Here is a 71,905-nt window from a genome sequence, read left to right as displayed (position 1 = left end):
GGGTGCTCCTGTGCTCTCGCAGGGTCTCCACCTAAACCAGGAGATGATGCAGGAAAACTTTTTTCTAATTGTGCCTGACCTGAAGCAACACGTGCCCACACGCCACTAGCGCTACCGTCAATATCAACACTTTAAGTTTTGTTAACATTTTGGAGGAGATATTGATCCAAAATTTAGAAGATACTGGACTGGGCAACAGAAGGAAGCAGGAAAGAAGACTATCAATGACACAGATAATATAGTGAGGTTGGAAGTGTTGATGCATTCTGTATTACTGGTGGGTATATGTAGTTATAGAATATTGTTGTTGGGGACGAGTGTGTTGTATAATGTAATTGTGTGGTTGGAGTGTTATATAATGTTGTTGTGTGTAAGGAGTGTGTTGTACAATGTTGTGAGGGAGGAGTGTGTTGTATAATGTTGTTGTGTAGGTGGAGTGCATTGTATAATGTTGTTGTGTGGGAGCAATGTGTTGTATAATGTTGTTGTGTGGGAGGAGTGTGTTATATAATGTTGTTGTGTAGGTGGAGTGTATTGTATAATGTTGTTGTGTGGGAGGAGTGTGTTGTATAATGTTGTTGTGTAGGTGGAGTGCATTGTATAATGTTGTTGTGTGGGAGCAATGTGTTGTATAATGTTGTTGTGTGGGAGGAGTGTGTTATATAATGTTGTTGTGTAGGTGGAGTGTATTGCATAATGTTGTTGTGTGGGAGCAATGTGTTGTATAATGTTGTTGTGTGGGAGGAGTGTGTTGTATAATGTTTTGTGTGGGTGGAGTGTGTTGTATAATGTTGTTGTGTGGGTGGAGTGTGTTGTATAATGTTGTTGTGTGAGTGGAGTGTATTGTATAATGTTGTTGTGTGGGTGGAGTGTGTTGTATAATGTTGTTGTGTGGGTGGAGTGTGTTGTATAATGTTGTTGTGTGGGAGGAGTGTATTGTATAATGTTGTTGTGTGGGTGGAGTGTGTTGTATAATGTTGTTGTGTGGGAGCAGTGTGTTGTATAATGTTGTTGTGTGGGAGGAGTGTGTTGTATAATGTTGTTGTGTGGGTGGAGTGTGTTGTATAATGTTGTTGTGTGGGAGGAGTGTGTTGTATAATGTTGTTGTGTGGGAGGAGTGTGTTATATAATGTTGTTGTGTAGGTGGAGTGTATTGTATAATGTTGCTGTGTGGGAGCAATGTGTTGTATAATGTTGTTGTGTGGAGGAGTGTGTTGTATAATGTTGCTGTGTGGGGAGCAATGTGTTGTATAATGTTGTTGTGTGGGAGGAGTGTGTTGTATAATGTTGTTGTGTGGGTGGAGTGTGTTGTATAATGTTGTTGTGTGGGAGGAGTGTGTAGTATAATGTTGTTGTGTGGGAGGAGTGTGTTGTATAAAGTTGTTGTGTGGGTGGAGTGTGAGGTATAAAGTTGTTGTGTGGGTGGAGTGTGTTGTATAATGTTGTTGTGTGGGTGGAGTGTGTTGTATAATGTTGTTGTGTGGGTGGAGTGTGTTGTATAATGTTGTTGTGTGGGTGGAGTGTGTCTTAGGATGTTGATGGAATGGGAAGGAGGGAGGGAGGGAATTAGCAGGGGAAAGCGCCAAGCTATTACGACTAGATAGCACTTGGAAGGGGTCTGGATAAGCATTTAGGAGGAGACGGGGGGAGGGGGAGGAGGGGGGAGGAATGATGCCCAACCACTTAGAAGGTCGGGGATTGAACGCCGCCCTGCATGAAGCGAGTCCGGTCCAGCCGAAATAAGTTGTTGTGGAGGAGGAGTGAGATTTAGAATAGTGTTGTGGAAGTCGAGATGGTGTTGTTGAATGGTGTTGTGTGGAGCCAGTACAAAATGGTGTTGTATAATGTTGCTTTGGGGGACGATATAGTGTTGTAGAATTTTGCTGTGGAGGAAGAGAGGGTGTTGTAGAATGTTGTTGTGGGGGAGGACAGTGTTGTAGAATGTTGGTGACGATGCTAGGAGTGTAGTAGTCTCGGTGACGATGCTGGGAGTGGAGTAGTCATGGTGACGATGATGTGAGTGGAGTAGTCATGGTGACGATGCTGGGAGTGGAGTATTCATGGTGACGATGCTGGGAGTGGAGTAGTCATGGTGACGATGCTGAGAGTGGAGTAGTCATGGTGACGATGCTGGGAGTGGAGTAGTCATAGTGACGATGCTGGGAGTGGAGTAGTCATAGTGACGATGCTGGGGGTGGAGTAGTCATGGTGACGATGCTGGGAGTGGAGTAGTCATGGTTACGATGCTGGGGGTGGAGTAGTCATGGTGACGATGCTGGGAGTGGAGTAGTCATGGTAACGATGCTGGGAGAGGAGTTGTCATGGTGACGATGCTGGTAGTAGAGTAGTCATGGTGACGATAATGGGGGTGGAGTAGTCATGGTGACGATGCTGGGAGTGGAGTAGTCATGGTGACGATGCTGGGAGTGGAGTAGTCATGTTGACGATGCTGGGAGTGGAGTAGTTATGGTGACGATGCTGGGAGTGGAGTAGTCATGGTGATGATGCTGGGAGTGGAGTAGTCATAGAGACGATGCTGGGGGTGGAGTAGTCATGGTGACGATGCTGGGAGTGGAATAATCATGGTGACGATGCTGGGAGTGGAGTAGTCATAGTGACGATGCTGGGAGTGGAGTAGTCATTCTGACGATGCTGGGGGTAGAGTAGTCATGGTGATGATGCTGGTAGTAGAGTAGTCATGGTGACGATGCTAGGAGTGGAGTAGTCATGATGTCGATGCTGGGGGTGGAGTAGTCATGGTGACGATTCTGGGAGTGGAGTAGTCATTCTTACGATGCTGGTAGTGGAGTAGTCATAGTGACGATGCTGGGAGTGGAGTAGTCATTCTGACGATGCTGGGGGTAGAGTAGTCATAGTGATGATGCTGGTAGTAGAGTAGTCATGGTGACGATGCTAGGAGTGGAGTAGTCATGATGTCGATGCTGGGGGTGGAGTAGTCATGGTGACGATTCTGGGAGTGGAGTAGTCATTCTTACGATGCTGGTAGTGGAGTAGTCATGGTAACGATGGTGGGAGTGGAGTAGTCATGGTGACGATGCTAGGGGTGGAGTAGTCATGGTGACGATTCTGGGAGTGGAGTAGTCATTCTTACGATGCTGGTAGTGGAGTAGTCATGGTGACGATGCTGGGAGGGGAGTAGTTATGGTGACGATACTGGGAGTAGAGTAGTCATGGTGACGATGCAGAGAGTGGAGTAGTCATGGTGACGATGCTGAGAGTGGATAGTCATGGTGACGATGCTGGGAGTGGAGTAGTTATGGTGACGATGCTGGGAGTGGAGTAGTCATAGTGATGATGCTGGGAGTGGAGTAGTCATAGAGACGATGCTGGGGGTGGAGTAGTCATGGTGACGATGCTGGGAGTGGAATAGTCATGGTGACGATGCTGGGAGTGGAGTAGTCATAGTGACGATGCTGGGAGTGCAGTAGTCATCGTGACGATGCTGAGAGTGGAGTAGTCATGATGACGATGCTGGGAGTGGAGTAGTCATAGTGACGATGCTGGGAGTGGAGTAGTCATAGTGACGATGCTGGGGGTGGAGTAGTCATGGTGACGATGCTGGGAGTGGAGTAGTCATGGTGACGATGCTGGGAGTGGAATAGTCATGGTTACGATGCTGGGGGTGGAATAGTCATGGTGACGATGCTGGGAGTGGAGTAGTCATGGTAACGATGCTGGGAGTGGAGTTGTCATGGTGACGATGCTGGTAGTAGAGGAGTCATGGTGACGATAATGGGAGTGGAGTAGTCATGGTGACGATGCTGGGAGTGGAGTAGTCATGGTGACGATGCTGGGAGTAGAGTAGTCATGGTGACGATGCTGGGAGTGGAGTAGTCATGGTGACGATGCTGGGAGTGGAGTAGTCATTCTGACGATGCTGGGGGTAGAGTAGTCATGGTGATGATGCTGGTAGTAGAGTAGTCATGGTGACGATGCTGCTAGTAGAGTAGTCATGGTGACGATGCTAAGAGTAGAGTAGTCATGGTGACGATGCTAGGAGTGGAGTAGTCATGATGTCGATGCTGGGAGTGGAGTAGTCATGGTAACGATGGTGGGAGTGGAGTAGTCATGGTGACGATGCTGGGGGTGGAGTAGTCATGGTGACGATTCTGGGAGTGGAGTAGTTATGGTGACGATACTGGGAGTAGAGTAGTCATGGTGACGATGCAGAGAGTGGAGTAGTCATGGTGACGATGCTGAGAGTGGATAGACATGGTGACGATGCTGGGAGTGGAGTAGTCATAGTGACGATGCTAAGAGTGTAGTAGTCATAGTGACGATGCTGAGAGTGGAGTAGTCATGGTGACGAAGCTGAGAGTGGAATAGTCATGATGACGATGCTAAGAGTGGTTAGTCATGGTGACGATGCTGGGAGTGGAGTAGTCATGGTGCCGATGCTGGGAGTGGAGTAGTCATGGTGACGATGCTGAGAGGGGAGTAGTCATGGTGACGAAGCTGAGAGTGGAGTAGTCATGGTGACTATCCTAAGAGTGGATAGGCATGGTGACGATGCTGGGAGTGGATAGACATGGTGACGATGCTGGGAGTGGAGTAGTCATGGTGACGATGCTGGGGGTGGAGTAGTCATGGTGACGATGCTGGGAGTGGAATAGTCATGGTGACGATGCTAGGGGTGGAGTAGTCATGGTGACGATGCTGTGAGTGGAGTAGTCATAGTGACGATTCTGGGAGTGGAGTAGTCATGGTGACGATGCTGGGAGTGGAGTAGTCATGGTGACGATGCTGGAGGTGGAGTAGTCATGGTGATGATCCTGAGGGTAAAGTAGTCATGGTGACGTTGGTGGGAGGGGAGTAGTCATGGTGACGATGCTGGGGGTAGAGTAGTCATGGTGACGTTGGTGGGAGGGGAGTAGTCATGGTGACGATGCTGGGAGTGGAGTAGTCATAGAGACGATGCTGGGAGTTGAGTAGTTATGGTGACGATGGTGGGAGTGGAGTAGTCATGGTGATGATGCTGGGAGTAGAGTAGTCATAGTGACGATGCTGGGGGTGGAGTAGTTATGGTGACGATGCTGGGAGTGGAGTAGTCATGGTGATGATGCTGGGAGTGGAGTAGTCATAGAGACGATGCTGGGAGTTGAGTAGTTATGGTGACGATGGTGGGAGTGGAGTAGTCATGGTGATGATGCTGGGAGTAGAGTAGTCATAGTGACGATGCTGGGGGTGGAGTAGTTATGGTGACGATGCTGGGAGTGGAGTAGTCATGGTGATGATGCTGGGAGTGGAGTAGTCATAGAGACGATGCTGGGGGTGGAGTAGTCATGGTGACGATGCAGGGAGTGGAGTAGTCATGGTGACGATGCTGGGAGTGGAGTAGTCATAGTGACGATGCTGGGGGTGAAGTAGTCATGGTGACGATGCTGAGAGTGGAGTAGTCATGGTGACGATGCTGGGAGTGGAGTAGTCATAGTGACGATGCTGGGAGTGGAGTAGTCATAGTGACGATGCTGGGGGTGGAGTAGTCATGGTGACGATGCTGGGAGTGGAGTAGTCATGGTGACGATGCTGGGAGTGGAATAGTCATAGTTACGATGCTGGGGGTGGAGTAGTCATGGTGACGATGCTGGGAGTGGAGTAGTCATGGTGACGATGCTGGGAGTGGAGTAGTCATGGTGACGATGCTGGTAGTAGAGTAGTCATGGTGACGATAATGGGGGTGGAGTAATCATGGTGATGATGCTGGGAATGGAGTAGTCATGGTGACGATGCTGGGAGTGGAGTAGTCATGGTGACGATACTGGGAGTGGAGTAGTCATGGTGACGATGCTGGGAGTGGAGTAGTCATTCTGACGATGCTGGGGGTAGAGTAGTCATGGTGATGATGCTGGTAGTAGAGTAGTCATGGTGACGATGCTGCTAGTAGAGTAGTCATGGTGACGATGCTAAGAGTAGAGTAGTCATTGTGACGATGCTAGGAGTGGAGTAGTCATGATGTCGATGCTAGGAGTGGAGTAGTCATGGTAACGATGCTGGTAATGGAATAGTCATGGTGACGATGCTGGGGGTGGAGTAGTCATGGTGATGATTCTGGGAGTGGAGTAGTCATTCTTACGATGCTGGTAGTGGAGTAGTCATGGTGACGATGCAGAGAGTGGAGTAGTCATGGTGACGATGCTGAGAGTGGATAGTCATGGTGACGATGCTGGGAGTGGAGTAGTCATGGTGACAATGCTAAGAGTGGAGTAGTCATGGTGACGATGCTGAGAGTGGAGTAGTCATGGTGACGAAGCTGAGAGTGGAGTATTCATGATGACGATGCTAAGAATTGATAGTCATTGGGACGATGCTGGGAGTGGAGTAGTAATGGTGCCGATGCTGGGAGTGAAGTATTCATGGTGACGATGCAGAGAGTGGAGAAGTCATGGTGACGAAGCTGAGAGTGGAGTAGTCATTGTGACGATGCTAAGAGTGGATAGGCATGGTGACGATGCTGGGAGTGGAGTAGTCATGGTGAGGATGCTGGGAGTGGAGTAGTCATGGTGACGATGCTGGGGGTGGAGTAGTCATGGTGACGATGCTGGGAGTGGAATAGTCATGGTGACGATGCTGGGGGTGGAGTAGTCATGGTGACGATGCTGGGAGTGGAGTAGTCATAGTGACGATTCTGGGAGTGGAGTAGTCATGGTGACGATGCTGGGAATGGAGTAGTCATGGTGACGGTGCTGGGGGTGGAGTAGTCATGGTGACGTTGCTGGGAGGAGAGTAGTCATGGTGACGATGCTGGGAGGGGAGTAGTCATGGGGACGATGCTGGGAGGGGAGTAGTCATGGTAACGATGCTGGGGGTAGAGTAGTCATTCTTACGATGCTGGGAGGGGAGTAGTCATGGTGATGATGCTGGGAGTAGAGTAGTCATAGTGACGATGCTGGGGGTGGAGTAGTTATGGTGACGATGCTGGGAGTGGAGTAGTCATGGTGATGATGCTGGGAGTGGAGTAGTTATGATGACGATGCTGGGAGTGGAGTAGTCATAGTGACGATCCTGGGGGTGGAGTAGTCATGGTGACGATGTTGGGAGTGGAGTAGTCATGGTGACGATGCTGGGAGTGGAATAGTCATGGTTACGATGCTGGGGGTGGAGTAGTCATGGTGACGATGCTGGGAGTGGAGTAGTCATTGTAACGATGCTGGGAGTGGAGTTGTCATGGTGACGATGCTGGGAGTGGAGTAGTCATGGTGACGATGCTAGGAGTGGAGTAGTCATGGTGACGATGCTGGGAGTGGAGTAGTCATGGTGACGATGCTGGGAGTGGAGTTGTCATTCTGACGATGCTGGTAGTGGAGTAGTCATGGTGACGATGGTGCTAGTAGAGTAGTCATGGTGACGATGCTAAGAGTAGAGTAGTCATGGTGACGATGCTAGGAGTGGAGTAGTCTTGATGTCGATGCTGGGAATGGAGTAGTCATGGTAACGATGGTGGGAGTTGAGTAGTCATGGTGACGATGCTGGGGGTGGAGTAGTCATGGTGACGATTCTGGGAGTGGAGTAGTCATTCTTACGATGCTGGTAGTGGAGTAGTCATGGTGACGATGCTGGGAGGGGAGTAGTTATGGTGACGATACTGGGAGTAGAGTAGTCATGGTGACGATGCAGAGAGTGGAGTAGTCATGGTGACGATGCTGAGAGTGGATAGTCATGGTGACGATGCTGGGAGTGGAGTAGTCATGGTGACGATGCTAAGAGTGGAGTAGTCATGGTGACGATGCTGAGAGTGGAGTAGTCATGGTGACGAAGCTGAGAGTGGAGTAGTCATGATGACGATGCTAAGAGTGGATAGTCATGGTGACGATGCTGGGAGTGGAGTAGTCATGGTGCCGATGCTGGGAGTGGAGTAGTCATGTTGACGATGGTGAGAGGGGAGTAGTCATGGTGACGAAGCTGAGAGTGGACTAGTCATGGTGACTATGCTAAGAGTGGATAGGCATGGTGACGATGCTGGGAGTGGAGTAGTCATGGTGACGATGCTTGGAGTGGAATAGTCATGGTGACGATGCTAGGGTGGAGTAGTCATGGTGACGATGCTGGGAGTGGAGTAGTCATAGTGACAATTCTGGGAGTGGAGTAGTCATGGTGACGATGCTGGGAGTGGAGTAGTCATGGTGACGATGCTGGGGGTGGAGTAGTCATGGTGATGATGCTGAGGGTAGAGTAGTCATAGTGACGTTGCTGGGAGGGGAGTAGTCATGGAGACGATGCTGGGGGTCGAGTAGTCATGGTGACGTTGCTGGGAAGGGAGTAGTCATGGTGACGATGCTGGGAGGGGAGTAGTAATGGTGACGATGCTGGGAGTGGAGTAGTCATGGTAACGATGCTGGGGGTAGAGTAGTCATTCTTACGATGCTGGGAGGGGAGTAGTCATAGTGACGATGCTGGGGGTGGAGTAGTTATGGTGACGATGCTGGGAGTTGAGTAGTTATGGTGACGATGCTGGGAGTGGAGTAGTTATGGTGATGATGCTGGGAGTGGAGTAGTCATAGTGACGATGCTGGGGGTGGAGTAGTTATGGCGACGATGCTGGGAGTGGAGTAGTCATAGTGATGATGCTGGGAGTGGAGTAGTCAAAGAGACGATGCTGGGGATGGAGTAGTCATGGTGACGATGCTGGGAGTGGAGTAGTCATGGTGACGATGCTGGGAGTGGAGTAGTCACAGTGACGATGCTGGGGGTGAAGTAGTCATGGTGACGATGCTGAGAGTGGAGTAGTCATGGTGACGATGCTAGGGAGTGGAGTAGTCATAGTGACGATGCTGGGTGTGGAGTAGTCATAGTGACGATGCTGGGGTGGAGTAGTCATGGTGACGATGCTGGGAGTGGAGTAGTCATGGTGACGATGTTGGGAGTGGAATAGTCATGGTTACGATGCTGGGGGTGGAGTAGTCATGGTGACGAGGCTGGGAGTGGAGTAGTCATGGTGACGATGCTATGAGTGGAGTAGTCATTGTGACGATGCTGAGAGTGGAGTAGTCATAGTGACGAAGCTGAGAGTGGAGTAGTCATGATGACGATGCTAAGAGTGGATAGTCATGGTGACGATGCTGGGAGTGGAGTAGTCATGGTGCCGATGCTGGGAGTGGAGTAGTCATGGTGACGATGCTGAGAGGGGAGTAGTCATGGTGACGAAGCTGAGAGTGGAGTAGTCATGGTGACTATGCTAAGAGTGGAGAGGCATGGTGACGATGCTGGGAGTGGAGTAGTCATGGTGACGATGCTGGGAGTGGAGTAGTCATGGTGACGATGCTGGGAATGGAGTAGTCATGGTGACGATGCTGGGGGTGGAGTAGTCATGGTGACGTTGCTGGGAGGAGAGTAGTCATGGTGACGATGCTGGGAGGGGAGTAGTCATGGGGACGATGCTGGGAGGGGAGTAGTCATGGTAACGATGCTGGGGGTAGAGTAGTCATTCTTACGATGCTGGGAGGGGAGTAGTCATGGTGATGATGCTGGGAGTAGAGTAGTCATAGTGACGATGCTGGGGGTGGAGTAGTTATGGTGACGATGCTGGGAGTGGAGTAGTCATGGTGATGATGCTGGGAGTGGAGTAGTTATGATGACGATGCTGGGAGTGGAGTAGTCATAGTGACGATCCTGGGGGTGGAGTAGTCATGGTGACGATGTTGGGAGTGGAGTAGTCATGGTGACGATGCTGGGAGTGGAATAGTCATGGTTACGATGCTGGGGGTGGAGTAGTCATGGTGACGATGCTGGGAGTGGAGTAGTCATGGTAACGATGCTGGGAGTGGAGTTGTCATGGTGACGATGCTGGGAGTGGAGTAGTCATGGTGACGATGCTAGGAGTGGAGTAGTCATGGTGACGATGCTGGGAGTGGAGTAGTCATAGTGACGATGCTGGGAGTGGAGTAGTCATAGTGACGATGCTGGGGGTGGAGTAGTCATGGTGACGATGCTGGGAGTGGAGTAGTCATGGTTACGATGCTGGGGGTGGAGTAGTCATGGTGACGATGCTGGGAGTAGAGTAGTCATGGTAACGATGCTGGGAGTGGAGTTGTCATGGTGACGATGCTGGTAGTAGAGTAGTCATGGTGACGATAATGGGGGTGGAGTAGTCATGGTGACGATGCTGGGAGTGGAGTAGTCATGGTGACGATGCTGGGAGTGGAGTAGTCATGTTGACGATGCTGGGAGTGGAGTAGTTATGGTGACGATGCTGGGAGTGGAGTAGTCATGGTGATGATGCTGGGAGTGGAGTAGTCATAGAGACGATGCTGGGGGTGGAGTAGTCATGGTGACGATGCTGGGAGTGGAATAATCATGGTGACGATGCTGGGAGTGGAGTAGTCATAGTGACGATGCTGGGAGTGGAGTAGTCATTCTGACGATGCTGGGGGTAGAGTAGTCATGGTGATGATGCTGGTAGTAGAGTAGTCATGGTGACGATGCTAGGAGTGGAGTAGTCATGATGTCGATGCTGGGGGTGGAGTAGTCATGGTGACGATTCTGGGAGTGGAGTAGTCATTCTTACGATGCTGGTAGTGGAGTAGTCATAGTGACGATGCTGGGAGTGGAGTAGTCATTCTGACGATGCTGGGGGTAGAGTAGTCATAGTGATGATGCTGGTAGTAGAGTAGTCATGGTGACGATGCTAGGAGTGGAGTAGTCATGATGTCGATGCTGGGGGTGGAGTAGTCATGGTGACGATTCTGGGAGTGGAGTAGTCATTCTTACGATGCTGGTAGTGGAGTAGTCATGGTAACGATGGTGGGAGTGGAGTAGTCATGGTGACGATGCTAGGGGTGGAGTAGTCATGGTGACGATTCTGGGAGTGGAGTAGTCATTCTTACGATGCTGGTAGTGGAGTAGTCATGGTGACGATGCTGGGAGGGGAGTAGTTATGGTGACGATACTGGGAGTAGAGTAGTCATGGTGACGATGCAGAGAGTGGAGTAGTCATGGTGACGATGCTGAGAGTGGATAGTCATGGTGACGATGCTGGGAGTGGAGTAGTTATGGTGACGATGCTGGGAGTGGAGTAGTCATAGTGATGATGCTGGGAGTGGAGTAGTCATAGAGACGATGCTGGGGGTGGAGTAGTCATGGTGACGATGCTGGGAGTGGAATAGTCATGGTGACGATGCTGGGAGTGGAGTAGTCATAGTGACGATGCTGGGAGTGCAGTAGTCATCGTGACGATGCTGAGAGTGGAGTAGTCATGATGACGATGCTGGGAGTGGAGTAGTCATAGTGACGATGCTAGGAGTGGAGTAGTCATAGTGACTACTGCTGGGGGTGGAGTAGTCATGGTGACGATGCTGGGAGTGGAGTAGTCATGGTGACGATGCTGGGAGTGGAATAGTCATGGTTACGATGCTGGGGGTGGAATAGTCATGGTGACGATGCTGGGAGTGGAGTAGTCATGGTAACGATGCTGGGAGTGGAGTTGTCATGGTGACGATGCTGGTAGTAGAGGAGTCATGGTGACGATAATGGGAGTGGAGTAGTCATGGTGACGATGCTGGGAGTGGAGTAGTCATGGTGACGATGCTGGGAGTAGAGTAGTCATGGTGACGATGCTGGGAGTGGAGTAGTCATGGTGACGATGCTGGGAGTGGAGTAGTCATTCTGACGATGCTGGGGGTAGAGTAGTCATGGTGATGATGCTGGTAGTAGAGTAGTCATGGTGACGATGCTGCTAGTAGAGTAGTCATGGTGACGATGCTAAGAGTAGAGTAGTCATGGTGACGATGCTAGGAGTGGAGTAGTCATGATGTCGATGCTGGGAGTGGAGTAGTCATGGTAACGATGGTGGGAGTGGAGTAGTCATGGTGACGATGCTGGGGGTGGAGTAGTCATGGTGACGATGCTGGGAATGGAGTAGTCATGGTGACGATGCTGGGGGTGGAGTAGTCATGGTGACGTTGCTGGGAGGAGAGTAGTCATGGTGACGATGCTGGGAGGGGAGTAGTCATGGGGACGATGCTGGGAGGGGAGTAGTCATGGTAACGATGCTGGGGGTAGAGTAGTCATTCTTACGATGCTGGGAGGGGAGTAGTCATGGTGATGATGCTGGGAGTAGAGTAGTCATAGTGACGATGCTGGGGGTGGAGTAGTTATGGTGACGATGCTGGGAGTGGAGTAGTCATGGTGATGATGCTGGGAGTGGAGTAGTTATGATGACGATGCTGGGAGTGGAGTAGTCATAGTGACGATCCTGGGGGTGGAGTAGTCATGGTGACGATGTTGGGAGTGGAGTAGTCATGGTGACGATGCTGGGAGTGGAATAGTCATGGTTACGATGCTGGGGGTGGAGTAGTCATGGTGACGATGCTGGGAGTGGAGTAGTCATGGTAACGATGCTAGGAGTGGAGTTGTCATGGTGACGATGCTGGGAGTGGAGTAGTCATGGTGACGATGCTAGGAGTGGAGTAGTCATGGTGACGATGCTGGGAGTGGAGTAGTCATAGTGACGATGCTGGGAGTGGAGTAGTCATAGTGACGATGCTGGGGGTGGAGTAGTCATGGTGACGATGCTGGGAGTGGAGTAGTCATGGTTACGATGCTGGGGGTGGAGTAGTCATGGTGACGATGCTGGGAGTGGAGTAGTCATGGTAACGATGCTGGGAGTGGAGTTGTCATGGTGACGATGCTGGTAGTAGAGTAGTCATGGTGACGATAATGGGGGTGGAGTAGTCATGGTGACGATGCTGGGAGTGGAGTAGTCATCGTGACGATGCTGGGAGTGGAGTAGTCATGTTGACGATGCTGGGAGTGGAGTAGTTATGGTGACGATGCTGGGAGTGGAGTAGTCATGGTGATGATGCTGGGAGTGGAGTAGTCATAGAGACGATGCTGGGGGTGGAGTAGTCATGGTGACGATGCTGGGAGTGGAATAATCATGGTGACGATGCTGGGAGTGGAGTAGTCATAGTGACGATGCTGGGAGTGGAGTAGTCATTCTGACGATGCTGGGGGTAGAGTAGTCATGGTGATGATGCTGGTAGTAGAGTAGTCATGGTGACGATGCTAGGAGTGGAGTAGTCATGATGTCGATGCTGGGGGTGGAGTAGTCATGGTGACGATTCTGGGAGTGGAGTAGTCATTCTTACGATGCTGGTAGTGGAGTAGTCATAGTGACGATGCTGGGAGTGGAGTAGTCATTCTGACGATGCTGGGGGTAGAGTAGTCATAGTGATGATGCTGGTAGTAGAGTAGTCATGGTGACGATGCTAGGAGTGGAGTAGTCATGATGTCGATGCTGGGGGTGGAGTAGTCATGGTGACGATTCTGGGAGTGGAGTAGTCATTCTTACGATGCTGGTAGTGGAGTAGTCATGGTAACGATAGTGGGAGTGGAGTAGTCATGGTGACGATGCTAGGGGTGGAGTAGTCATGGTGACGATTCTGGGAGGGGAGTAGTCATTCTTACGATGCTGGTAGTGGAGTAGTCATGGTGACGATGCTGGGAGGGGAGTAGTTATGGTGACGATACTGGGAGTAGAGTAGTCATGGTGACGATGCAGAGAGTGGAGTAGTCATGGTGACGATGCTGAGAGTGGATAGTCATGGTGACGATGTTAGGAGTGGAGTAGTTATGGTGACGATGCTGGGAGTGGAGTAGTCATAGTGATGATGCTGGGAGTGGAGTAGTCATAGAGACGATGCTGGGGGTGGAGTAGTCATGGTGACGATGCTGGGAGTGGAATAGTCATGGTGACGATGCTGGGAGTGGAGTAGTCATAGTGACGATGCTGGGAGTGCAGTAGTCATCGTGACGATGCTGAGAGTGGAGTAGTCATGATGACGATGCTGGGAGTGGAGTAGTCATAGTGACGATGCTGGGAGTGAAGTAGTCATAGTGACGATGCTGGGGGTGGAGTAGTCATGGTGACGATGCTGGGAGTGGAGTAGTCATGGTGACGATGCTGGGAGTGGAATAGTCATGGTTACGATGCTGGGGGTGGAATAGTCATGGTGACGATGCTGGGAGTGGAGTAGACATGGTAACGATGCTGGGAGTGGAGTTGTCATGGTGACGATGCTGGTAGTAGAGGAGTCATGGTGACGATAATGGGAGTGGAGTAGTCATGGTGACGTTGCTGGGAGTGGAGTAGTCATGGTGACGATGCTGGGAGTAGAGTAGTCATGGTGACGATGCTGGGAGTGGAGTAGTCATGGTGACGATGCTGGGAGTGGAGTAGTCATTCTGACGATGCTGGGGGTAGAGTAGTCATGGTGATGATGCTGGTAGTAGAGTAGTCATGGTGACGATGCTGCTAGTAGAGTAGTCATGGTGACGATGCTAAGAGTAGAGTAGTCATGGTGACGATGCTAGGAGTGGAGTAGTCATGATGTCGATGCTGGGAGTGGAGTAGTCATGGTAACGATGGTGGGAGTGGAGTAGTCATGGTGACGATGCTGGGGGTGGAGTAGTCATGGTGACGATTCTGGGAGTGGAGTAGTCATTCGTACGATGCTGGTAGTGGAGTAGTCATGGTGACGATGATGGGAGGGGAGTAGTTATGGTGACGATACTGGGAGTAGAGTAGTCATGGTGACGATGCAGAGAGTGGAGTAGTCATGGTGACGATGCTGAGAGTGGATAGACATGGTGACGATGCTGGGAGTGGAGTAGTCATAGTGACGATGCTAAGAGTGTAGTAGTCATAGTGACGATGCTGAGAGTGGAGTAGTCATGGTGACGAAGCTGAGAGTGGAATAGTCATGATGACGATGCTAAAAGTGGTTAGTCATGGTGACGATGCTGGGAGTGGAGTAGTCATGGTGCCGATGCTGGGAGTGGAGTAGTCATGGTGACGATGCTGAGAGGGGAGTAGTCATGGTGACGAAGCTGAGAGTGGAGTAGTCATGGTGACTATCCTAAGAGTGGATAGGCATGGTGACGATGCTGGGAGTGGATAGGCATGGTGACGATGCTGGGAGTGGAGTAGTCATGGTGACGATGCTTGGGGTGGAGTAGTCATGGTGACGATGCTGGGAGTGGAATAGTCATGGTGACGATGCTAGGGGTGGAGTAGTCATGGTGACGATGCTGTGAGTGAAGTAGTCATAGTGACGATTCTGGGAGTGGAGTAGTCATGGTGACGATGCTGGGAGTGGAGTAGTCATGGTGACGATGCTGGAGGTGGAGTAGTCATGGTGATGATGCTGAGGGTAAAGTAGTCATGGTGACGTTGGTGGGAGGGGAGTAGTCATGGTGACGATGCTGGGGGTAGAGTAGTCATGGTGACGTTGGTGGGAGGGGAGTAGTCATGGTGACGATGCTGGGAGTGGAGTAGTCATAGAGACGATGCTGGGAGTTGAGTAGTTATGGTGACGATGGTGGGAGTGGAGTAGTCATGGTGATGATGCTGGGAGTAGAGTAGTCATAGTGACGATGCTGGGGGTGAAGTAGTTATGGTGACGATGCTGGGAGTGGAGTAGTCATGGTGATGATGCTGGGAGTGGAGTAGTCATAGAGACGATGCTGGGAGTTGAGTAGTTATGGTGACGATGGTGGGAGTGGAGTAGTCATGGTGATGATGCTGGGAGTAGAGTAGTCATAGTGACGATGCTGGGGGTGGAGTAGTTATGGTGACGATGCTGGGAGTGGAGTAGTCATGGTGATGATGCTGGGAGTGGAGTAGTCATAGAGACGATGCTGGGGGTGGAGTAGTCATGGTGACGATGCAGGGAGTGGAGTAGTCATGGTGACGATGCTGGGAGTGGAGTAGTCATAGTGACGATGCTGGGGGTGAAGTAGTCATGGTGACGATGCTGAGAGTGGAGTAGTCATGGTGACGATGCTGGGAGTGGAGTAGTCATAGTGACGATGCTGGGAGTGGAGTAGTCATAGTGACGATGCTGGGGGTGGAGTAGTCATGGTGACGATGCTGGGAGTGGAGTAGTCATGGTGACGATGCTGGGAGTGGAATAGTCATAGTTACGATGCTGGGGGTGGAGTAGTCATGGTGACGATGCTGGGAGTGGAGTAGTCATAGTGACGATGCAGGGAGTGGAGTAGTCATGGTGACGATGCTGGTAGTAGAGTAGTCATGGTGACGATAAGGGGGTGGAGTAATCATGGTGATGATGCTGGGAATGGAGTAGTCATGGTGACGATGCTGGGAGTGGAGTAGTCATGGTGACGATACTGGGAGTGGAGTAGTCATGGTGACGATGCTGGGAGTGGAGTAGTCATTCTGACGATGCTGGGGGTAGAGTAGTCATGGTGATGATGCTGGTAGTAGAGTAGTCATGGTGACGATGCTGCTAGTAGAGTAGTCATGGTGACGATGCTAAGAGTAGAGTAGTCATTGTGACGATGCTAGGAGTGGAGTAGTCATGATGTCGATGCTAGGAGTGGAGTAGTCATGGTAACGATGCTGGGAATGGAATAGTCATGGTGACGATGCTGGGGGTGGAGTAGTCATGGTGATGATTCTGGGAGTGGAGTAGTCATTCTTACGATGCTGGTAGTGGAGTAGTCATGGTGACGATGCTGAGAGGGGAGTAGTTATAGTGACGATACTGGGAGTAGAGTAGTCATGGTGACGATGCAGAGAGTGGAGTAGTCATGGTGACGATGCTGGTAGTGGAGTAGTCATGGTGACGATGCTGGTAGTGGAGTAGTCATGGTGACGATGCTAGGAGGGGAGTAGTTATGGTGACGATACTGGGAGTAGAGTAGTCATGGTGACGATGCAGAGAGTGGAGTAGTCATGGTGACGATGCTGAGAGTGGATAGTCATGGTGACGATGCTGAGAGGGGAGTAGTCATGGTGACGAAGCTGAGAGTGGAGTAGTCATGGTGACTATCCTAAGAGTGGATAGGCATGGTGACGATGCTGGGAGTGGATAGGCATGGTGACGATGCTGGGAGTGGAGTAGTCATGGTGACGATGCTGGGGGTGGAGTAGTCATGGTGACGATGCTGGGAGTGGAATAGTCATGGTGACGATGCTAGGGGTGGAGTAGTCATGGTGACGATGCTGTGAGTGAAGTAGTCATAGTGACGATTCTGGGAGTGGAGTAGTCATGGTGACGATGCTGGGAGTGGAGTAGTCATGGTGACGATGCTGGAGGTGGAGTAGTCATGGTGATGATGCTGAGGGTAAAGTAGTCATGGTGACGTTGGTGGGAGGGGAGTAGTCATGGTGACGATGCTGGGGGTAGAGTAGTCATGGTGACGTTGGTGGGAGGGGAGTAGTCATGGTGACGATGCTGGGAGTGGAGTAGTCATAGAGACGATGCTGGGAGTTGAGTAGTTATGGTGACGATGGTGGGAGTGGAGTAGTCATGGTGATGATGCTGGGAGTAGAGTAGTCATAGTGACGATGCTGGGGGTGGAGTAGTTATGGTGACGATGCTGAGAGTGGAGTAGTCATGGTGATGATGCTGGGAGTGGAGTAGTCATAGAGACGATGCTGGGAGTTGAGTAGTTATGGTGACGATGGTGGGAGTGGAGTAGTCATGGTGATGATGCTGGGAGTAGAGTAGTCATAGTGACGATGCTGGGGGTGGAGTAGTTATGGTGACGATGCTGGGAGTGGAGTAGTCATGGTGATGATGCTGGGAGTGGAGTAGTCATAGAGACGATGCTGGGGGTGGAGTAGTCATGGTGACGATGCAGGGAGTGGAGTAGTCATGGTGACGATGCTGGGAGTGGAGTAGTCATAGTGACGATGCTGGGGGTGAAGTAGTCATGGTGACGATGCTGAGAGTGGAGTAGTCATGGTGACGATGCTGGGAGTGGAGTAGTCATAGTGACGATGCTGGGAGTGGAGTAGTCATAGTGACGATGCTGGGGGTGGAGTAGTCATGGTGACGATGCTGGGAGTGGAGTAGTCATGGTGACGATGCTGGGAGTGGAATAGTCATAGTTACGATGCTGGGGGTGGAGTAGTCATGGTGACGATGCTGGGAGTGGAGTAGTCATAGTGACGATGCTGGGAGTGGAGTAGTCATGGTGACGATGCTGGTAGTAGAGTAGTCATGGTGACGATAATGGGCGTGGAGTAATCATGGTGATGATGCTGGGAATGGAGTAGTCATGGTGACGATGCTGGGAGTGGAGTAGTCATGGTGACGATACTGGGAGTGGAGTAGTCATGGTGACGATGCTGGGAGTGGAGTAGTCATTCTGACGATGCTGGGGGTAGAGTAGTCATGGTGATGATGCTGGTAGTAGAGTAGTCATGGTGACGATGCTGCTAGTAGAGTAGTCATGGTGACGATGCTAAGAGTAGAGTAGTCATTGTGACGATGCTAGGAGTGGAGTAGTCATGATGTCGATGCTAGGAGTGGAGTAGTCATGGTAACGATGCTGGGAATGGAATAGTCATGGTGACGATGCTGGGGGTGGAGTAGTCATGGTGATGATTCTGGGAGTGGAGTAGTCATTCTTACGATGCTGGTAGTGGAGTAGTCATGGTGACGATGCTGAGAGGGGAGTAGTTATGGTGACGATACTGGGAGTAGAGTAGTCATGGTGACGATGCAGAGAGTGGAGTAGTCATGGTGACGATGCTGGTAGTGGAGTAGTCATGGTGACGATGCTGGGAGGGGAGTAGTTATGGTGACGATACTGGGAGTAGAGTAGTCATGGTGACGATGCAGAGAGTGGAGTAGTCATGGTGACGATGCTGAGAGTGGATAGTCATGGTGACGATGCTGGGAGTGGAGTAGTCATGGTGACAATGCTAAGAGTGGAGTAGTCATGGTGACGATGCTGAGAGTGGAGTAGTCATGGTGACGAAGCTGAGAGTGGAGTATTCATGATGACGATGCTAAGAATGGATAGTCATGGGGACGATGCTGGGAGTGGAGTAGTAATGGTGCCGATGCTGGGAGTGAAGTATTCATGGTGACGATGCAGAGAGTGGAGAAGTCATGGTGACGAAGCTGAGAGTGGAGTAGTCATTGTGACGATGCTAAGAGTGGATAGGCATGGTGACGATGCTGGGAGTGGAGTAGTCATGGTGACGATGCTGGGACTGGAGTAGTCATGGTGACGATGCTGGGGGTGGAGTAGTCATGGTGACGATGCTGGGAGTGGAATAGTCATGGTGACGATGCTGGGGGTGGAGTAGTCATGGTGACGATGCTGGGAGTGGAGTAGTCATAGTGACGATTCTGGGAGTGGAGTAGTCATGGTGACGATGCTGGGAATGGAGTAGTCATGGTGACGATGCTGGGGGTGGAGTAGTCATGGTGACGTTGCTGGGAGGAGAGTAGTCATGGTGACGATGCTGGGAGGGGAGTAGTCATGGGGACGATGCTGGGAGGGGAGTAGTCATGGTAACGATGCTGGGGGTAGAGTAGTCATTCTTACGATGCTGGGAGGGGAGTAGTCATGGTGATGATGCTGGGAGTAGAGTAGTCATAGTGACGATGCTGGGGGTGGAGTAGTTATGGTGACGATGCTGGGAGTGGAGTAGTCATGGTGATGATGCTGGGAGTGGAGTAGTTATGATGACGATGCTGGGAGTGGAGTAGTCATAGTGACGATCCTGGGGGTGGAGTAGTCATGGTGACGATGTTGGGAGTGGAGTAGTCATGGTGACGATGCTGGGAGTGGAATAGTCATGGTTACGATGCTGGGGGTGGAGTAGTCATGGTGACGATGCTGGGAGTGGAGTAGTCATGGTAACGATGCTGGGAATGGAGTTGTCATGGTGACGATGCTGGGAGTGGAGTAGTCATGGTGACGATGCTAGGAGTGGAGTAGTCATGGTGACGATGCTGGGAGTGGAGTAGTCATGGTGACGATGCTGGGAGTGGAGTTGTCATTCTGACGATGCTGGTAGTGGAGTAGTCATGGTGACGATGGTGCTAGTAGAGTAGTCATGGTGACGATGCTAAGAGTAGAGTAGTCATGGTGACGATGCTAGGAGTGGAGTAGTCATGATGTCGATGCTAGGAGTGGAGTAGTCATGGTAACGATGGTGGGAGTTGAGTAGTCATGGTGACGATGCTGGGAGTGGAGTAGTCATGGTGACGATTCTGGGAGTGGAGTAGTCATTCTTACGATGCTGGTAGTGGAGTAGTCATGGTGACGATGCTGGGAGGGGAGTAGTTATGGTGACGATACTGGGAGTAGAGTAGTCATGGTGACGATGCAGAGAGTGGAGTAGTCATGGTGACGATGCTGAGAGTGGATAGTCATGGTGACGATGCTGGGAGTGGAGTAGTCATGGTGACGATGCTAAGAGTGGAGTAGTCATGGTGACGATGCTGAGAGTGGAGTAGTCATGGTGACGAAGCTGAGAGTGGAGTAGTCATGATGACGATGCTAAGAGTGGATAGTCATGGTGACGATGCTGGGAGTGGAGTAGTCATGGTGCCGATGCTGGGAGTGGAGTAGTCATGTTGACGATGGTGAGAGGGGAGTAGTCATGGTGACGAAGCTGAGAGTGGACTAGTCATGGTGACTATGCTAAGAGTGGATAGGCATGGTGACGATGCTGGGAGTGGAGTAGTCATGGTGACGATGCTGGGAGTGGAATAGTCATGGTGACGATGCTAGGGTGGAGTAGTCATGGTGACGATGCTGGGAGTGGAGTAGTCATAGTGACAATTCTGGGAGTGGAGTAGTCATGGTGACGATGCTGGGAGTGGAGTAGTCATGGTGACGATGCTGGGGGTGGAGTAGTCATGGTGATGATGCTGAGGGTAGAGTAGTCATAGTGACGTTGCTGGGAGGGGAGTAGTCATGGTGACGATGCTGGGGGTCGAGTAGTCATGGTGACGTTGCTGGGAAGGGAGTAGTCATGGTGACGATGCTGGGAGGGGAGTAGTAATGGTGACGATGCTGGGAGTGGAGTAGTCATGGTAACGATGCTGGGGGTGGAGTAGTCATGGTGACGATGCTGGGAGTGGAGTAGTCATGATGACGATGCTAAGAGTGGATAGTCATGGTGACGATGCTGGGAGTGGAGTAGTCATGGTGATGATGCTAGGAGTGGAGTAGTCATAGAGACGATGCTGGGGGTGGAGTAGTCATGGTGACGATGCAGGGAGTGGAGTAGTCATGGTGACGATGCTGAGAGTGGATAGTCTTGGTTACGATGCTGGGAGTGGAGTAGTCATGGTGACGATGCTAAGAGTGGAGTAGTCATGGTGACGATGCTGAGAGTGGAGTAGTCATGGTGACGAAGCTGAGAGTGGAGTAGACATGATGACGATGCTAAGAGTGGATAGTCATGGTGACGATGCTGGGAGTGGAGTAGTCATGGTGCCGATGCTGGGAGTGGAGTAGTCATGTTGACGATGGTGAGAGGGGAGTAGTCATGGTGACGAAGCTGAGAGTGGACTAGTCATGGTGACTATGCTAAGAGTGGATAGGCATGGTGACGATGCTGGGAGTGGAGTAGTCATGGTGACGATGCTGCGAGTGGAGTAGTCATGGTGACGATGCTGGGGGTGGAGTAGTCATGGTGACGATGCTGGGAGTGGAATTGTCATGGTGACGATGCTTGGGGGGAGTAGTCATGGTGACGATGCTGGGAGTGGAGTAGTCATAGTGACGATTCTGGGAGTGGAGTAGTCATGGTGACGATGCTGGGAGTGGAGTAGTCATGGTGACGATGCTGGGGGTGGAGTAGTCATAGTGATGATGCTGAGGGTAGAGTAGTCATAGTGACGTTGCTGGGAGGGGAGTAGTCATGGTGACGATGCTGGGGGTCGAGTAGTCATGGTGACGTTGCTGGGAAGGGAGTAGTCATGGTGACGATGCTAGGAGGGGAGTAGTCATGGTGACGATGCTGGGAGTGGAGTAGTCATGGTAACGATGCTGGGGGTAGAGTAGTCATTCTTACGATGCTGGGAGGGGAGTAGTCATAGTGACGATGCTGGGGGTGGAGTAGTTATGGTGACGATGCTGGGAGTTGAGTAGTTATGGTGACGATGCTGGGAGTGGAGTAGTCATGGTGATGATGCTGGGAGTGGAGTAGTCATAGTGACGATGCTGGGGGTGGAGTAGTTATGGTGACGATGCTGGGAGTGGAGTAGTCATAGTGATGATGCTGGGAGTGGAGTAGTCAAAGAGACGATGCTGGGGATGGAGTAGTCATGGTTACGATGCTGGGAGTGGAGAAGTCATGGTGACGATGCTGGGAGTGGAGTAGTCATGGTTACGATGCTGGGGGTGGAGTAGTCATGGTGACGAGGCTGGGAGTGGAGTAGTCATGGTGACGATTCTGGGAGTGGAGTAGTCATGGTGACGATGCTAAGAGTGGAGTACTCATTGTGACGATGCTGAGAGTGGAGTAGTCATGGTGACGAAGCTGAGAGTGGAGTAGTCATGATGACGATGCTATGAGTGGATAGTCATGGTGACGATGCTGGGAGTGGAGTAGTCATGGTGCCGATGCTGGGAGTGGAGTAGTCATGGTGACGATGCTGAGAGGGGAGTAGTCATGGTGACGAAGCTGAGAGTGGAGTAGTCATGGTGACTATGCTAAGAGTGGAGAGGCATGGTGACGATGCTGGGAGTGGAGTAGTCATGGTGACGATGCTGGGAGTGGAGTAGTCATGGTGACGATGCTGGGAGTGGAGTTGTCATGGTGACGATGCTGGGGGTGGAGTAGTCATGGTGACGATGCTGGGAGTGGAATAGTCATGTTGACGATGCTAGGGGTGGAGTAGTCATGGTGACGATGCTGGGAGTGGAGTAGTCATAGTGACGATTCTGGGAGTGGAGTAGTCATGGTGACGATGCTGGGAGTGGAGTAGTCATGGTGACGATGCTGGAGGTGGAGTAGTCATGGTGATGATGCTGAGGGTAAAGTAGTCATGGTGACGTTGCTGGGAGGGGAGCAGTCATAGTGACGATGCTGGGGGTAGAGTAGTCATGGTGACGTTGCTGGGAGGGGAGTAGTCATGGTGACGATGCTGGGAGGGGAGTAGTCATGGTGACGATGCTGGGAGTGGAGTAGTCATGGTAACGATGCGGGGGGTAGAGTAGTCATTCTAACGATGCTGGGAGTTGAGTAGTCATGGTGACGATGCTGGAGGTGGAGTAGTCATGGTGATGATGCTGAGGGTAAAGTAGTCATGGTGACGTTGCTGGGAGGGGAGCAGTCATAGTGACGATGCTGGGGGTAGAGTAGTCATGGTGACGTTGCTGGGAGGGGAGTAGTCATGGTGACGATGCTGGGAGGGGAGTAGTCATAGTGACGATGCTGGGGGTGAAGTAGTTATGGTGACGATGCTGGGAGGGGAGTAGTCATGGTGACGATGCTGGGAGGGGAGTAGTCATGGTGACGATGCTGGGAGTGGAGTAGTCATGGTAACGATGCTGGGGGTAGAGTAGTCATTCTAACGATGCTGGGAGTTGAGTAGTCATGGTGACGATGCTGGAGGTGGAGTAGTCATGGTGATGATGCTGAGGGTAAAGTAGTCATGGTGACGTTGCTGGGAGGGGAGCAGTCATAGTGACGATGCTGGGGGTAGAGTAGTCATGGTGACGTTGCTGGGAGGGGAGTAGTCATGGTGACGATGCTGGGAGGGGAGTAGTCATAGTGACGATGCTGGGGGTGGAGTAGTTATGGTGACGATGCTGGGAGTGGAGTAGTCATGGTGACGATGCTGGGAGTTGAGTAGTTATGGAGACGATGCTGGGGGTGGAGTAGTCATGGTGATGATGCTGGGAGTGGAGTAGTCATAGTGACGATTCTGGGGGTGGAGTAGTTATGGTGACGATGCTGGGAGTGGAGTACTCATGGTGATGATGCTGGAAGTGGAGTAGTCATAGAGACGATGCTGGGGGTGGAGTAGTCATGGTGACGATGCTGGGAGTAAAGTAGTCATGATGACGATGCTGGGAGTGGAGTAGTCATAGTGACGATGCTGGGAGTGGAGTAGTCATGTTGACGATGATGGGGGTGGAGTAGTCATGGTGACGATGCTGGGAGTGGAGTAGTCATGGTGACGATACTGGGAGTGAAGTAGTCATGGTGACGATGCTGGGAGTGGAGTAGTCATTCTGACGATGCTGGGGGTAGAGTAGTCGGGGTGATGATGCTGGTAGTAGAGTAGTCATGGTGACGATGCTGCTAGTAGAGTAGTCATGGTGACGATGCTAAGAGTAGAGTAGTCATTGTGACGATGCTAGGAGTGGAGTAGTCATGATGTCGATGCTGGGAGTGGAGTAGTCATTGTAACGATGCTGGGAATGGAGTAGTCATGGTGACGATGCTGGGGGTGGAGTAGTCATGGTGACGATTCTGGGAGTGGAGTAGTCATTCGTACGATGCTGGTAGTGGAGTAGTCATGGTGACGATGCTGGGAGGGGAGTAGTTATGATGACGATACTCGGAGTAGAGTAGTCATGGTGACGATGCAGAGAGTGGAGTAGTCATGGTGACGATGCTGAGAGTGGATAGTCATGGTGACGATGCTGGGAGTGGAGTAGTCATGGTGACGATGCTAAGAGTGGAGTAGTCATGGTGACGATGCTGAGAGTGGAGTAGTCATGGTGACGAAGCTGAGAGTGGAGTAGTCATGATGACGATGCTAAGAGTGGATAGTCATGGTGACGATGCTGGGAGTAGAGTAGTAATGGTGCCGATGCTGAGAGTGGAGTAGTCATGGTGACGATGCTGAGAATGGAGAAGTCATGGTGACGAAGCTGAGAGTGGAGTAGTCATGGTGACGATGCTTAGAATGGATAGGTATGGTGGCGATGCTGGGAGTGGAGTAGTCATGGTGACGATGCAGGGAGTGGAGTAGTCATGGTGACGATGCTGGGGGTGGAGTAGTCATGGTGACGATGCTGGGAGTGGAATAGTCATGGTGACGATGCTGGGGTGGAGAGGCATGGTGACGATGCTGGGAGTGGAGTAGTCATGGTGACGATGCTGGGAGTGGAGTAGTCATGGTGACGATGCTGGGGTGGAGTAGTCATGGTGACGATGCTGGGAGTGGAATAGTCATGGTGACGATGCTAGGGGTGGAGTAGTCATGGTGACGATGCTGGGAGTGGATAGTCATGGTGACGATGCTGGGAGTGGATAGTCATGGTGACGATGCTGGGAGTGGAGTAGTCATGGTGACGATGCTACGAGTGGAGTAGTCATTGTGACGATGCTGAGAGTGGAGTAGTCATGGTGACGAAGCTGAGAGTGGAGTAGTCATGATGACGATGCTAAGAGTGGATAGTCATGGTGACGATGCTGGGAGTGGAGTAGTCATGGTGCCGATGCTGGGAGTGGAGTAGTCATAGTGACGATGCTGAGAGGGGAGTAGTCATGGTGACGAAGCTGAGAGTGGAGTAGTCATGGTGACTATGCTAAGAGTGGAGAGGCATGGTGACGATGCTGGGAGTGGAGTAGTCATGGTGACGATGCTGGGAATCGAGTAGTCATGGTGACGATGCTGGGGGTGGAGTAGTCATGGTGACGTTGCTGGGAGGGGAGTAGTCATGGTGACGATGCTGGGAGGGGAGTAGACATGGTGACGATGCTGGGAGTGGAGTAGTCATGGTGACGATACTGGGAGTGGAGTAGTCATGGTGACGATGCTGGGAGTGGAGTAGTCATGGTGATGATGCTGGTAGTAGAGTAGTCATGGTGACGATGCTGCTAGTAGAGTAGTCATGGTGACGATCCTAAGAGTAGAGTAGTCATGGTGACGATGCTAGGAGTGGAGTAGTCATGAAGTCGATGCTGGGAGTGGAGTAGTTATGGTAACGATGGTGGGAGTTGAGTAGTCATGGTGACGATGCTGGGGGTGGAGTAGTCATGGTGACGATTCTGGGAGTGGAGTAGTCATTCTTACGATGCTGGTAGTGGAGTAGTCATGGTGACGATGCTGGGAGGGGAGTAGTTATGGTGACGATACTGGGAGTAGAGTAGTCATGGTGACGATGCAGAGAGTGGAGTAGTCATGGTGACGATGCTGAGAGTGGATAGTCATGGTGACGATGCTGGGAGTGGAGTAGTCATGGCGACGATGCTAAGAGTGGAGTAGTCATTGTGACGATGCTGAGAGTGGAGTAGTCGTGGTGACGAAGCTGAGAGTGGAGTAGTCATGATGACGATGCTAAGAGTGGATAGTCATGGTGACGATGCTGGGAGTGGAGTAGTCATGGTGTCGATGCTGGGAGTGGAGTAGTCATGGTGACGATGCTGAGAGGGGAGTAGTCATGGTGACGAAGCTGAGAGTGGAGTAGTCATGGTGACTATGCTAAGAGTGGAGAGGCATGGTGACGATGCTGGGAGTGGAGTAGTCATGGTGACGATGCTGGGGGTGGAGTAGTCATGGTGACGATGCTGGGAGTGGAATAGTCATGGTGACGATGCTAGGGGTGGAGTAGTCATGATGACGATGCTGGGAGTGGAGTAGTCATAGTGACGATTCTGGGAGTGGAGTAGTCATGGTGACGATGCTGGGATACCTGGTTACCTGGTTGATGGGGTTCTGGGAGTTCGTCTACTCCCCAAGCCCGGCCCGAGGCCAGGCTCGACTTGTGAGAGTTTGGTCCACCAGACTGTTGCTTGGAGCGGCCCGCAGGCCCACATACCCACCACAGCCCGGTTGGTCCGGCACTCCTTGGAGGAATAAATCTAGTTTCCTCTTGCAAATCTTGGTGATTTGCATCATAGTGGATAGTCATGGTGACGATGCAGGGAGTGGAGTAGTCATGGTGACGATGCTGGGGGTGGAGTATTCATGGTGACGATGCTGGGAGTGGAATAGTCATGGTGACGATGCTGGGGGTGGAGTAGTCATGGTGACGATGCTGGGAGTGGAGTAGTCATAGTGACGATTCTGGGAGTGGAGTAGTCATGGTGACGATGCTGGGAATGGAGTAGTCATGGTGACGATGCTGGGGGTGGAGTAGTCATGGTGACATTGCTGGGAGGGGAGTAGTCATGGTGACGATGCTGGGAGGGGAGTAGTCATGGTGACGATGCTGGGAGTGGAGTAGTCATGGTGACGATACTGGGAGTGGAGTAGTCATGGTGACGATGCTGGGAGTGGAGTAGTCATGGTTAATATGCTCGTAGTAGAGTAGTCATGGTGACGATGCTGCTAGTATAGTAGTCATGGTGACGATGCTAAGAGTAGAGTAGTCATGGTGACGATGCTAGGAGTGGAGTAGTCATGATGTCGATGCTGGGAGTGGAGTAGTCATGGTAACGATGGTGGGAGTTGAGTAGTCATTGTGACGATGCTGGGGGTGGAGTAGTCATGGTGACGATTCTGGGAGTGGAGTAGTCATTCTTACGATGCTGGTAGTGGAGTAGTCATGGTGACGATGCTGGGAGGGGAGTAGTCATGGTGACGATGCTAAGAGTGGAGTAGTCATGGTGACGATGCTGAGAGTGGAGTAGTCATGGTGACGAAGCTGAGAGTGGATAGTCATGGTGACGATGCTGGGAGTGGAGTAGTCATGGTGACGATGCTAAGAGTGGAGTAGTCATGGTGACGATGCTGGGAGTGGAGTAGTCATGGTGACGATGCTGAGAGTGGATAGTCATGGTGACGATGCTGGGAGTGGAGTAGTCATGGTGACGATGCTAAGAGTGGAGTAGTCATGGTGACGATGCTGAGAGTGGAGTAGTCATGGTGACGAAGCTGAGAGTGGAGTAGTCATGATGACGATGCTAAGAGTGGATAGTCATGGTGACGATGCTGGGAGTGGAGTAGTCATGGTGCCGATGCTGGGAGTGGAGTAGTCATGTTGACGATAGTGAGAGGGGAGTAGTCATGGTGACGAAGCTGAGAGTGGACTAGTCATGGTGACTATGCTAAGAGTGGATAGGCATGGTGACGATGCTGGGAGTGGAGTAGTCATGGTGACGATGCTGCGAGTGGAGTAGTCATGGTGACGATGCTGGGGGTTGAGTAGTCATGGTGACGATGCTGGGAGTGGAATAGTCATGGTGACGATGCTAGGGTGGAGTAGTCATGGTGACGATGCTGGGAGTGGAGTAGTCATAGTGACGATTCTGGGAGTGGAGTAGTCATGGTGACGATGCTGGGAGTGGAGTAGTCATGGTGACGATGCTGGGGGTGGAGTAGTCATGGTGATGATGCTGAGGGTAGAGTAGTCATAGTGACGTTGCTGGGAGGGGAGTAGTCATGGTGACGATGCTGGGAGTGGAGTAGTCATGGTTAATATGCTGGTAGTAGAGTAGTCATGGTGACGATGCTGCTAGTAGAGTAGTCATGGTGACGATGCTAAGAGTAGAGTAGTCATGGTGACGATGCTAGGAGTGGAGTAGTCATGATGTCGATGCTGGGAGTGGAGTAGTCATGGTAACGATGGTGGGAGTTGAGTAGTCATGGTGACGATGCTGGGGGTGGAGAAGTCATGGTGACGATTCTGGGAGTGGAGTAGTCATTCTTACGATGCTGGTAGTGGAGTAGTCATGGTGACGATGCTGGGAGGGGAGTAGTTATGGTGACGATACTGGGAGTAGAGTAGTCATGGTGACGATGCAGAGAGTGGAGTAGTCATGGTGACGATGCTGAGAGTGGATAGTCATGGTGACGATGCTGGGAGTGGAGTAGTCATGGTGACGATGCTAAGAGTGGAGTAGTCATGGTGACGATGCTGAGAGTGGAGTAGTCATGGTGACGAAGCTGAGAGTTGAGTAGTCATGATGACGATGCTAAGAGTGGATAGTCATGGTGACGATGCTGGGAGTGGAGTAGTCATGGTGCCGATGCTGGGAGTGGAGTAGTCATGTTGACGATGGTGAGAGGGGAGTAGTCATGGTGACGAAGCTGAGAGTGGACTAGTCATGGTGACTATGCTAAGAGTGGATAGGCATGGTGACGATGCTGGGAGTGGAGTAGTCATGGTGACGATGCTGCGAGTGGAGTAGTCATGGTGACGATGCTGGGGGTGGAGTAGTCATGGTGACGATGCTGGGAGTGGAATAGTCATGGTGACGATGCTGGGGTGGAGAGGCATGGTGACGATGCTGGGAGTGGAGTAGTCATGGTGACGATGCTGGGAGTGGAGTAGTCATGGTGACGATGCTGGGGTGGAGTAGTCATGGTGACGATGCTGGGAGTGGAATAGTCATGGTGACGATGCTAGGGGTGGAGTAGTCATGGTGACGATGCTGGGAGTGGATAGTCATGGTGACGATGCTGGGAGTGGATAGTCATGGTGACGATGCTGGGAGTGGAGTAGTCATGGTGACGATGCTACGAGTGGAGTAGTCATTGTGACGATGCTGAGAGTGGAGTAGTCATGGTGACGAAGCTGAGAGTGGAGTAGTCATGATGACGATGCTAAGAGTGGATAGTCATGGTGACGATGCTGGGAGTGGAGTAGTCATGGTGCCGATGCTGGGAGTGGAGTAGTCATAGTGACGATGCTGAGAGGGGAGTAGTCATGGTGACGAAGCTGAGAGTGGAGTAGTCATGGTGACTATGCTAAGAGTGGAGAGGCATGGTGACGATGCTGGGAGTGGAGAAGTCATGGTGACGATGCTGGGAATGGAGTAGTCATGGTGACGATGCTGGGGGTGGAGTAGTCATGGTGACGTTGCTTGAGAGGGGAGTAGTCATGGTGACGATGCTGGGAGGGGAGTAGACATGGTGACGATGCTGGGAGTGGAGTAGTCATGGTGACGATACTGGGAGTGGAGTAGTCATGGTGACGATGCTGGGAGTGGAGTAGTCATGGTGATGATGCTGGTAGTAGAGTAGTCATGGTGACGATGCTGCTAGTAGAGTAGTCATGGTGACGATCCTAAGAGTAGAGTAGTCATGGTGACGATGCTAGGAGTGGAGTAGTCATGATGTCGATGCTGGGAGTGGAGTAGTTATGGTAACGATGGTGGGAGTTGAGTAGTCATGGTGACGATGCTGGGGGTGGAGTAGTCATGGTGACGATTCTGGGAGTGGAGTAGTCATTCTTACGATGCTGGTAGTGGAGTAGTCATGGTGACGATGCTGGGAGGGGAGTAGTTATGGTGACGATACTGGGAGTAGAGTAGTCATGGTGACGATGCAGAGAGTGGAGTAGTCATGGTGACGATGCTGAGAGTGGATAGTCATGGTGACGATGCTGGGAGTGGAGTAGTCATGGCGACGATGCTAAGAGTGGAGTAGTCATTGTGACGATGCTGAGAGTGGAGTAGTCGTGGTGACGAAGCTGAGAGTGGAGTAGTCATGATGACGATGCTAAGAGTGGATAGTCATGGTGACGATGCTGGGAGTGGAGTAGTCATGGTGTCGATGCTGGGAGTGGAGTAGTCATGGTGACGATGCTGAGAGGGGAGTAGTCATGGTGACGAAGCTGAGAGTGGAGTAGTCATGGTGACTATGCTAAGAGTGGAGAGGCATGGTGACGATGCTGGGAGTGGAGTAGTCATGGTGACGATGCTGGGGGTGGAGTAGTCATGGTGACGATGCTGGGAGTGGAATAGTCATGGTGACGATGCTAGGGGTGGAGTAGTCATGGTGACGATGCTGGGAGTGGAGTAGTCATAGTGACGATTCTGGGAGTGGAGTAGTCATGGTGACGATGCTGGGATACCTGGTTACCTGGTTGATGGGGTTCTGGGAGTTCGTCTACTCCCCAAGCCCGGCCCGAGGCCAGGCTCGACTTGTGAGAGTTTGGTCCACCAGACTGTTGCTTGGAGCGGCCCGCAGGCCCACATACCCACCACAGCCCGGTTGGTCCGGCACTCCTTGGAGGAATAAATCTAGTTTCCTCTTGCAAATCTTGGTGATTTGCATCATAGTGGATAGTCATGGTGACGATGCAGGGAGTGGAGTAGTCATGGTGACGATGCTGGGGGTGGAGTAGTCATGGTGACGATGCTGGGAGTGGAATAGTCATGGTGACGATGCTGGGGGTGGAGTAGTCATGATGACGATGCTGGGAGTGGAGTAGTCATAGTGACGATTCTGGAAGTGGAGTAGTCATAGTGACGATGCTGGGAATGGAGTAGTCATGGTGACGATGCTGGGGGTGGAGTAGTCATGGTGACATTGCTGGGAGGGGAGTAGTCATGGTGACGATGCTGGGAGGGGAGTAGTCATGGTGACGATGCTGGGAGTGGAGTAGTCATGGTGACGATACTGGGAGTGGAGTAGTCATGGTGACGATGCTGGGAGTGGAGTAGTCATGGTTAATATGCTCGTAGTAGAGTAGTCATAGTGACGATGCTGCTAGTAGAGTAGTCATGGTGACGATGCTAAGAGTAGAGTAGTCATGGTGACGATGCTAGGAGTGGAGTAGTCATGATGTCGATGCTGGGAGTGGAGTAGTCATGGTAACGATGGTGGGAGTTGAGTAGTCATGGTGACGATGCTGGGGGTGGAGTAGTCATGGTGACGATTCTGGGAGTGGAGTAGTCATTCTTACGATGCTGGTAGTGGAGTAGTCATGGTGACGATGCTGGGAGGGGAGTAGTCATGGTGACGATGCTAAGAGTGGAGTAGTCATGGTGACGATGCTGAGAGTGGAGTAGTCATGGTGACGAAGCTGAGAGTGGATAGTCATGGTGACGATGCTGGGAGTGGAGTAGTCATGGTGACGATGCTGAGAGTGGATAGTCATGGTGACGATGCTGGGAGTGGAGTAGTCATGGTGACGATGCTAAGAGTGGAGTAGTCATGGTGCCGATGCTGGGAGTGGAGTAGTCATGTTGACGATAGTGAGAGGGGAGTAGTCATGGTGACGAAGCTGAGAGTGGACTAGTCATGGTGACTATGCTAAGAGTGGATAGGCATGGTGACGATGCTGGGAGTGGAGTAGTCATGGTGACGATGCTGCGAGTGGAGTAGTCATGGTGACGATGCTGGGGGTGGAGTAGTCATGGTGACGATGCTGGGAGTGGAATAGTCATGGTGGCGATGCTAGGGTGGAGTAGTCATGGTGACGATGCTGGGAGTGGAGTAGTCATAGTGACGATTCTGGGAGTGGAGTAGTCATGGTGACGATGCTGGGAGTGGAGTAGTCATGGTGACGATGCTGGGGGTGGAGTAGTCATGGTGATGATGCTGAGGGTAGAGTAGTCATAGTGACGTTGCTGGGAGGGGAGTAGTCATGGTGACGATGCTGGGAGTGGAGTAGTCATGGTTAATATGCTGGTAGTAGAGTAGTCATGGTGACGATGCTGCTAGTAGAGTAGTCATGGTGACGATGCTAAGAGTAGAGTAGTCATGGTGACGATGCTAGGAGTGGAGTAGTCATGATGTCGATGCTGGGAGTGGAGTAGTCATGGTAACGATGGTGGGAGTTGAGTAGTCATGGTGACGATGCTGGGGGTGGAGAAGTCATGGTGACGATTCTGGGAGTGGAGTAGTCATTCTTACGATGCTGGTAGTGGAGTAGTCATGGTGACGATGCTGGGAGGGGAGTAGTTATGGTGACGATACTGGGAGTAGAGTAGTCATGGTGACGATGCAGAGAGTGGAGTAGTCATGGTGACGATGCTGAGAGTGGATAGTCATGGTGACGATGCTGGGAGTGGAGTAGTCATGGTGACGATGCTAAGAGTGGAGTAGTCATGGTGACGATGCTGAGAGTGGAGTAGTCATGGTGACGAAGCTGAGAGTTGAGTAGTCATGATGACGATGCTAAGAGTGGATAGTCATGGTGACGATGCTGGGAGTGGAGTAGTCATGGTGCCGATGCTGGGAGTGGAGTAGTCATGTTGACGATGGTGAGAGGGGAGTAGTCATGGTGACGAAGCTGAGAGTGGACTAGTCATGGTGACTATGCTAAGAGTGGATAGGCATGGTGACGATGCTGGGAGTGGAGTAGTCATGGTGACGATGCTGCGAGTGGAGTAGTCATGGTGACGATGCTGGGGGTGGAGTAGTCATGGTGACGATGCTGGGAGTGGAATAGTCATGGTGACGATGCTAGGGTGGAGTAGTCATGGTGACGATGCTGGGAGTGGAGTAGTCTTAGTGACGATTCTGGGAGTGGAGTAGTCATGGTGACGATGCTGGGAGTGGAGTAGTCATGGTGACGATGCTGGGAGTGGAGTAGTCATGGTGACGATGCTGGGGGTGGAGTAGTCATGGTGATGATGCTGAGGGTAGAGTAGTCATAGTGACGTTGCTGGGAGTGGAGTAGTCATGGTGACGATGCTGGGAGTGGAGTAGTCATGGTTAATATGCTGGTAGTAGAGTAGTCATGGTGACGATGCTGCTAGTAGAGTAGTCATGGTGACGATGCTAAGAGAAGAGTAGTCATGGTGACGATGCTAGGAGTGGAATAGTCATGATGTCGATGCTAGGAGTGGAGTAGTCATGGTAACGATGGTGGGAGTTGAGTAGTCATGGTGACGATGCTGGGGGTGGAGAAGTCATGGTGACGATTCTGGGAGTGGAGTAGTCATTCTTACGATGCTGGTAGTGGAGTAGTCATGGTGACGATGCTGGGAGGGGAGTAGTTATGGTGACGATACTGGGAGTAGAGTAGTCATGGTGACGATGCAGAGAGTGGAGTAGTCATGGTGACGATGCTGAGAGTGGATAGTCATGGTGACGATGCTGGGAGTGGAGTAGTCATGGTGACGATGCTAAGAGTGGAGTAGTCATGGTGACGATGCTGAGAGTGGAGTAGTCATGGTGACGAAGCTGAGAGTGGACTAGTCATGATGACGATGCTAAGAGTGGATAGTCATGGTGACGATGCTGGGAGTGGAGTAGTCATGGTGCCGATGCTGGGAGTGGAGTAGTCATGTTGACGATAGTGAGAGGGGAGTAGTCATGGTGACGAAGCTGAGAGTGGACTAGTCATGGTGACTATGCTAAGAGTGGATAGGCATGGTGACGATGCTGGGAGTGGAGTAGTCATGGTGACGATGCTGCGAGTGGAGTAGTCATGGTGACGATGCTGGGGGTGGAGTAGTCATGGTGACGATGCTGGGAGTGGAATAGTCATGGTGGCGATGCTAGGGTGGAGTAGTCATGGTGACGATGCTGGGAGTGGAGTAGTCATAGTGACGATTCTGGGAGTGGAGTAGTCATGGTGACGATGCTGGGAGTGGAGTAGTCATGGTGACGATGCTGGGGGTGGAGTAGTCATGGTGATGATGCTGAGGGTAGAGTAGTCATAGTGACGTTGCTGGGAGGGGAGTAGTCATGGTGACGATGCTGGGAGTGGAGTAGTCATGGTTAATATGCTGGTAGTAGAGTAGTCATGGTGACGATGCTGCTAGTAGAGTAGTCATGGTGACGATGCTAAGAGTAGAGTAGTCATGGTGACGATGCTAGGAGTGGAGTAGTCATGATGTCGATGCTGGGAGTGGAGTAGTCATGGTAACGATGGTGGGAGTTGAGTAGTCATGGTGACGATGCTGGGGGTGGAGAAGTCATGGTGACGATTCTGGGAGTGGAGTAGTCATTCTTACGATGCTGGTAGTGGAGTAGTCATGGTGACGATGCTGGGAGGGGAGTAGTTATGGTGACGATACTGGGAGTAGAGTAGTCATGGTGACGATGCAGAGAGTGGAGTAGTCATGGTGACGATGCTGAGAGTGGATAGTCATGGTGACGATGCTGGGAGTGGAGTAGTCATGGTGACGATGCTAAGAGTGGAGTAGTCATGGTGACGATGCTGAGAGTGGAGTAGTCATGGTGACGAAGCTGAGAGTGGAGTAGTCATGATGACGATGCTAAGAGTGGATAGTCATGGTGACGATGCTGGGAGTGGAGTAGTCATGGTGCCGATGCTGGGAGTGGAGTAGTCATGTTGACGATGGTGAGAGGGGAGTAGTCATGGTGACGAAGCTGAGAGTGGACTAGTCATGGTGACTATGCTAAGAGTGGATAGGCATGGTGACGATGCTGGGAGTGGAGTAGTCATGGTGACGATGCTGCGAGTGGAGTAGTCATGGTGACGATGCTGGGGGTGGAGTAGTCATGGTGACGATGCTGGGAGTGGAATAGTCATGGTGACGATGCTAGGGTGGAGTAGTCATGGTGACGATGCTGGGAGTGGAGTAGTCTTAGTGACGATTCTGGGAGTGGAGTAGTCATGGTGACGATGCTGGGAGTGGAGTAGTCATGGTGACGATGCTGGGGGTGGAGTAGTCATGGTGATGATGCTGAGGGTAGAGTAGTCATAGTGACGTTGCTGGGAGGGGAGTAGTCATGGTGACGATGCTGGGGGTCGAGTATTCATGGTGACGTTGCTGGGAAGGGAGTAGTCATGGTGACGATGCTGGGAGGGGAGTAGTCATGGTGACGATGCTGGGAGTGGAGTAGTCATGGTAACGATGCTGGGGGTAGAGTAGTCATTCTTACGATGCTGGGAGGGGAGTAGTCATAGTGACGATGCTGGGGGTGGAGTAGTTATGGTGACGATGCTGGGAGTTGAGCAGTTATGGTGACGATGCTGGGAGTGGAGTAGTCATAGTGACGATGCTGGGGGTGGAGTAGTTATGGTGACGATGCTGGGAGTGGAGTAGTCATAGTGATGATGCTGGGAGTGGAGTAGTCAAAGAGACGATGCTGGGGATGGAGTAGTCATGGTGACGATGCTGGGAGTGGAGTAGTCATGGTGACGATGCTGGGAGTGGAGTAGTCACAGTGACGATGCTGGGGGTGAAGTAGTCATGGTGACGATGCTGAGAGTGGAGTAGTCATGGTGACGATGCTGGGAGTGGAGTAGTCATAGTGACGATGCTGGGTGTGGAGTAGTCATAGTGACGATGCTGGGGTGGAGTAGTCATGGTGACGATGCTGGGAGTGGAGTAGTCATGGTGACGATGCTGGGAGTGGAATAGTCATGGTTACGATGCTGGGGGTGGAGTAGTCATGGTGACGAGGCTGGGAGTGGAGTAGTCATGGTGACGATTCTGGGAGTGGAGTAGTCATGGTGACGATGCTGGGAGTGGAGTAGTCACAGTGACGATGCTGGGGGTGAAGTAGTCATGGTGACGATGCTGAGAGTGGAGTAGTCATGGTGACGATGCTGGGAGTGGAGTAGTCATGGTGCCGATGCTGGGAGTGGAGTAGTCATGGTGACGATGCTGAGAGGGGAGTAGTCATGGTGACGAAGCTGAGAGTGGAGTAGTCATGGTGACTATGCTAAGAGTGGAGAGGCATGGTGACGATGCTGGGAGTGGAGTAGTCATGGTGACGATGCTGGGAGTGGAGTAGTCATGGTGACGATGCTGGGAGTGGAGTAGTCATGGTGACGATGCTGGGGGTGGAGTAGTCATGGTGACGATGCTGGGAGTGGAATAGTCATGGTGACGATGCTAGGGGTGGAGTAGTCATGGTGACGATGCTGGGAGTGGAGTAGTCATAGTGACGATTCTGGGAGTTGAGTAGTCATGGTGACGATGCTGGGAGTGGAGTAGTCATGGTGACGATGCTGGAGGTGGAGTAGTCATGATGATGATGCTGAGGGTAAAGTAGTCATGGTGACGTTGCTGGGAGGGGAGCAGTCATAGTGACGATGCTGGGGGTAGAGTAGTCATGGTGACGATGCTGGGAGGGGAGTAGTCATGGTGACGATGCTGGGAGGGGAGTAGCCATGGTGACGATGCTGGGAGTGGAGTAGTCATGGTAACGATGCTGGGGGTAGAGTAGTCATTCTAACGATGCTGGGAGTTGAGTAGTCATGGTGACGATGCTGGCGGTGGAGTAGTCATGGTGATGATGCTGAGGGTAAAGTAGTCATGGTTACGTTGCTGGGAGGGGAGCAGTCATAGTGACGATGCTGGGGGTAGAGTAGTCATGGTGACGTTGCTGGGAGGGGAGTAGTCATGGTGACGATGCTGGGAGGGGAGTAGTCATAGTGACGATGCTGGGGGTGGTGTAGTTATGGTGACGATGCTGGGGGTGGAGTAGTCATGGTGATGATGCTGGGAGTGGAGTAGTCATAGTGACGATTCTGGGGGTGGAGTAGTTATGGTGACGATGCTGGGAGTGGAGTAGTCATGGTGATGATGCTGGAACTGGAGTAGTCATAGAGACGATGCTGGGGGTGGAGTAGTCATGGTGACGATGCTGGGAGTAAAGTAGTCATGATGACGATGCTGGGAGTGGAGTAGTTATAGTGACGATGCTGGGGGTGAAGTAGTCATGGTGACGATGCTGAGAGTGGAGTAGTCATGGTGACGATGCTGGGAGTGGAGTAGTCATAGTGACGATGCTGGGAGTGGAGTAGTCATGTTGACGATGATGGGGGTGGAGTAGTCATGGTGACGATGCTGGGAGTGGAGTAGTCATGGTGACGACACTGGGAGTGAAGTAGTCATGGTGACGATGCTGGGAGGGGAGTAGTCATAGTGACGATGCTGGGGGTGGAGTAGTTATGGTGACGATGCTGGGAGGGGAGTAGTCATGGTGACGATGCTGGGAGGGGAGTAGTCATGGTGACGATGCTGGGAGTGGAGTAGTCATGGTAACGATGCTGGGGGTTGAGTAGTCATTCTAACGATGCTGGGAGTTGAGTAGTCATGGTGACGATGCTGGAGGTGGAGTAGTCATGGTGATGATGCTGAGGGTAAAGTAGTCATGGTTACGTTGCTGGGAGGGGAGCAGTCATAGTGACGATGCTGGGGGTAGAGTAGTCATGGTGACGTTGCTGGGAGGGGAGTAGTCATGGTGACGATGCTGGGAGTGGAGTAGTCATGGTGACGATGCTGGGAGTTGAGTAGTTATGGTGACGATGCTGGGGGTGGAGTAGTCATGGTGATGATGCTGGGAGTGGAGTAGTCATAGTGACGATTCTGGGGGTGGAGTAGTTATGGTGACGATGCTGGGAGTGGAGTAGTCATGGTGATGATGCTGGAACTGGAGTAGTCATAGAGACGATGCTGGGGGTGGAGTAGTCATGGTGACGATGCTGGGAGTAAAGTAGTCATGATGACGATGCTGGGAGTGGAGTAGTTATAGTGACGATGCTGGGGGTGAAGTAGTCATGGTGACGATGCTGAGAGTGGAGTAGTCATGGTGACGATGCTGGGAGTGGAGTAGTCATAGTGACGATGCTGGGAGTGGAGTAGTCATGTTGACGATGATGGGGGTGGAGTAGTCATGGTGACGATGCTGGGAGTGGAGTAGTCATGGTGACGACACTGGGAGTGAAGTAGTCATGGTGACGATGCTGGGAGTGGAGTAGTCATTCTGACGATGCTGGGGGTAGAGTAGTCGGGGTGATGATGCTGGTAGTAGAGTAGTCATGGTGACGATGCTGCTAGTAGAGTAGTCATGGTGACGATGCTAAGAGTAGAGTAGTCATTGTGACGATGCTAGGAGTGGAGTAGTCATGATGTCCATGCTGGGAGTGGAGTAGTCATTGTAACGATGCTGGGAATGGAGTAGTCATGGTGACGATACTGGGGGTGGAGTAGTCATGGTGACGATGCTGGGGGTGGAGTAGTCATGGTGACGATGCTGGGAGTGGAATAGTCATGGTGACGATGCTAGGGTGGAGTAGTCATGGTGACGATGCTGGGAGTGGAGTAGTCTTAGTGACGATTCTGGGAGTGGAGTAGTCATGGTGACGATGCTGGGAGTGGAGTAGTCATGGTGACGATGCTGGGGGTGGAGTAGTCATGGTGATGATGCTGAGGGTAGAGTAGTCATAGTGACGTTGCTGGGAGGGGAGTAGTCATGGTGACGATGCTGGGGGTCGAGTATTCATGGTGACGTTGCTGGGAAGGGAGTAGTCATGGTGACGATGCTGGGAGGGGAGTAGTCATGGTGACGATGCAGGGAGTGGAGTAGTCATGGTAACGATGCTGGGGGTAGAGTTGTCATTCTTACGATGCTGGGAGGGGAGTAGTCATAGTGACGATGCTGGGGGTGGAGTAGTTATGGTGACGATGCTGGGAGTTGAGTAGTTATGGTGACGATGCTGGGAGTGGAGTAGTCATAGTGACGATGCTGGGGGTGGAGTAGTTATGGTGACGATACTGGGAGTGGAGTAGTCATAGTGATGATGCTGGGAGTGGAGTAGTCAAAGAGACGATGCTGGGGATGGTGTAGTCATGGTGACGATGCTGGGAGTGGAGTAGTCATGGTGACGATGCTGGGAGTGGAGTAGTCACAGTGACGATGCTGGGGGTGAAGTAGTCATGGTGACGATGCTGAGAGTGGAGTAGTCATGGTGACGATGCTGGGAGTGGAGTAGTCATAGTGACGATGCTGGGTGTGGAGTAGTCATAGTGACGATGCTGGGGTGGAGTAGTCATGGTGACGATGCTGGGAGTGGAGTAGTCATGGTGACGATGCTGGGAGTGGAATAGTCATGGTTACGATGCTGGGGGTGGAGTAGTCATGGTGACGAGGCTGGGAGTGGAGTAGTCATGGTGACGATTCTGGGAGTGGAGTAGTCATGGTGACGATGCTAAGAGTGGAGTAGTCATTGTGACGATGCTGAGAGTGGAGTAGTCATGGTGACGAAGCTGAGAGTGGAGTAGTCATGATGACGATGCTAAGAGTGGATAGTCATTGTGACGATGCTGGGAGTGGAGTAGTCATGGTGCCGATGCTGGGAGTGGAGTAGTCATGGTGACGATGCTGAGAGGGGAGTAGTCATGGTGACGAAGCTGAGAGTGGAGTAGTCATGGTGACTATGCTAAGAGTGGAGAGGCATGGTGACGATGCTGGGAGTGGAGTAGTCATGGTGACGATGCTGGGAGTGGAGTAGTCATGGTGACGATGCTGGGAGTGGAGTAGTCATGGTGACGATGCTGGGGATGGAGTAGTCATGGTGACGATGCTAGGAGTGGAATAGTCATGGTGCCGATGCTAGGGGTGGAGTAGTCATGGTGACGATGCTGGGAGTGGAGTAGTCATAGTGACGATTCTGGGAGTGGAGTAGTCATGGTGACGATGCTGGGAGTGGAGTAGTCATGGTGACGATGCTGGAGGTGGAGTAGTCATGGTGATGATGCTGAGGGTAAAGTAGTCATGGTGACGTTGCTGGGAGGGGAGCAGTCATAGTGACGATGCTGGGGGTAGAGTAGTCATGGTGACGATGCTGGGAGGGGAGTAGTCATGGTGACGATGCTGGGAGGGGAGTAGCCATGGTGACGATGCTGGGAGTGGAGTAGTCATGGTAACGATGCTGGGGGTAGAGTAGTCATTCTAACGATGCTGGGAGTTGAGTAGTCATGGTGACGATGCTGGCGGTGGAGTAGTCATGGTGATGATGCTGAGGGTAAAGTAGTCATGGTGACGTTGCTGGGAGGGGAGCAGTCATAGTGACGATGCTGGGGGTAGAGTAGTCATGGTGACGTTGCTGGGAGGGGAGTAGTCATGGTGACGATGCTGGGAAGGGAGTAGTCATAGTGACGATGCTGGGGGTTTAGTAGTTATGGTGACGATGCTGGGAGGGGAGTAGTCATGGTGACGATGCTGGGAGGGGAGTAGTCATGGTGACGATGCTGGGAGTGGAGTAGTCATGGTAACGATGCTGGGGGTAGAGTAGTCATTCTAACGATGCTGGGAGTTGAGTAGTCATGGTGACGATGCTGGAGGTGGAGTAGTCATGGTGATGATGCTGAGGGTAAAGTAGTCATGGTTACGTTGCTGGGAGGGGAGCAGTCATAGTGACGATGCTGGGGGTAGAGTAGTCATGGTGACGTTGCTGGGAGGGGAGTAGTCATGGTGACGATGCTGGGAGGGGAGTAGTCATAGTGACGATGCTGGGGGTGGTGTAGTTATGGTGACGATGCTGGGAGTGGAGTAGTCATGGTGACGATGCTGGGAGTTGAGTAGTTATGGTGACGATGATGGGGGTGGAGTAGTCATGGTGATGATGCTGGAACTGGAGTAGTCATAGAGACGATGCTGGGGTGGAGTAGTCATGGTGACGATGCTGGGAGTAAAGTAGTCATGATGACGATGCTGGGAGTGGAGTAGTCATGGTGACGATGCTGGGGGTGGAGTAGTCATGGTGACGATGCTGGGAGTGGAATAGTCATGGTGACGATGCTGGGGGTGGAGTAGTCATGGTGACGATGCTGGGAGTGGAGTAGTCATAGTGACGATTCTGGGAGTGGAGTAGTCATGGTGACGATGCTGGGAATGGAGTAGTCATGGTGACGATGCTGGGGGTGGAGTAGTCATGGTGACGTTGCTGGGAGGGGAGTAGTCATGGTGACGATGCTGGGAGGGGAGTAGTCATGGTGACGATGCTGGGAGTGGAGTAGTCATGGTGACGATACTGGGAGTGGAGTAGTCATGGTGACGATGCTGAGAGTGGAGTAGTCATGGTGATGATGCTGGTAGTAGAGTAGTCATGGTGACGATGCTGCTAGTAGAGTAGTCATGGTGACGATGCTAAGAGTAGAGTAGTCATGGTGACGATGCTAGGAGTGGAGTAGTCATGATGTCGATGCTGGGAGTGGAGTAGTCATGGTAACGATGGTGGGAGTTGAGTAGTCATGGTGACGATGCTGGGGGTGGAGTAGTCATGGTGACGATTCTGGGAGTGGAGTAGTCATTCTTACGATGCTGGTAGTGGAGTAGTCATGGTGACGATGCTGGGAGGGGAGTAGTTATGGTGACGATACTGGGAGTAGAGTAGTCATGGTGACGATGCAGAGAGTGGAGTAGTCATGGTGACGATGCTGAGAGTGGATAGTCATGGTGACGATGCTGGGAGTGGAGTAGTCATGGTGACGATGCTAAGAGTGGAGTAGTCATTGTGACGATGCTGAGAGTGGAGTAGTCATGGTGACGAAGCTGAGAGTGGAGTAGTCATGATGACGATGCTAAGAGTGGATAGTCATGGTGACGATGCTGGGAGTTGAGTAGTCATGGTGCCGATGCTGGGAGTGGAGTAGTCATGGTGACGATGCTGAGAGGGGAGTAGTCATGGTGACGAAGCTGAGAATGGAGTAGTCATAGTGACTATGCTAAGAGTGGAGAGGCATGGTGACGATGCTGAGAGTGGAGTAGTCATAGTGACGATGCTGGGAGTGGAGTAGTCATGGTGACGATGCTGGGGGTGGAGTAGTCATGGTGACGATGCTGGGAGTGGAGTAGTCATAGTGACGATTCTGGGAGTGGAGTAGTCATGGTGACGATGCTGGGAGTGGAGTAGTCATGGTGACGATGCTGGAGGTGGAGTAGTCATGGTGATGATGCTGAGGGTAGAGTAGTCATGGTGGCGTTGCTGGGAGGGGAGCAGTCATAGTGACGATGCTGGGGGTAGAGTAGTCATGGTGACGTTGCTGGGAGGGGAGTAGTCATGGTGACGATGCTGGGAGGGGAGTAGTCATGGTGACGATGCTGGGAGTGGAGTAGTCATGGTAACGATGCTGGGGGTAGAGTAGTCATTCTTACGATGCTGGGAGGGGAGTAGTCATAGTGACGATGCTGGGGGTGGAGTAGTTATGGTGACGATGCTGGGAGTGGAGTAGTCATGGTGATGATGCTGGGAGTGGAGTAGTCATAGTGACGATGCTGGGGGTGGAGTAGTTATGGTGACGATGCTGGGAGTGGAGTAGTCATGGTGATGATGCTTTAAGTGGAGTAGTCATAGAGACGATGCTGGGGGTGGAGTAGTCATGGTGACGATGCTGGGAGTAAAGTAGTCATGGTGACGATGCTGGGAGTAGAGTAGTCATAGTGACGATGCTGGGGGTGAAGTAGTCATGGTGACGATGCTGAGAGTGGAGTAGTCATGGTGACGATGCTGGGAGTGGAGTAGTCATAGTGACGATGCTGGGAGTGGAGTAGTCATGTTGACGATGATGGGGGTGGAGTAGTCATGGTGACGATGCTGGGAGTGGAGTAGTCATGGTGACGATGCTGGGAGTGGAATAGTCATGGTTACGATGCTGGGGGTGGAGTAGTCATAGTGACGATGCTGGGAGTGGAGTAGTCATGGTGACGATGCTGGGAGTGGAGTAGTCATGGTGACGATGCTGGTAGTAGAGTAGTCATGGTGACGATAATGGGGGTGGAGTAGTCATGGTGACGATGCTGGGAATGGAGTAGTCATGGTGACGATGCTGGGAGTGGAGTAGTCATTGTGACGATACTGGGAGTGGAGTAGTCATGGTGACGATGCTGGGAGTGGAGTAGTCATTCTGACGATGCTGGGGGTAGAGTAGTCGTGGTGACGATGCTGGGAGTGGAGTAGTCATAGTGACGATTCTGGGAGTGGAGTAGTCATGGTGACGATGCTGGGAGTGGAGTAGTCATGGTGACGATGCAGGGAGTGGAATAGTCATGGTTACGATGCTGGGGGTGGAGTAGTCATGGTGACGATGCTGGGAGTGGAGTAGTCATGGTGACGATGCTGGGAGTGGAGTAGTCATGGTGACGATGCTGGTAGTAGAGTAGTCATGGTGACGATAATGGGGGTGGAGTAGTCATGGTGACGATGCTGGGAATGGAGTAGTCATGGTGACGATGCTGGAAGTGGAGTAGTCATTGTGACGATACTGGGAGTGGAGTAGTCATGGTGACGATGCTGGGAGTGGAGTAGTCATTCTGACGATGCTGGGGGTAGAGTAGTCGTGGTGATGATGCTGGTAGTAGAGTAGTCATGGTGACGATGCTGCTAGTAGAATAGTCATGGTGACGATGCTAAGAGTAGAGTAGTCATTGTGACGATGCTAGGAGTGGAGTAGTCATGATGTCGATGCTGGGAGTGGAGTAGTCATGGTAACGATGCTGGGAATGGAGAAGTCATGGTGACGATGCTGGGGGTGGAGTAGTCATGGTGACGATTCTGGGAATGGAGTAGTCATTCGTACGATGCTGGTAGTGGAGTAGTCATGGTGACGATGCTGGGAGGGGAGTAGTTATGGTGACGATACTGGGAGTAGAGTAGTCATGGTGACGATGCAGAGAGTGGAGTAGTCATGGTGACGATGCTGAGAGTGGATAGTCATGGTGACGGTGCTGGGAGTGGAGTAGTCATGGTGAAGATGCTAAGAGTGGAGTAGTCATGGTGACGATGCTGAGAGTGGAGTAGTCATGGTGACGAAGCTGAGAGTGGAGTAGTCATGATGACGATGCTAAGAGTGGATAGTCATGGTGACGATGCTGGGAGTATAGTAGTAATGGTGCCGATGCTGAGAGTGGAGTAGTCATGGTGACGATGCTGAGAGTGGAGAAGTCATGGTGACGAAGCTGAGAGTGGAGTAGTCATGGTGACGATGCTAAGAATGGATAGGCATGGTGACGATGCTGGGAGTGGAGTAGTCATGGTGACGATGCAGGGAGTGGAGTAGTCATGGTGACGATGCTGGGGGTGGAGTAGTCATGGTGACGATGCTGGGAGTGGAATAGTCATGGTGACGATGCTGGGGGTGGAGTAGTCATGGTGACGATGCTGGGAGTGGAGTAGTCATAGTGACGATTCTGGGAGTGGAGTAGTCATGGTGACGATGCTGGGAATGGAGTAGTCATGGTGACGATGCTGGGGGTGGAGTAGTCATTGTGACGTTGCTGGGAGGGGAGTAGTCATGGTGACGATGCTGGGACGGGAGTAGTCATGGTGACGATGCTGGGAGTGGAGTAGTCATGGTGACGATACTGGGAGTGGAGTAGTCATGGTGACGATGCTGCTAGTAGAGTAGTCATGGTGACGATGCTAAGAGTAGAGTAGTCATTGTGACGATGCTAGGAGTGGAGTAGTCATGATGTCCATGCTGGGAGTGGAGTAGTCATTGTAACGATGCTGGGAATGGAGTAGTCATGGTGACGATGCTGGGGGTGGAGTAGTCATGGTGACGATTCTGGGAGTGGAGTAGTCATTCGTACGATGCTGGTAGTGGAGTAGTCATAGTGACGATGCTGGGAGGGGAGTAGTTATGGTGACGATACTGGGAGTAGAGTAGTCATGGTGACGATGCAGAGAGTGGAGTAGTCATGGTGACGATGCTGAGAGTGGATAGTCATGGTGACGATGCTGGGAGTGGAGTAGTCATGGTGACGATGCTAAGAGTGGAGTAGTCATGGTGACGATGCTGAGAGTGGAGTAGTCATGGTGACGAAGCTGAGAGTGGAGTAGTCATGATGACGATGCTAAGAGTGGATAGTCATGGTGACGATGCTGGGAGTGGAGTAGTAATGGTGCCGATGCTGAGAGTGGAGTAGTCATGGTTACGATGCTGAGAGTGGAGAAGTCATGGTGACGAAGCTGAGAGTGGAGTAGTCATGGTGACGATGCTAAGAATGGATAGGCATGGTGACGATGCTGGGAGTGGAGTAGTCATGGTGACGATGCAGGGAGTGGAGTAGTCATGGTGACGATGCTGGGGGTGGAATAGTCATGGTGACGATGCTGGGAGTGGAATAGTCATGGTGACGATGCTGGGGGTGGAGAGGCATGGTGACGATGCTGGGAGTGGAGTAGTCATGGTGACGATGCTGGGAGTGGAGTAGTCATGGTGACGATGCTGGGGGTGGAGTAGTCATGGTGACGATGCTGGGAGTGGAATAGTCATGGTGACGATGCTAGGGGTGGAGTAGTCATGGTGACGATGCTGGGAGTGGATAGTCATGGTGACGATGCTGGGAGTGGATAGTCATGGTGACGATGCTGGGAGTGGAGTAGTCATGGTGACGATGCTACGAGTGGAGTAGTCATTGTGACGATGCTGAGAGTGGAGTAGTCATGGTGACGAAGCTGAGAGTGGAGTAGTCATGATGACGATGCTAAGAGTGGATAGTCATGGTGACGATGCTGGGAGTGGAGTAGTCATGGTGCCGATGCTGGGAGTGGAATAGTCATAGTGACGATGCTGAGAGGGGAGTAGTCATGGTGACGAAGCTGAGAGTGGAGTAGTCATGGTGACTATGCTAAGAGTGGAGAGGCATGGTGACGATGCTGGGAGTGGAGTAGTCATGGTGACGATGCTGGGAATGGAGTAGTCATGGTGACGATGCTGGGGGTGGAGTAGTCATGGTGACGTTGCTGGGAGGGGAGTAGTCATGGTGACGATGCTGGGAGGGGAGTAGTCATGGTGACGATGCTGGGAGTGGAGTAGTCATGGTGACGATACTGGGAGTGGAGTAGTCATGGTGACGATGCTGGGAGTGGAGAAGTCATGGTGAAGATGCTGGTAGTAGAGTAGTCATGGTGACGATGCTGCTAGTAGAGTAGTTATGGTGACGATCCTAAGAGTAGAGTAGTCATGGTGACGATGCTAGGAGTGGAGTAGTCATGATGTCGATGCTTGGAGTGGAGTAGTTATGGTAACGATGGTGGGAGTTGAGTAGTCATGGTGACGATGCTGGGGTGGAGTAGTCATGGTGACGATTCTGGGAGTGGAGTAGTCATTCTTACGATGCTGGTAGTGGAGTAGTCATGGTGACGGTGCTGGGAGGGGAGTAGTTATGGTGACGATACTGGGAGTAGAGTAGTCATGGTGACGATGCAGAGAGTGGAGTAGTCATGGTGACGATGCTGAGAGTGGATAGTCATGGTGACGATGCTGGGAGTGGAGTAGTCATGGCGACGATGCTAAGAGTGGAGTAGTCATTGTGACGATGCTGAGAGTGGAGTAGTCGTGGTGACGAAGCTGAGAGTGAAGTAGTCATGATGACGATGCTAAGAGTGGATAGTCATGGTGACGATGCTGGGAGTGGAGTAGTCATGGTCCGGATGCTGGGAGTGGAGTAGTCATAATGACGATGCTGAGAGGGGAGTAGTCATGGTGACGAAGCTGAGAGTGGAGTAGTCATGGTGACTATGCTAAGAGTGGAGAGGCATGGTGACGATGTTGGGAGTGGAGTAGTCATGGTGACGATGCTGGGAGTGGAGTAGCCATGGTGACGATGCTGGGGGTGGAGTAGTCATGGTGACGATGCTGGGAGTGGAATAGTCATGGTGACGATGCTAGGGGTGGAGTAGTCATGGTGACGATGCTGGGAGTGGATAGTCATGGTGACGATGCTGGGAGTGGATAGTCATGGTGACGATTCTGGGAGTGGATAGTCATGGTGACGATGCTGGGAGTGGAGTAGTCATGGTGCCGATGCTGGGAGTGGAGTAGTCATGGTGACGATGCTGAGAGGGGAGTAGTCATGGTGACGAAGCTGAGAGTGGAGTAGTCATGGTGACTATGCTAAGAGTGGAGAGGCATAGTGACGATGCTGGGAGTGGAGTAGTCATGGTGACGATGCTGGGGGTGGAGTAGTCATGGTGACGATGCTGGGAGTGGAATAGTCATGGTGACGATGCTAGGGGTGGAGTAGTCATGGTGACGATGCTGGGAGTGGAGTAGTCATAGTGACGATTCTGGGAGTGGAGTAGTCATGGTGACGATGCTGGGAGTGGAGTAGTCATGGTGACGATGCTGGAGGTGGAGTAGTCATGGTGATGATGCTGAGGGTAAAGTAGTCATGGTGACGTTGCTGGGAGGGGAGCAGTCATAGTGACGATGCTGGGGGTAGAGTAGTCATGGTGACGTCGCTGGGAGGGGAGTAGTCATGGTGACGATGCTGGGAGGGGAGTAGTCATGGTGACGATGCTGGGAGTGGAGTAGTCATGGTAACGATGCTGGTGGTAGAGTAGTCATTCTTACGATGCTGGGAGGGGAGTAGTCATAGTGACGATGCTGGGGGTGGAGTAGTTATGGTGACGATGCTGGGAGTGGAGTAGTCATGGTGACGATGCTGGGAGTTGAGTAGTTATGGTGACGATGCTGGGGGTGGAGTTGTCATGGTGATGATGCTGGGAGTGGAGTAGTCATAGTGACGATGCTGGGGTTGGAGTAGTTATGGTGACGATGCTGGGAGTGGAGTAGTCATGGTGATGATGCTGGAAGTGGAGAAGTCATAGAGACGATGCTGGGGGTGGAGTAGTCATGGTGACGATGCTGGGAGTAAAGTAGTCATGATGACGATGCTGGGAGTGGAGTAGTCATAGTGACGATGCTGGGGGTGAAGTAGTCATGATGACGATGCTGAGAGTGGAGTAATCATGGTGACGATGCTGGGAGTGGAGTAGTCATAGTGACGATGCTGGGAGTGGAGTAGTCATGTTGACGATGATGGGGGTGGAGTAGTCATGGTGACGATGCTGGGAGTGGAGTAGTCATGGTGACGATACTGGGAGTGGAGTAGTCATCGTGACGATGCTGGGAGTGGAGTAGTCATTCTGACGATGCTGGGGGTAGAGTAGTCGTGGTGATGATGCTGGTAGCAGAATAGTCATGGTGACGATGCTGCTAGTAGAGTAGTCATGGTGACGATGCTAAGAGTAGAGTAGTCATTGTGACGATGCTAGGAGTGGAGTAGTCATGATGTCGATGCTGGGAGTGGAGTAGTCATGGTAACGATGCTGGGAATGGAGAAGTCATGGTGACGATGCTGGGGGTGGAGTAGTCATAGTGACGATTCTGGGAGTGGAGTAGTCATTCGTACGATGCTGGTAGTGGAGTAGTCATGGTGACGATGCTGGGAGTGGAGTAGTCATGGTGACGATGCTGGGAGTGGAGTAGTCATGGTGATGATGCTGGTAGTAGAGTAGTCATGGTGACGATGCTGCTAGTAGAGTAGTCATGGTGACGATGCTAAGAGTAGAGTAGTCATTGTGACGATGCTAGGAGTGGAGTAGTCATGGTGACGATGCTAAGAATGGATAGGCATGGTGACGATGCTGGGAGTGGAGTAGTCATGGTGACGATGCTGGGAGTGGAGTAGTCATGGTGACGATGCTGGGGACGGAGTAGTCATGGTGACGATGCTGGGAGTGGAATAGTCATGGTGACGATGCTGGGGGTGGAGTAGTCATGGTGACGATGCTGGGAGTGGAGTAGTCATAGTGACGATTCTGGGAGTGGAGTAGTCATGGTGACGATGCTGGGAATGGAGTAGTCATGGTGACGATGCTGGGGGTGGAGTAGTCATGGTGACGTTGCTGGGAGGGGAGTAGTCATGGTGACGATGCTGGGAGGGGATTAGTCATGGTGACGATGCTGGGAGTGGAGTAGTCATGGTGACGATACTGGGAGTGGAGTAGTCATGGTGACGATGCTGGGAGTGGAGTAGTCATGGTGATGATGCTGGTAGTAGAGTAGTCATGGTGACGATGCTGCTAGTAGAGTAGTCATGGTGACGATGCTAAGAGTAGAGTAGTCATGGTGACGATGCTAGGAGTGGAGTAGTCATGATGTCGATGCTGGGAGTGGAGTAGTCATGGTAACGATGGTGGGAGTTGAGTAGTCATGGTGACGATGCTGGGGGTGGAGTAGTCATGGTGACGATTCTGGGAGTGGAGTAGTCATTCTTACGATGCTGGTAGTGGAGTAGTCATGGTGACGATGCTGGGAGGGGAGTAGTTATGGTGACGATACTGGGAGTAGAGTAGTCATGGTGACGATGCAGAGAGTGGAGTAGTCATGGTGACGATGCTGAGAGTGGATAGTCATGGTGACGATGCTGGGAGTGGAGTAGTCATGGTGACGATGCTAAGAGTGGAGTAGTCATTGTGACGATGCTGAGAGTGGAGTAGTCATGGTGACGAAGCTGAGAGTGGAGTAGTCATGATGACGATGCTAAGAGTGGATAGTCATGGTGACGATGCTGGGAGTTGAGTAGTCATGGTGCCGATGCTGGGAGTGGAGTAGTCATGGTGACGATGCTGAGAGGGGAGTAGTCATGGTGACGAAGCTGAGAATGGAGTAGTCATAGTGACTATGCTAAGAGTGGAGAGGCATGGTGACGATGCTGAGAGTGGAGTAGTCATAGTGACGATGCTGGGAGTGGAGTAGTCATGGTGACGATGCTGGGGGTGGAGTAGTCATGGTGACGATGCTGGGAGTGGAGTAGTCATAGTGACGATTCTGGGAGTGGAGTAGTCATGGTGACGATGCTGGGAGTGGAGTAGTCATGGTGACGATGCTGGAGGTGGAGTAGTCATGGTGATGATGCTGAGGGTAGAGTAGTCATGGTGGCGTTGCTGGGAGGGGAGCAGTCATAGTGACGATGCTGGGGGTAGAGTAGTCATGGTGACGTTGCTGGGAGGGGAGTAGTCATGGTGACGATGCTGGGAGGGGAGTAGTCATGGTGACGATGCTGGGAGTGGAGTAGTCATGGTAACGATGCTGGGGGTAGAGTAGTCATTCTTACGATGCTGGGAGGGGAGTAGTCATAGTGACGATGCTGGGGGTGGAGTAGTTATGGTGACGATGCTGGGAGTGGAGTAGTCATGGTGATGATGCTGGGAGTGGAGTAGTCATAGTGACGATGCTGGGGGTGGAGTAGTTATGGTGACGATGCTGGGAGTGGAGTAGTCATGGTGATGATGCTTTAAGTGGAGTAGTCATAGAGACGATGCTGGGGGTGGAGTAGTCATGGTGACGATGCTGGGAGTAAAGTAGTCATGGTGACGATGCTGGGAGTAGAGTAGTCATAGTGACGATGCTGGGGGTGAAGTAGTCATGGTGACGATGCTGAGAGTGGAGTAGTCATGGTGACGATGCTGGGAGTGGAGTAGTCATAGTGACGATGCTGGGAGTGGAGTAGTCATGTTGACGATGATGGGGGTGGAGTAGTCATGGTGACGATGCTGGGAGTGGAGTAGTCATGGTGACGATGCTGGGAGTGGAATAGTCATGGTTACGATGCTGGGGGTGGAGTAGTCATGGTGACGATGCTGGGAGTGGAGTAGTCATGGTGACGATGCTGGGAGTGGAGTAGTCATGGTGACGATGCTGGTTGTAGAGTAGTCATGGTGACGATAATGGGGGTGGAGTAGTCATGGTGACGATGCTGGGAATGGAGTAGTCATGGTGACGATGCTGGGAGTGGAGTAGTCATTGTGACGATACTGGGAGTGGAGTAGTCATGGTGACGATGCTGGGAGTGGAGTAGTCATTCTGACGATGCTGGGGGTAGAGTAGTCGTGGTGACGATGCTGGGAGTGGAGTAGTCATAGTGACGATTCTGGGAGTGGAGTAGTCATGGTGACGATGCTGGGAGTGGAGTAGTCATGTTGACGATGATGGGGGTGGAGTAGTCATGGTGACGATGCTGGGAGTGGAGTAGTCATGGTGACGATGCAGGGAGTGGAATAGTCATGGTTACGATGCTGGGGGTGGAGTAGTCATGGTGACGATGCTGGGAGTGGAGTAGTCATGGTGACGATGCTGGGAGTGGAGTAGTCATGGTGACGATGCTGGTAGTAGAGTAGTCATGGTGACGATAAAGGGGGTGGAGTAGTCATGGTGACGATGCTGGGAATGGAGTAGTCATGGTGACGATGCTGGGAGTGGAGTAGTCATTGTGACGATACTGGGAGTGGAGTAGTCATGGTGACGATGCTGGGAGTGGAGTAGTCATTCTGACGATGCTGGGGGTAGAGTAGTCGTGGTGATGATGCTGGTAGTAGAGTAGTCATGGTGACGATGCTGCTAGTAGAATAGTCATGGTGACGATGCTAAGAGTAGAGTAGTCATTGTGACGATGCTAGGAGTGGAGTAGTCATGATGTCGATGCTGGGAGTGGAGTAGTCATGGTAACGATGCTGGGAATGGAGAAGTCATGGTGACGATGCTGGGGGTGGAGTAGTCATGGTGACGATTCTGGGAATGGAGTAGTCATTCGTACGATGCTGGTAGTGGAGTAGTCATGGTGACGATGCTGGGAGGGGAGTAGTTATGGTGACGATACTGGGAGTAGAGTAGTCATGGTGACGATGCAGAGAGTGGAGTAGTCATGGTGACGATGCTGAGAGTGGACAGTCATGGTGACGATGCTGGGAGTGGAGTAGTCATGGTGAAGATGCTAAGAGTGGAGTAGTCATGGTGACGATGCTGAGAGTGGAGTAGTCATGGTGACGAAGCTGAGAGTGGAGTAGTCATGATGACGATGCTAAGAGTGGATAGTCATGGTGACGATGCTGGGAGTATAGTAGTAATGGTGCCGATGCTGAGAGTGGAGTAGTCATGGTGACGATGCTGAGAGTGGAGAAGTCATGGTGACGAAGCTGAGAGTGGAGTAGTCATGGTGACGATGCTAAGAATGGATAGGCATGGTGACGATGCTGGGAGTGGAGTAGTCATGGTGACGATGCAGGGAGTGGAGTAGTCATGGTGACGATGCTGGGGGTGGAGTAGTCATGGTGACGATGCTGGGAGTGGAATAGTCATGGTGACGATGCTGGGGGTGGAGTAGTCATGGTGACGATGCTGGGAGTGGAGTAGTCATAGTGACGATTCTGGGAGTGGAGTAGTCATGGTGACGATGCTGGGAATGGAGTAGTCATGGTGACGATGCTGGGGGTGGAGTAGTCATTGTGACGTTGCTGGGAGGGGAGTAGTCATGGTGACGATGCTGGGACGGGAGTAGTCATGGTGACGATGCTGGGAGTGGAGTAGTCATGGTGACGATACTGGGAGTGGAGTAGTCATGGTGACGATGCTGGGAGTGGAGTAGTCATGGTGATGATGCTGGTAGTAGAGTAGTCATGGTGACGATGCTGCTAGTAGAGTAGTCATGGTGACGATGCTAAGAGTAGAGTAGTCATGGTGACGATGCTGGGAGTGGAGTAGTCATAGTGACGATGCTGGGAGTGGAGTAGTCATGTTGACGATGATGGGGGTGGAGTAGTCATGGTGACGATGCTGGGAGTGGAGTAGTCATGGTGACGATACTGGGAGTGGAGTAGTCATCGTGACGATGCTGGGAGTGGAGTAGTCATTCTGACGATGCTGGGGGTAGAGTAGTCGTGGTGATGATGCTGGTAGCAGAATAGTCATGGTGACGATGCTGCTAGTAGAGTAGTTATGGTGACGATGCTAAGAGTAGAGTAGTCATTGTGACGATGCTAGGAGTGGAGTAGTCATGATGTCGATGCTGGGAGTGGAGTAGTCATGGTAACGATGCTGGGAATGGAGAAGTCATGGTGACGATGCTGGGGGTGGAGTAGTCATAGTGACGATTCTGGGAGTGGAGTAGTCATTCGTACGATGCTGGTAGTGGAGTAGTCATGGTGACGATGCTGGGAGTGGAGTAGTCATGGTGACGATGCTGGGAGTGGAGTAGTCATGGTGATGATGCTGGTAGTAGAGTAGTCATGGTGACGATGCTGCTAGTAGAGTAGTCATGGTGACGATGCTAAGAGTAGAGTAGTCATTGTGACGATGCTAGGAGTGGAGTAGTCATGGTGACGATGCTAAGAATGGATAGGCATGGTGACGATGCTGGGAGTGGAGTAGTCATGGTGACGATGCAGGGAGTGGAGTAGTCATGGTGACGATGCTGGGGGTGGAGTAGTCATGGTGACGATGCTGGGAGTGGAATAGTCATGGTGACGATGCTGGGGGTGGAGTAGTCATGGTGACGATGCTGGGAGTGGAGTAGTCATAGTGACGATTCTGGGAGTGGAGTAGTCATGGTGACGATGCTGGGAATGGAGTAGTCATGGTGACGATGCTGGGGGTGGAGTAGTCATGGTGACGTTGCTGGGAGGGGAGTAGTCATGGTGACGATGCTGGGAGGGGAGTAGTCATGGTGACGATGCTGGGAGTGGAGTAGTCATGGTGACGATACTGGGAGTGGAGTAGTCATGGTGACGATGCTGGGAGTGGAGTAGTCATGGTGATGATGCTGGTAGTAGAGTAGTCATGGTGACGATGCTGCTAGTAGAGTAGTCATGGTGACGATGCTAAGAGTAGAGTAGTCATGGTGACGATGCTAGGAGTGGAGTAGTCATGATGTCGATGCTGGGAGTGGAGTAGTCATGGTAACGATGGTGGGAGTTGAGTAGTCATGGTGACGATGCTGGGGGTGGAGTAGTCATGGTGACGATTCTGGGAGTGGAGTAGTCATTCTTACGATGCTGGTAGTGGAGTAGTCATGGTGACGATGCTGGGAGGGGAGTAGTTATGGTGACGATACTGGGAGTAGAGTAGTCATGGTGACGATGCAGAGAGTGGAGTAGTCATGGTGACGATGCTGAGAGTGGATAGTCATGGTGACGATGCTGGGAGTGGAGTAGTCATGGTGACGATGCTAAGAGTGGAGTAGTCATTGTGACGATGCTGAGAGTGGAGTAGTCATGGTGACGAAGCTGAGAGTGGAGTAGTCATGATGACGATGCTAAGAGTGGATAGTCATGGTGACGATGCTGGGAGTTGAGTAGTCATGGTGCCGATGGTGGGAGTGGAGTAGTCATGGTGACGATGCTGAGAGGGGAGTAGTCATGGTGACGAAGCTGAGAATGGAGTAGTCATAGTGACTATGCTAAGAGTGGAGAGGCATGGTGACGATGCTGAGAGTGGAGTAGTCATAGTGACGATGCTGGGAGTGGAGTAGTCATGGTGACGATGCTGGGGGTGGAGTAGTCATGGTGACGATGCTGGGAGTGGAGTAGTCATAGTGACGATTCTGGGAGTGGAGTAGTCATGGTGACGATGCTGGGAGTGGAGTAGTCATGGTGACGATGCTGGAGGTGGAGTAGTCATGGTGATGATGCTGAGGGTAGAGTAGTCATGGTGGCGTTGCTGGGAGGGGAGCAGTCATAGTGACGATGCTGGGGGTAGAGTAGTCATGGTGACGTTGCTGGGAGGGGAGTAGTCATGGTGACGATGCTGGGAGGGGAGTAGTCATGGTGACGATGCTGGGAGTGGAGTAGTCATGGTAACGATGCTGGGGGTAGAGTAGTCATTCTTACGATGCTGGGAGGGGAGTAGTCATAGTGACGATGCTGGGGGTGGAGTAGTTATGGTGACGATGCTGGGAGTGGAGTAGTCATGGTGATGATGCTGGGAGTGGAGTAGTCATAGTGACGATGCTGGGGGTGGAGTAGTTATGGTGACGATGCTGGGAGTGGAGTAGTCATGGTGATGATGCTTTAAGTGGAGTAGTCATAGAGACGATGCTGGGGGTGGAGTAGTCATGGTGACGATGCTGGGAGTAAAGTAGTCATGGTGACGATGCTGGGAGTAGAGTAGTCATAGTGACGATGCTGGGGGTGAAGTAGTCATGGTGACGATGCTGAGAGTGGAGTAGTCATGGTGACGATGCTGGGAGTGGAGTAGTCATGGTGCCGATGCTGGGAGTGGAATAGTCATAGTGACGATGCTGAGAGGGGAGTAGTCATGGTGACGAAGCTGAGAGTGGAGTAGTCATGGTGACTATGCTAAGAGTGGAGAGGCATGGTGACGATGCTGGGAGTGGAGTAGTCATGGTGACGATGCTGGGAATGGAGTAGTCATGGTGACGATGCTGGGGGTGGAGTAGTCATGGTGACGTTGCTGGGAGGGGAGTAGTCATGGTGACGATGCTGGGAGGGGAGTAGTCATGGTGACGATGCTGGGAGTGGAGTAGTCATGGTGACGATACTGGGAGTGGAGTAGTCATGGTGACGATGCTGGGAGTGGAGTAGTCATGGTGAAGATGCTGGTAGTAGAGTAGTCATGGTGACGATGCTGCTAGTAGAGTAGTTATGGTGACGATCCTAAGAGTAGAGTAGTCATGGTGACGATGCTAGGAGTGGAGTAGTCATGATGTCGATGCTGGGAGTGGAGTAGTTATGGTAACGATGGTGGGAGTTGAGTAGTCATGGTGACGATGCTGGGGGTGGAGTAGTCATGGTGACGATTCTGGGAGTGGAGTAGTCATTCTTACGATGCTGGTAGTGGAGTAGTCATGGTGACGGTGCTGGGAGGGGAGTAGTTATGGTGACGATACTGGGAGTAGAGTAGTCATGGTGACGATGCAGAGAGTGGAGTAGTCATGGTGACGATGCTGAGAGTGGATAGTCATGGTGACGATGCTGGGAGTGGAGTAGTCATGGCGACGATGCTAAGAGTGGAGTAGTCATTGTGACGATGCTGAGAGTGGAGTAGTCGTGGTGACGAAGCTGAGAGTGAAGTAGTCATGATGACGATGCTAAGAGTGGATAGTCATGGTGACGATGCTGGGAGTGGAGTAGTCATGGTCCGGATGCTGGGAGTGGAGTAGTCATATTGACGATGCTGAGAGGGGAGTAGTCATGGTGACGAAGCTGAGAGTGGAGTAGTCATGGTGACTATGCTAAGAGTGGAGAGGCATGGTGACGATGTTGGGAGTGGAGTAGTCATGGTGACGATGCTGGGAGTGGAGTAGCCATGGTGACGATGCTGGGGGTGGAGTAGTCATGGTGACGATGCTGGGAGTGGAATAGTCATGGTGACGATGCTAGGGGTGGAGTAGTCATGGTGACGATGCTGGGAGTGGATAGTCATGGTGACGATGCTGGGAGTGGATAGTCATGGTGACGATTCTGGGAGTGGATAGTCATGGTGACGATGCTGGGAGTGGAGTAGTCATGGTGCCGATGCTGGGAGTGGAGTAGTCATGGTGACGATGCTGAGAGGGGAGTAGTCATGGTGACGAAGCTGAGAGTGGAGTAGTCATGGTGACTATGCTAAGAGTGGAGAGGCATAGTGACGATGCTGGGAGTGGAGTAGTCATGGTGACGATGCTGGGGGTGGAGTAGTCATGGTGACGATGCTGGGAGTGGAATAGTCATAATGACGATGCTAGGGGTGGAGTAGTCATGGTGACGATGCTGGGAGTGGAGTAGTCATAGTGACGATTCTGGGAGTGGAGTAGTCATGGTGACGATGCTGGGAGTGGAGTAGTCATGGTGACGATGCTGGAGGTGGAGTAGTCATGGTGATGATGCTGAGGGTAAAGTAGTCATGGTGACGTTGCTGGGAGGGGAGCAGTCATAGTGACGATGCTGGGGGTAGAGTAGTCATGGTGACGTCGCTGGGAGGGGAGTAGTCATGGTGACGATGCTGGGAGTAGAGTAGTCATGGTGACGATGCTGGGAGTGGAGTAGTCATGGTAACGATGCTGGTGGTAGAGTAGTCATAGTGACGATGCTGGGGGTGGAGTAGTTATGGTGACGATGCTGGGAGTGGAGTAGTCATGGTGACGATGCTGGGAGTTGAGTAGTTATGGTGACGATGCTGGGGGTGGAGTAGTCATGGTGATGATGCTGGGAGTGGAGTAGTCATAGTGACGATGCTGGGGTTGGAGTAGTTATGGTGACGATGCTGGGAGTGGAGTAGTCATGGTGATGATGCTGGAAGTGGAGAAGTCATAGAGACGATGCTGGGGGTGGAGTAGTCATGGTGACGATGCTGGGAGTAAAGTAGTCATGATGACGATGCTGGGAGTGGAGTAGTCATAGTGACGATGCTGGGGGTGAAGTAGTCATGATGACGATGCTGAGAGTGGAGTAATCATGGTGACGATGCTGGGAGTGGAGTAGTCATAGTGACGATGCTGGGAGTGGAGTAGTCATGTTGACGATGATGGGGGTAGAGTAGTCATGGTGACGATGCTGGGAGTGGAGTAGTCATGGTGACGATACTGGGAGTGGAGTAGTCATCGTGACGATGCTGGGAGTGGAGTAGTCATTCTGACGATGCTGGGGGTAGAGTAGTCGTGGTGATGATGCTGGTAGCAGAATAGTCATGGTGACGATGCTGCTAGTAGAGTAGTCATGGTGACGATGCTAAGAGTAGAGTAGTCATTGTGACGATGCTAGGAGTGGAGTAGTCATGATGTCGATGCTGGGAGTGGAGTAGTCATGGTAACGATGCTGGGAATGGAGAAGTCATGGTGACGATGCTGGGGGTGGAGTAGTCATAGTGACGATTCTGGGAGTGGAGTTGTCATTCGTACGATGCTGGTAGTGGAGTAGTCATGGTGACGATGCTGGGAGTGGAGTAGTCATGGTGACGATGGTGGGAGTGGAGTAGTCATGGTGATGATGCTGGTAGTAGAGTAGTCATGGTGACGATGCTGCTAGTAGAGTAGTCATGGTGACGATGCTAAGAGTAGAGTAGTCATTGTGACGATGCTAGGAGTGGAGTAGTCATGGTGACGATGCTAAGAATGGATAGGCATGGTGACGATGCTGGGAGTGGAGTAGTCATGGTGACGATGCAGGGAGTGGATTAGTCATGGTGACGATGCTGGGGGTGGAGTAGTCATGGTGACGATGATGGGAGTGGAATAGTCATGGTGACAATGCTGGGGGTGGAGTAGTCATGGTGACGATGCTGGGAGTGGAGTAGTCATAGTGACGATTCTGGGAGTGGAGTAGTCATGGTGACGATGCTGGGAATGGAGTAGTCATGGTGACGATGCTGGGGGTGGAGTAGTCATGGTGACGTTGCTGTGAGGGGAGTAGTCATGGTGACGATGCTGGGAGGGGAGTAGTCATGGTGACGATGCTGGGAGTGGAGTAGTCATGGTGACGATACTGGGAGTGGAGTAGTCATGGTGACGATGCTGGGAGTGGAGTAGTCATGGTGATGATGCTGGTAGTAGAGTAGTCATAGTGACGATGCTGCTAGTAGAGTAGTCATGGTGACGATGCTAAGAGTAGAGTAGTCATGGTGACGATGCTAGGAGTGGAGTAGTCATGATGTCGATGCTGGGAGTGGAGTAGTCATGGTAACGATGGTGGGAGTTGAGTAGTCATGGTGACGATGCTGGGGGTGGAGTAGTCATGGTGACGATTCTGGGAGTGGAGTAGTCATTCTTACGATGCTGGTAGTGGAGTAGTCATGGTGACGATGCTGGGAGGGGAGTAGTTATGGTGACGATACTGGGAGTAGAGTAGTCATGGTGACGATGCAGAGAGTGGAGTAGTCATGGTGACGATGCTGAGAGTGGATAGTCATGGTGACGATGCTGGGAGTGGAGTAGTCATGGTGACGATGCTAAGAGTGGAGTAGTCATTGTGACGATGCTGAGAGTGGAGTAGTCATGGTGACGAAGCTGAGAGTGGAGTAGTCATGATGACGATGCTAAGAGTGGATAGTCATGGTGACGATGCTGGGAGTTGAGTAGTCATGGTGCCGATGCTGGGAGTGGAGTAGTCATGGTGACGATGCTGAGAGGGGAGTAGTCATGGTGACGAAGCTGAGAATGGAGTAGTCATAGTGACTATGCTAAGAGTGGAGAGGCATGGTGACGATGCTGAGAGTGGAGTAGTCATAGTGACGATGCTGGGAGTGGAGTAGTCATGGTGACGATGCTGGGGGTGGAGTAGTCATGGTGACGATGCTGGGAGTGGAGTAGTCATAGTGACGATTCTGGGAGTGGAGTAGTCATGGTGACGATGCTGGGAGTGGAGTAGTCATGGTGACGATGCTGGAGGTGGAGTAGTCATGGTGATGATGCTGAGGGTAGAGTAGTCATGGTGGCGTTGCTGGGAGGGGAGCAGTCATAGTGACGATGCTGGGGGTAGAGTAGTCATGGTGACGTTGCTGGGAGGGGAGTAGTCATGGTGACGATGCTGGGAGGGGAGTAGTCATGGTGACGATGCTGGGAGTGGAGTAGTCATGGTAACGATGCTGGGGGTAGAGTAGTCATTCTTACGATGCTGGGAGGGGAGTAGTCATAGTGACGATGCTGGGGGTGGAGTAGTTATGGTGACGATGCTGGGAGTGGAGTAGTCATGGTGATGATGCTGGGAGTGGAGTAGTCATAGTGACGATGCTGGGGGAGGAGTAGTTATGGTGACGATGCTGGGAGTGGAGTAGTCATGGTGATGATGCTTTAAGTGGAGTAGTCATAGAGACGATGCTGGGGGTGGAGTAGTCATGGTGACGATGCTGGGAGTAAAGTAGTCATGGTGACGATGCTGGGAGTAGAGTAGTCATAGTGACGATGCTGGGGGTGAAGTAGTCATGGTGACGATGCTGAGAGTGGAGTAGTCATGGTGACGATGCTGGGAGTGGAGTAGTCATAGTGACGATGCTGGGAGTGGAGTAGTCATGTTGACGATGATGGGGGTGGAGTAGTCATGGTGACGATGCTGGGAGTGGAGTAGTCATGGTGACGATGCTGGGAGTGGAATAGTCATGGTTACGATGCTGGGGGTGGAGTAGTCATGGTGACGAAGCTGGGAGTGGAGTAGTCATGGTGACGATGCTGGGAGTGGAGTAGTCATGGTGACGATGCTGGTAGTAGAGTAGTCATGGTGACGATAATGGGGGTGGAGTAGTCATGGTGACGATGCTGGGAATGGAGTAGTCATGGTGACGATGCTGGGAGTGGAGTAGTCATTGTGACGATACTGGGAGTGGAGTAGTCATGGTGACGATGCTGGGAGTGGAGTAGTCATTCTGACGATGCTGGGGGTAGAGTAGTCGTGGTGACGATGCTGGGAGTGGAGTAGTCATAGTGACGATTCTGGGAGTGGAGTAGTCATGGTGACGATGCTGGGAGTGGAGTAGTCATGTTGACGATGATGGGGGTGGAGTAGTCATGGTGACGATGCTGGGAGTGGAGTAGTCATGGTGACGATGCAGGGAGTGGAATAGTCATGGTTACGATGCTGGGGGTGGAGTAGTCATGGTGACGATGCTGGGAGTGGAGTAGTCATGGTGACGATGCTGGGAGTGGAGTAGTCATGGTGACGATGCTGGTAGTAGAGTAGTCATGGTGACGATAATGGGGGTGGAGTAGTCATGGTGACGATGCTGGGAATGGAGTAGTCATGGTGACGATGCTGGGAGTGGAGTAGTCATTGTGACGATACTGGGAGTGGAGTAGTCATGGTGACGATGCTGGGAGTGGAGTAGTCATTCTGACGATGCTGGGGGTAGAGTAGTCGTGGTGATGATGCTGGTAGTAGAGTAGTCATGGTGACGATGCTGCTAGTAGAATAGTCATGGTGACGATGCTAAGAGTAGAGTAGTCATTGTGACGATGCTAGGAGTGGAGTAGTCATGATGTCGATGCTGGGAGTGGAGTAGTCATGGTAACGATGCTGGGAATGGAGAAGTCATGGTGACGATGCTGGGGGTGGAGTAGTCATGGTGACGATTCTGGGAATGGAGTAGTCATTCGTACGATGCTGGTAGTGGAGTAGTCATGGTGACGATGCTGGGAGGGGAGTAGTTATGGTGACGATACTGGGAGTAGAGTAGTCATGGTGACGATGCAGAGAGTGGAGTAGTCATGGTGACGATGCTGAGAGTGGATAGTCATGGTGACGATGCTGGGAGTGGAGTAGTCATGGTGAAGATGCTAAGAGTGGAGTAGTCATGGTGACGATGCTGAGAGTGGAGTAGTCATGGTGACGAAGCTGAGAGTGGAGTAGTCATGATGACGATGCTAAGAGTGGATAGTCATGGTGACGATGCTGGGAGTATAGTAGTAATGGTGCCGATGCTGAGAGTGGAGTAGTCATGGTGACGATGCTGAGAGTGGAGAAGTCATGGTGACGAAGCTGAGAGTGGAGTAGTCATGGTGACGATGCTAAGAATGGATAGGCATTGTGACGATGCTGGGAGTGGAGTAGTCATGGTGACGATGCAGGGAGTGGAGTAGTCATGGTGACGATGCTGGGGGTGGAGTAGTCATGGTGACGATGCTGGGAGTGGAATAGTCATGGTGACGATGCTGGGGGTGGAGTAGTCATGGTGACGATGCTGGGAGTGGAGTAGTCATAGTGACGATTCTGGGAGTGGAGTAGTCATGGTGACGATGCTGGGAATGGAGTAGTCATGGTGACGATGCTGGGGGTGGAGTAGTCATGGTGACGATGCTGGGAGTGGAGTAGTCATGGTCCGGATGCTGGGAGTGGAGTAGTCATATTGACGATGCTGAGAGGGGAGTAGTCATGGTGACGAAGCTGAGAGTGGAGTAGTCATGGTGACTATGCTAAGAGTGGAGAGGCATGGTGACGATGTTGGGAGTGGAGTAGTCATGGTGACGATGCTGGGAGTGGAGTAGCCATGGTGACGATGCTGGGGGTGGAGTAGTCATGGTGACGATGCTGGGAGTGGAATAGTCATGGTGACGATGCTAGGGGTGGAGTAGTCATGGTGACGATGCTGGGAGTGGATAGTCATGGTGACGATGCTGGGAGTGGATAATCATGGTGACGATTCTGGGAGTGGATAGTCATGGTGACGATGCTGGGAGTGGAGTAGTCATGGTGCCGATGCTGGGAGTGGAGTAGTCATGGTGACGATGCTGAGAGGGGAGTAGTCATGGTGACGAAGCTGAGAGTGGAGTAGTCATGGTGACTATGCTAAGAGTGGAGAGGCATAGTGACGATGCTGGGAGTGGAGTAGTCATGGTGACGATGCTGGGGGTGGAGTAGTCATGGTGACGATGCTGGGAGTGGAATAGTCATGGTGACGATGCTAGGGGTGGAGTAGTCATGGTGACGATGCTGGGAGTGGAGTAGTCATAGTGACGATTCTGGGAGTGGAGTAGTCATGGTGACGATGCTGGGAGTGGAGTAGTCATGGTGACGATGCTGGAGGTGGAGTAGTCATGGTGATGATGCTGAGGGTAAAGTAGTCATGGTGACGTTGCTGGGAGGGGAGCAGTCATAGTGACGATGCTGGGGGTAGAGTAGTCATGGTGACGTCGCTGGGAGGGGAGTAGTCATGGTGACGATGCTGGGAGTAGAGTAGTCATGGTGACGATGCTGGGAGTGGAGTAGTCATGGTAACGATGCTGGTGGTAGAGTAGTCATTCTTACGATGCTGGGAGGGGAGTAGTCATAGTGACGATGCTGGGGGTGGAGTAGTTATGGTGACGATGCTGGGAGTGGAGTAGTCATGGTGACGATGCTGGGAGTTGAGTAGTTATGGTGACGATGCTGGGGGTGGAGTAGTCATGGTGATGATGCTGGGAGTGGAGTAGTCATAGTGACGATGCTGGGGTTGGAGTAGTTATGGTGACGATGCTGGGAGTGGAGTAGTCATGGTGATGATGCTGGAAGTGGAGAAGTCATAGAGACGATGCTGGGGGTGGAGTAGTCATGGTGACGATGCTGGGAGTAAAGTAGTCATGATGACGATGCTGGGAGTGGAGTAGTCATAGTGACGATGCTGGGGGTGAAGTAGTCATGATGACGATGCTGAGAGTGGAGTAATCATGGTGACGATGCTGGGAGTGGAGTAGTCATAGTGACGATGCTGGGAGTGGAGTAGTCATGTTGACGATGATGGGGGTGGATTAGTCATGGTGACGATGCTGGGAGTGGAGTAGTCATGGTGACGATACTGGGAGTGGAGTAGTCATCGTGACGATGCTGGGAGTGGAGTAGTCATTCTGACGATGCTGGGGGTAGAGTAGTCGTGGTGATGATGCTGGTAGCAGAATAGTCATGGTGACGATGCTGCTAGTAGAGTAGTCATGGTGACGATGCTAAGAGTAGAGTAGTCATTGTGACGATGCTAGGAGTGGAGTAGTCATGATGTCGATGCTGGGAGTGGAGTAGTCATGGTAACGATGCTGGGAATGGAGAAGTCATGGTGACGATGCTGGGGATGGAGTAGTCATAGTGACGATTCTGGGAGTGGAGTTGTCATTCGTACGATGCTGGTAGTGGAGTAGTCATGGTGACGATGCTGGGAGTGGAGTAGTCATGGTGACGATGCTGGGAGTGGAGTAGTCATGGTGATGATGCTGGTAGTAGAGTAGTCATGGTGACGATGCTGCTAGTAGAGTAGTCATGGTGACGATGCTAAGAGTAGAGTAGTCATTGTGACGGTGCTAGGAGTGGAGTAGTCATGGTGACGATGCTAAGAATGGATAGGCATGGTGATGATGCTGGGAGTGGAGTAGTCATGGTGACGATGCAGGGAGTGGAGTAGTCATGGTGACGATGCTGGGGGTGGAGTAGTCATGGTGACGATGCTGGGAGTGGAATAGTCATGGTGACAATGCTGGGGGTGGAGTAGTCATGGTGACGATGCTGGGAGTGGAGTAGTCATAGTGACGATTCTGGGAGTGGAGTAGTCATGGTGACGATGCTGGGAATGGAGTAGTCATGGTGACGATGCTGGGGGTGGAGTAGTCATGGTGACGTTGCTGTGAGGGGAGTAGTCATGGTGACGATGCTGGGAGGGGAGTAGTCATGGTGACGATGCTGGGAGTGGAGTAGTCATGGTGACGATACTGGGAGTGGAGTAGTCATGGTGACGATGCTGGGAGTGGAGTAGTCATGGTGATGATGCTGGTAGTAGAGTAGTCATAGTGACGATGCTGCTAGTAGAGTAGTCATGGTGACGATGCTAAGAGTAGAGTAGTCATGGTGACGATGCTAGGAGTGGAGTAGTCATGATGTCGATGCTGGGAGTGGAGTAGTCATGGTAACGATGGTGGGAGTTGAGTAGTCATGGTGACGATGCTGGGGGTGGAGTAGTCATGGTGACGATTCTGGGAGTGGAGTAGTCATTCTTACGATGCTGGTAGTGGAGTAGTCATGGTGACGATGCTGGGAGGGGAGTAGTTATGGTGACGATACTGGGAGTAGAGTAGTCATGGTGACGATGCAGAGAGTGGAGTAGTCATGGTGACGATGCTGAGAGTGGATAGTCATGGTGACGATGCTGGGAGTGGAGTAGTCATGGTGACGATGCTAAGAGTGGAGTAGTCATTGTGACGATGCTGAGAGTGGAGTAGTCATGGTGACGAAGCTGAGAGTGGAGTAGTCATGATGACGATGCTAAGAGTGGATAGTCATAATGACGATGCTAAGAGTTGAGTAGTCATGGTGCCGATGCTGGGAGTGGAGTAGTCATGGTGACGATGCTGAGAGGGGAGTAGTCATGGTGACGAAGCTGAGAATGGAGTAGTCATAGTGACTATGCTAAGAGTGGAGAGGCATGGTGACGATGCTGAGAGTGGAGTAGTCATAGTGACGATGCTGGGAGTGGAGTAGTCATGGTGACGATGCTGGGGGTGGAGTAGTCATGGTGACGATGCTGGGAGTGGAGTAGTCATAGTGACGATTCTGGGAGTGGAGTAGTCATGGTGACGATGCTGGGAGTGGAGTAGTCATGGTGACGATGCTGGAGGTGGAGTAGTCATGGTGATGATGCTGAGGGTAGAGTAGTCATGGTGGCGTTGCTGGGAGGGGAGCAGTCATAGTGACGATGCTGGGGGTAGAGTAGTCATGGTGACGTTGCTGGGAGGGGAGTAGTCATGGTGACGATGCTGGGAGGGGAGTAGTCATGGTGACGATGCTGGGAGTGGAGTAGTCATGGTAACGATGCTGGGGGTAGAGTAGTCATTCTTACGATGCTGGGAGGGGAGTAGTCATAGTGACGATGCTGGGGGTGGAGTAGTTATGGTGACGATGCTGGGAGTGGAGTAGTCATGGTGATGATGCTGGGAGTGGAGTAGTCATAGTGACGATGCTGGGGGAGGAGTAGTTATGGTGACGATGCTGGGAGTGGAGTAGTCATGGTGATGATGCTTTAAGTGGAGTAGTCATAGAGACGATGCTGGGGGTGGAGTAGTCATGGTGACGATGCTGGGAGTAAAGTAGTCATGGTGACGATGCTGGGAGTAGAGTAGTCATAGTGACGATGCTGGGGGTGAAGTAGTCATGGTGACGATGCTGAGAGTGGAGTAGTCATGGTGATGATGCTGGGAGTGGAGTAGTCATAGTGACGATGCTGGGAGTGGAGTAGTCATGTTGACGATGATGGGGGTGGAGTAGTCATGGTGACGATGCTGGGAGTGGAGTAGTCATGGTGACGATGCTGGTAGTAGAGTAGTCATGGTGACGATAATGGGGGTGGAGTAGTCATGGTGACGATGCTGGGAATGGAGTAGTCATGGTGACGATGCTGGGAGTGGAGTAGTCATTGTGACGATACTGGGAGTGGAGTAGTCATGGTGGATGAATGGACATAACCGGGGGGATATTAATAGGGTATTAAAAGTATCAACACAGGAAAGAACACGAAACAATGGGTATAAATTGGATAAGTTTAGATTTAGGAAAGACTTGGGTAAATACTGGTTCAGTAACAGGGTTGTTGATTTGTGGAACCAATTGCCGCGTAACATTGTGGAGGTGGGGTCCTTCGATTGTTTCAAGCACGGGTTGGACAAGTATATGAGTGGGATTGGGTGGTTATAGAATAGGAGCTGCCTCGTATGGGCCAACAGGCCTTCTGCAGTTGCCTTTGTTCTTATGTTCTTATGTTCTTATGGTGACGATGCTGGGAGTGGAGTAGTCATTCTGACGATGCTGGGGGTAGAGTAGTCGTGGTGACGATGCTGGGAGTGGAGTAGTCATAGTGACGATTCTGGGAGTGGAGTAGTCATGGTGACGATGCTGGGAGTGGAGTAGTCATGTTGACGATGATGGGGGTGGAGTAGTCATGGTGACGATGCTGGGAGTGGAGTAGTCATGGTGACGATGCAGGGAGTGGAATAGTCATGGTTACGATGCTGGGGGTGGAGTAGTCATGGTGACGATGCTGGGAATGGAGTAGTCATGGTGACGATGCTGGGAGTGGAGTAGTCATGGTGACGATGCTGGTAGTAGAGTAGTCATGGTGACGATAATGGGGGTGGAGTAGTCATGGTGACGATGCTGGGAATGGAGTAGTCATGGTGACGATGCTGGGAGTGGAGTAGTCATTGTGACGATACTGGGAGTGGAGTAGTCATGGTGACGATGCTGGGAGTGGAGTAGTCATTCTGACGATGCTGGGGGTAGAGTAGTCGTGGTGATGATGCTGGTAGTAGAGTAGTCATGGTGACGATGCTGCTAGTAGAATAGTCATGGTGACGATGCTAAGAGTAGAGTAGTCATTGTGACGATGCTAGGAGTGGAGTAGTCATGATGTCGATGCTGGGAGTGGAGTAGTCATGGTAACGATGCTGGGAATGGAGAAGTCATGGTGACGATGCTGGGGGTGGAGTAGTCATGGTGACGATTCTGGGAATGGAGTAGTCATTCGTACGATGCTGGTAGTGGAGTAGTCATGGTGACGATGCTGGGAGGGGAGTAGTTATGGTGACGATACTGGGAGTAGAGTAGTCATGGTGACGATGCAGAGAGTGGAGTAGTCATGGTGACGATGCTGAGAGTGGATAGTCATGGTGACGATGCTGGGAGTGGAGTAGTCATGGTGAAGATGCTAAGAGTGGAGTAGTCATGGTGACGATGCTGAGAGTGGAGTAGTCATGGTGACGAAGCTGAGAGTGGAGTAGTCATGATGACGATGCTAAGAGTGGATAGTCATGGTGACGATGCTGGGAGTATAGTAGTAATGGTGCCGATGCTGAGAGTGGAGTAGTCATGGTGACGATGCTGAGAGTGGAGAAGTCATGGTGACGAAGCTGAGAGTGGAGTAGTCATGGTGACGATGCTAAGAATGGATAGGCATGGTGACGATGCTGGGAGTGGAGTAGTCATGGTGACGATGCAGGGAGTGGAGTAGTCATGGTGACGATGCTGGGGGTGGAGTAGTCATGGTGACGATGCTGGGAGTGGAATAGTCATGGTGACGATGCTGGGGGTGGAGTAGTCATGGTGACGATGCTGGGAGTGGAGTAGTCATAGTGACGATTCTGGGAGTGGAGTAGTCATGGTGACGATGCTGGGAATGGAGTAGTCATGGTGACGATGCTGGGGGTGGAGTAGTCATTGTGACGTTGCTGGGAGGGGAGTAGTCATGGTGACGATGCTGGGACGGGAGTAGTCATGGTGACGATGCTGGGAGTGGAGTAGTCATGGTGACGATACTGGGAGTGGAGTAGTCATGGTGACGATGCTGGGAGTGGAGTAGTCATGGTGATGATGCTGGTAGTAGAGTAGTCATGGTGACGATGCTGCTAGTAGAGTAGTCATGGTGACGATGCTAAGAGTAGAGTAGTCATGGTGACGATGCTGGGAGTGGAGTAGTCATAGTGACGATGCTGGGAGTGGAGTAGTCATGTTGACGATGATGGGGGTGGAGTAGTCATGGTGACGATGCTGGGAGTGGAGTAGTCATGGTGACGATACTGGGAGTGGAGTAGTCATCGTGACGATGCTGGGAGTGGAGTAGTCATTCTGACGATGCTGGGGGTAGAGTAGTCGTGGTGATGATGCTGGTAGCAGAATAGTCATGGTGACGATGCTGCTAGTAGAGTAGTCATGGTTACGATGCTAAGAGTAGAGTAGTCATTGTGACGATGCTAGGAGTGGAGTAGTCATGATGTCGATGCTGGGAGTGGAGTAGTCATGGTAACGATGCTGGGAATGGAGAAGTCATGGTGACGATGCTGGGGGTGGAGTAGTCATAGTGACGATTCTGGGAGTGGAGTAGTCATTCGTACGATGCTGGTAGTGGAGTAGTCATGGTGACGATGCTGGGAGTGGAGTAGTCATGGTGACGATGCTGGGAGTGGAGTAGTCATGGTGATGATGCTGGTAGTAGAGTAGTCATGGTGACGATGCTGCTAGTAGAGTAGTCATGGTGACGATGCTAAGAGTAGAGTAGTCATTGTGACGATGCTAGGAGTGGAGTAGTCATGGTGACGATGCTAAGAATGGATAGGCATGGTGACGATGCTGGGAGTGGAGTAGTCATGGTGACGATGCAGGGAGTGGAGTAGTCATGGTGACGATGCTGGGGGTGGAGTAGTCATGGTGACGATGCTGGGAGTGGAATAGTCATGGAGACGATGCTGGGGGTGGAGTAGTCATGGTGACGATGCTGGGAGTGGAGTAGTCATAGTGACGATTCTGGGAGTGGAGTAGTCATGGTGACGATGCTGGGAATGGAGTAGTCATGGTGACGATGCTGGGGGTGGAGTAGTCATGGTGACGTTGCTGGGAGGGGAGTAGTCATGGTGACGATGCTGGGAGGGGAGTAGTCATGGTGACGATGCTGGGAGTGGAGTAGTCATGGTGACGATACTGGGAGTGGAGTAGTCATGGTGACGATGCTGGGAGTGGAGTAGTCATGGTGATGATGCTGGTAGTAGAGTAGTCATGGTGACGATGCTGCTAGTAGAGTAGTCATGGTGACGATGCTAAGAGTAGAGTAGTCATGGTGACGATGTTAGGAGTGGAGTAGTCATGATGTCGATGCTGGGAGTGGAGTAGTCATGGTAACGATGGTGGGAGTTGAGTAGTCATGGTGACGATGCTGGGGGTGGAGTAGTCATGGTGACGATTCTGGGAGTGGAGTAGTCATTCTTACGATGCTGGTAGTGGAGTAGTCATGGTGACGATGCTGGGAGGGGAGTAGTTATGGTGACGATACTGGGAGTAGAGTAGTCATGGTGACGATGCAGAGAGTGGAGTAGTCATGGTGACGATGCTGAGAGTGGATAGTCATGGTGACGATGCTGGGAGTGGAGTAGTCATGGTGACGATGCTAAGAGTGGAGTAGTCATTGTGACGATGCTGAGAGTGGAGTAGTCATGGTGACGAAGCTGAGAGTGGAGTAGTCATGATGACGATGCTAAGAGTGGATAGTCATGGTGACGATGCTGGGAGTTGAGTAGTCATGGTGCCGATGCTGGGAGTGGAGTAGTCATAGTGACGATGCTGAGAGGGGAGTAGTCATGGTGACGAAGCTGAGAATGGAGTAGTCATAGTGACTATGCTAAGAGTGGAGAGGCATGGTGACGATGCTGAGAGTGGAGTAGTCATAGTGACGATGCTGGGAGTGGAGTAGTCATGGTGACGATGCTGGGGGTGGAGTAGTCATGGTGACGATGCTGGGAGTGGAGTAGTCATAGTGACGATTCTGGGAGTGGAGTAGTCATGGTGACGATGCTGGGAGTGGAGTAGTCATGGTGACGATGCTGGAGGTGGAGGAGTCAAGGTGATGATGCTGAGGGTAGAGTAGTCATGGTGGCGTTGCTGGGAGGGGAGCAGTCATAGTGACGATGCTGGGGGTAGAGTAGTCATGGTGACGTTGCTGGGAGGGGAGTAGTCATGGTGACGATGCTGGGAGGGGAGTAGTCATGGTGACGATGCTGGGAGTGGAGTAGTCATGGTAACGATGCTGGGGGTAGAGTAGTCATTCTTACGATGCTGGGAGGGGAGTAGTCATAGTGACGATGCTGGGGGTGGAGTAGTTATGGTGACGATGCTGGGAGTGGAGTAGTCATGGTGATGATGCTGGGAGTGGAGTAGTCATAGTGACGATGCTGGGGGTGGAGTAGTTATGGTGACGATGCTGGGAGTGGAGTAGTCATGGTGATGATGCTTTAAGTGGAGTAGTCATAGAGACGATGCTGGGGGTGGAGTAGTCATGGTGACGATGCTGGGAGTAAAGTAGTCATGGTGACGATGCTGGGAGTAGAGTAGTCATAGTGACGATGCTGGGGGTGAAGTAGTCATGGTGACGATGCTGAGAGTGGAGTAGTCATGGTGACGATGCTGGGAGTGGAGTAGTCATAGTGACGATGCTGGGAGTGGAGTAGTCATGTTGACGATGATGGGGGTGGAGTAGTCATGGTGACGATGCTGGGAGTGGAGTAGTCATGGTGACGATGCTGGGAGTGGAATAGTCATGGTTACGATGCTGGGGGTGGAGTAGTCATGGTGACGATGCTGGGAGTGGAGTAGTCATGGTGACGATGCTGGGAGTGGAGTAGTCATGGTGACGATGCTGGTAGTAGAGTAGTCATGGTGACGATAATGGGGGTGGAGTAGTCATGGTGACGATGCTGGGAATGGAGTAGTCATGGTGACGATGCTGGGAGTGGAGTAGTCATTGTGACGATACTGGGAGTGGAGTAGTCATGGTGACGATGCTGGGAGTGGAGTAGTCATTCTGACGATGCTGGGGGTAGAGTAGTCGTGGTGACGATGCTGGGAGTGGAGTAGTCATAGTGACGATTCTGGGAGTGGAGTAGTCATGGTGACGATGCTGGGAGTGGAGTAGTCATGTTGACGATGATGGGGGTGGAGTAGTCATGGTGACGATGCTGGGAGTGGAGTAGTCATGGTGACGATGCAGGGAGTGGAATAGTCATGGTTACGATGCTGGGGGTGGAGTAGTCATGGTGACGATGCTGGGAGTGGAGTAGTCATGGTGACGATGCTGGGAGTGGAGTAGTCATGGTGACGATGCTGGTAGTAGAGTAGTCATGGTGACGATAATGGGGGTGGAGTAGTCATGGTGACGATGCTGGGAATGGAGTAGTCATGGTGACGATGCTGGGAGTGGAGTAGTCATTGTGACGATACTGGGAGTGGAGTAGTCATGGTGACGATGCTGGGAGTGGAGTAGTCATTCTGACGATGCTGGGGGTAGAGTAGTCGTGGTGATGATGCTGGTAGTAGAGTAGTCATGGTGACGATGCTGCTAGTAGAATAGTCATGGTGACGATGCTAAGAGTAGAGTAGTCATTGTGACGATGCTAGGAGTGGAGTAGTCATGATGTCGATGCTGGGAGTGGAGTAGTCATGGTAACGATGCTGGGAATGGAGAAGTCATGGTGACGATGCTGGGGGTGGAGTAGTCATGGTGACGATTCTGGGAATGGAGTAGTCATTCGTACGATGCTGGTAGTGGAGTAGTCATGGTGACGATGCTGGGAGGGGAGTAGTTATGGTGACGATACTGGGAGTAGAGTAGTCATGGTGACGATGCAGAGAGTGGAGTAGTCATGGTGACGATGCTGAGAGTGGATAGTCATGGTGACGATGCTGGGAGTGGAGTAGTCATGGTGAAGATGCTAAGAGTGGAGTAGTCATGGTGACGATGCTGAGAGTGGAGTAGTCATGGTGACGAAGCTGAGAGTGGAGTAGTCATGATGACGATGCTAAGAGTGGATAGTCATGGTGACGATGCTGGGAGTATAGTAGTAATGGTGCCGATGCTGAGAGTGGAGTAGTCATGGTGACGATGCTGAGAGTGGAGAAGTCATGGTGACGAAGCTGAGAGTGGAGTAGTCATGGTGACGATGCTAAGAATGGATAGGCATGGTGACGATGCTGGGAGTGGAGTAGTCATGGTGACGATGCAGGGAGTGGAGTAGTCATGGTGACGATGCTGGGGGTGGAGTAGTCATGGTGACGATGCTGGGAGTGGAATAGTCATGGTGACGATGCTGGGGGTGGAGTAGTCATGGTGACGATGCTGGGAGTGGAGTAGTCATAGTGACGATTCTGGGAGTGGAGTAGTCATGGTGACGATGCTGGGAATGGAGTAGTCATGGTGACGATGCTGGGGGTGGAGTAGTCATTGTGACGTTGCTGGGAGGGGAGTAGTCATGGTGACGATGCTGGGACGGGAGTAGTCATGGTGACGATG

This window comes from Procambarus clarkii, chromosome 1 (genome assembly GCF_040958095.1).
Source record: "Procambarus clarkii isolate CNS0578487 chromosome 1, FALCON_Pclarkii_2.0, whole genome shotgun sequence".
Lineage (NCBI taxonomy): Eukaryota > Metazoa > Arthropoda > Malacostraca > Decapoda > Cambaridae > Procambarus > Procambarus clarkii.
The sequence above is the reverse complement of the archived record's forward strand: the minus strand, read 5'-3'. Positions refer to the sequence as shown.